Genomic DNA, 72089 nt, shown 5'->3' on the forward strand with positions numbered 1-72089 from the left:
CCCAGAAGAAAAAATGATGACTGACAGTTGTGTTTGTGCGACATAATTGTCTATTAAGTCTCTGAGTCAAATAAATAAAAAGGCGGGTGAGTGGGGTCTCTATGCAATAATTGTTTCGATTTAAACAGTTTTTCATTTAGCAATTCCCTTTTCAAACCAATAAACGGACAAATAAACAAACTCCACGACCCCTCTTTCAACAGGCTCATTACCAGGAGGAAGGAAACCTCACACAAATGGAAATATCATCATCAGGAAGACTGAGTTTTGCCACCGGGAAAAGCTGGTGGTTAAGCTCAAGTTAAACAACCGGAATATTATTCAAACAGCGATGATGATGTCTGTCGTGAAAAATGAGGTGCCAGGAGGCAAACTTATGAGTGTTAAATCATGAAAGAGGTTTTACAGTGTTCGGTTTATGAAAGTAAAGCTATAAAACAGCACAGCGGGGATCTGCCTGTCAAATACACAAAGAGACTGTAAAAGACTGTCATTTCTGTTGATCTCACTTATTCATTTCATTAAAACCCTTTTAATAGTTTTCATTACAAAAGTAGGTTTCAATATTTTCTTAGCTTTAAATCCTAGTTTATCCTCTTCCTGTTATTTAAAGCCCATCATAGATTAAATATTTTCGCATTGCCATGTAAGTCATGCTGTGGGGTTAGTCAAAACAAAACATGCCAACATTTCATTTTTTCTTGTTTGCAGATGAGACGGGATTGTCATATGAACATGAATCATGACACAAATCATTTGAGGTATTGAGTGGATTGATGTCCAGGGGATGGTTCACATAAAAATGTTCACGATATGAACACAAAAGAAGATATTTTAAGAAATGTCTCTGCGGTTTTGTGTTCATACAATAGAAGTCAGTGTGTGTGTTGTTTCTGGTAAAAACGTTCTTCAAAATATCTTCTTTTGTGTTCTGCAGAAGCAAGAAAGGTTTGACATTGTGGTGAGTAAATGATGAAAGAATTTTCATTTTTGTGGGAACTAATAGCAAAATAATAAAAACACATACAATAGAAACCTCAGAGAAGCACCCTGAGGACAATCCACAACACCCAAGCATCACGTCAGCGAGTTTAACACAAGAAAACACCACACAAAATAAGAAAATGTACTTGCTTGAAAATATATATTTTTTACCTCTCTACACCAACATTCACTCTATTCCCTGACCTTCCTTCTCTCGATAACACCTGTGTTTGTCTTTTACTCCTAATCTGATATTTCACATTTGGGATGAAAATAAAAGCATCTTTACAGAAAATCCACTTCCTGCGGTTCATTTCAACTTTTGCATTTCTCTGATTGGACGGCGCGTCAGAGGGGATCTGCCGTGATGGGTTTTGCTGTCATGCATTGAATGTGAAAATGCCCCCCACACACCCTGTGAGAGACTCCGGCTACAGGGAGAAACACTAAGCTTGTTCACGTCGGCTAACAAACGCATCTATTCATTACATCAGCACACAGAAGCCCAGAAAACTCAGATACTGCCCGGATTCTGCTATCTCTCTCTCACACACACACTTACACAGTGTGTGTACACAAACATGGCTTAGCCCTGCACATCTTCACCGCCTGTGCTGTCCATGTTTGGAACTGTAAAAGCATGATGATTGCAATATTCCATAATGATTTGATACAAAACATTTTTTCCTCATTTTATGTAAACATAATAACATTCAGAATTCAAACCTTCTCAACAGTCCAAGAAAAGAATTGATTAAAACTAGATCTGAAAGCCATTTCTGACATTTAAAAGAGGATGGGCATTTGTTCCAACATGAGTAAATAATGGCAGAATATTTTTTCATACACCATCAGGGCATCTACACAAACTTAAAGAGATATTTTACTCAAAAGTGGGAAATATTTCATAGTTTACTCATCCTGGTGTCATTTCAAACCTGTGTGACTTTCTTTTTTCTGCATAACACAAAAGAAGATATTTGGAAGAACGTTGGTAACCAAACAAAATTGACCATCGTTGACTTCCATTGTATGAACATTTCTCAAACTATTTTATTTTGTGTTCTAAAGAAGAATGAGTCACATACAGGTGTTGAATGACGTGAGGGTGAATAGATTATTAGATCATTTTTATTTTGGGGTGAACTGTCCCTTTAAAGACATTTTAAGCAGCATTTTCAATTTTGAGGATAAAGAAAAACAGTCAAAAACTAAGAGAAAAGCATTTGAATTGTAGTGAAGCTCAAGGAGAAAAATCAAATACAGATAAAATGTATGATCCGACCCCTTTGAAAGATAACGGCAGCTCATTCATCTCTTTGGCTGTGGCGTGATGAGGGATTTCTCTGTGCCATCCATTCAAGACTTAAATGACATCACCAGGCACTGCTTCTGTTGAGACACAAAAAGAGGTTTTCCTCTTAAAAATATAAATAAATATAGTGTGATGGCCACAGTCTTTGACTTGAAAGTGATAATATTGATTATGGTAAGACCCAAAGTTCTGAAATACGAAATACTCCTTAAATGTATTGCACATTACAAACATTAGCAGTGATAGAGAAGAAACTAAGTACTTCTGATCCTCAAAGCTAATCTTAATGTTTATAAAACAGATCATTCAGAGATTTGTTTAGTTTAAAAGACACAATAAACGCACATTCTGTATCAGTGGAAGTTGTTGCTTGACATTGTTTCTCTTCAAAACAATTGCAACTCCAAAAACAAAAAAAAACTCCTTTAAACCTCTAAGATAAATTAACATTAAGCACAAATAAGTTTTTTTTCTTTAAAAAAAAACTTAAAATAACTCTAAATTTCGACATTTACTGCCTAAATGCAGTCTTGCGCAAAGCATGCTGGGAACTGAAAATCCCCCTCAACCAGTCACGTTGAATTAACCTTGTTAACTGTTGAATTAAAAGTGTTGCCACTGTAGGGACTTAAACTGCATCTGAGATGGCAAACTGTGACAGTACGTACTGAATTTGAATAAGTAACTATTGACATTTACATTTTTATTTGATTGACTTTTGAAATTTGACCGTTGCTCAGCTCCCGTGGCATCATGGGATAGAGTAGTGTCCATCCAAGGCACAAATCTTGGCGGAAGCAATAGACCATCCGGGTATTTCTCGTCCAGTACTTTTACGTACTGATGTTTCGGAAATACTATTCGTGAATCATAAGGATTTTAGCCTACTATATAGTATGGACGTAGGTGATTTCGAACACAGGACATGATGCCAAATAACCAACTTAGTTTTGAATTAAGGGATCTTGACAACCCTTTAGCGACTTTCAAAGAACCAAGTAGCGAAAATCGAGCACAATGTTTTTTTTAATTGTGTTGACTTACTATTTCATACTTGATGTGTTGTCCTACAGCTAAAAAAGACATAAAGTGCCGACATTAGACAGAATGTAAAAACCACAAGATGATGTCACAAATATGGCATCAATTGACAACATTTAACGACTTTTAAGTTACTTTCCATTTAAAATCGTTGACAACACTGACCATAAGTTAACCAAACTGTTTAATTAAAAAAGGAATATTCATAAATGCAATTACATGTCTTTTTATTTGCGTTATTGATGTACTTCTTACCCCTCATTTGATTTCAAAATCAATTGAATTCTACATTCATGTGGCCAAATTTGCTAAAAAAATGCATCTCAAAATGTATAGGCTGGTTATTAGTTTGTAAACACTTGGGATGCGCACGCATCTTGGTTGCAGAAAAACCCGGAAGAGATGGCCTTTTTAACGACGACAGAATTCCACGGATACGGTATACAAAATAGTTAGACTTAAGAAGATTATAGAAAACCTTAACTGAAATAAAATAAACACAGTTCCGGATGATTTCGTCAGTCCGACCTATTAGTTTAATGACTTGTTTACCTTAAAATGGCATATTAAACGACGGTATTCAATAGGAAATAATACCATATTTTTTGCCATTCCTATTCTGCCATTCAACAACACAAAAACACGTGTTATCGAATTGTATCCTCCATTTCACTCATTGCTGCTTTGTTTCCACTGTTTTCTTCAACCAGTATGTGCGCTCAGCTGGCAGTGATGAAACCTTGATGTCGACTCCAAATTGGTCTATTTAGGCCATAAGTGTAATAAATTTCATCGTAAGTGATTTGCTGTTAAAATCACTCTACAATACATTATCATTTACAGTGTTCAACAACGGTTTGACACACAACACACATTATAATCTGTGGAGTAACGTCACGGTTCAGCACGCCATCTGTTTAGCCCCATGTAAACCCTGTCCCATTCATTCACAAGACACATGAAGTATATACCATACGAGATTACACCGTGGATGTGATTTTACACATTTATTACATACTCATACATGTAAGTGTTCTCTTAAATGAAAGGTCAAACATCAGAGGAAAGCCACACGAATGCCCACTATAGACAAAGACATTATGGGCTCAATTTCTTGTAGTTTGATTACAGAAAACCTCCCATTTCCGAGTGTCTCAGGCTGTTACTGATGGCGGTGGAGATTTTCGAGTGATTTCGCAGTGGAGAGAGTGAACGGCGTGTCATATGCGGGTGGGCGGCAGCAAGCTGCATATACAACAGACGAGTGAGAAGAGCTGAACTCTAAACACACAAATTCTACACAAGATTTACATCATGTAGTGAATAATAACCCAAGAAAGAAATGAAATGATCGCACGGTATTCCATCCATTCTATCCAGCCGTCTCGTTTCCGTCCTGACATTGGCTTCCCTGTTGAAATAATAATAGAACTCTGCCCAACCCACAATGTCAAATTGAATGGATTTAATGGTTTTAATGGAAACTAATGGTGTCTACTGGTATATTCTGGATTCGGTTGGTGGGGTGTTATCTGGTAGATTAACCCTAAAAGGAATTTTGAAATATTTTTAATGGATAAAGCTAATGGCCCACAATGGTATTTTAATGGAAGCATTAAGAATTTCTGTGATGGTTTCAATTGTTTTTTAGTGGTGTTTAGTAAATGCGCAAATAACGATTGTTTCTAGACAGAATAATGCTTGCTGTTTCCAGGAATTATTCAGTAGTTTCACAAAATGGGTGAAAACATGATCTTACCATCTTGACCCAAATACACGCCATTATTCCAGCCATAGAGGTTAATAGAACTAAAACCTTTCCATTGCTTGAACTGAATTGATTTCAGCATCACAAAATGACACACTTCTGCATTAAATGTGTTGTGAATAAGGCAGAGTATACTGTATGTAGACTAAGCTTTCTCACCGGCTGTTGAACGCCCTTGAACATCTTCCCATCAATGTCCAGAGAACTCTGTTTTAAAGTAATGCATTCATGTAACAACCCATCACAGAACGGATGAAGCCATTTTATAGTCACTCAAAATTCAAAGAGATATCTCAGTTATAGACATAGAATGTATTTTAATGGAAAGCAAATTAAAGTATTTGATAAAAGGGATAGTTTGCCCAAAAATGTAAATTCTTTCATGAATTACTTAACCTCAAGTTGTTCCAAACCTGTATGAAGTTCAGAAGTTTTCAGAATAAATGCACATTTCAGACCAGACGAGCTATTGCACCTTGCACACGTTTACTGTACTTCACATTCTGAATAAAATGATGAGAGCTTTAGCCACGCTCGAGCTTCCCATCCTGACCACACAAACAAACAGGGAATGATATACACACAGCAGAATGTTACCTTTACATAAACACTATTTTACATATTATATTTTTAAAAGGTTTAGCTCACCTCTGTGTCAACAAGTAGTCCAATACAAGAGCATGCTTTAGGAATATAAGATACACAAAACATTTACTGTCAAAGTTTAAAAGATTTCATAAGACATTTAGTATCTGCTTTTGAATTTACATAACCCGATTCTTTCACTTTTTAAACACTCCCACTGGGTGAAATCACAGAACAGGATCATCTGAGCATCCAAAACACGTTGTTAAAGCCGGAGCGTCTCGCAGACTCTGTCTGTTTAATAAGAGAGTTACATCAGCTAGACAGAAAGATGTTGAATTGTCAGTGAGTCAGATCTGTGTCGAGGTAAGAGACAGACTTTATGCCGAGTGATTGAAGGTTGAAATGAGACGGGCAGACTTGCATTGCAGATTAGAGAGAAAGCAAAAAGGAGGAAAGAACAACGTCACTCTGCTGGCCTCCACTTGACGGTGTTTGATGTTTTCTGTCTCAAAAGTTACTTGAAATGTTAAACTTTTGCGAAATAAGAGGCTTAATTTTATAGTTGCGAATTAAGTTTGAATGAAAGAAAAATCATAGCTGCTTCCTACAGGACATCAAAGTCTGCAATAAAAGATCTTAATATGAGCTCTCATATTCTTCCTAGACCAAATTATAAACATTTTGGTCACTTTAATTGCATAACTCCATATTGCACTTTCAACAACATCTCATTTGGGTCAATGTTTACTGATTTTTAAGGGATTTGTCGAGGGGGGAGGAAAAACGAAGTTAGTACATAACAGGTGAACTAAAATGGCGGTAACTCATGAATTCTTTGGTATACAGACTTACGGTTGGTCTTGTTTGAAAAAGAAAAGAAGCTGATTGCTAAATAAAAAAGTTTTGTATGTTCTTCTTTGATTAAAAAATACAAAAAATCTGAGTACACACAAAAAAGAATCAAATACTCTCGATACATAAATTATTTAAAAAAACACCAAAGAAATTTGTATTCTAGAGTCTTGGACCATTCCCATGATATATAGTCTGTCATGATTGGATTAGAAATTATATGCACAATATTGACGCAAATGTAGGTGTCCCGTATACGGAACGGGTGACAGTTCACTAAAAATACAGTGCACTGAAATTGACTTCATTATCATATCATTACACACTTCCATAAGTGTGCACAGTGGAGAACTTTATCACACTTTATCACAAAAGTACTTTTTTGTACATTTAGTAAAAAATTAGTGCTTGATAATAGAATACATTATAGTGCATTTCAAAGGGGTGTGTTGTCTTCTATAGCTCAGTGTTTCAGAGTTTATAAATGCATTGATCATCAGTTCTGATATGACAGTGACATGGCCTGAATATGATTCGATTCTTTTAATTTCATTGATATTGACTAAAATCTCATGTAGATTGACTGAATCAATCACCTGCTGAGGTTTCAGTACTTCAAACACAATCTATAATCCATTAAAAAACTTCTTGCAACTCTGAAAACATGAAATGACGGCATAACCATAATGGCCTTTGAAGTATAACCACTACCATTATATTCTTTCTTTATTTTAGGACAAAAACAGACTCATTTTAGAATTGCTTGGTCCATTACCCACTGTCTTGCTGATATATTTCAGCTTGTAATTTTCTGACCAATATTTCCTATTCAACAGCGTATTCAACAGCGTAAGAGATTATTGATTAGGAACATGTTTTAGAGACCTCATGATGTGCTGCCAATGAGAACTAACGGTCAAGTCAGAGCGGGGCGTGTCTTTTTTTTCTTTCTTCTCAATGAACCAATGGACCGTAACTCATATGCAATAAATAGCAATTCTGTGCTCTGCTATTTTATAGGAGTGGGAATAAGTCTTGCATCCGGGAAGCTCTCTTTCATCCCGGCTTGACAAGACCGCAACCCCGATGAGTTTACCGAGCCTCTTAAGCCAAGAGTTTAACTTTTAAAGGGATCATATGACACGGCTAAAACAAATATTATCGTTTGTTTTCTATGTAAAGTACACAATGTGTATACACAATTTAAGATTAAAAACGCTGTTTTTTCCCCATGTTTGTATCTCTTGTTTGTATTCCGGCTGAAAAGCATTACTCTAAAACATACTACTCTAAACATATATGGTTGGTTCAACCCATGTTTGTGTGAAATATGAACAAACCAAATTGTTCAATGAATGTAGAAAATGTCCATTTGACCCTGGGTTAAAATGACCCAGCATGCTCATTGAAATTTGTCTATATTTAACCAAACAAGGGTTGAAACAACAACAAAAAATTTGCAACTCCCAAACTAATTTAGCGTGATAACTAAAACAAGGGTGTGTAATAGAAAGTAAAAAAATATAATTTTCTCCACACAAAACAAATTTGTTATGACAACATAAATTAAAATGTATGGATTTGTCCAAACTTAAAACAGAAAATCTAAAATCTGAAAGTTTTTATGAATATCTCAAATAAAAAACTTAATAAAAATGGAAATTAAGTATGATGATTAATAGTAATTTTGACTTGAAATGAAAGAAAATGGCCAACACACCAAACATGCCAAAATGTAATGAAAAAATTATAAAATAAATGTATTAAGTCATAAAATGGCAAAAAAAAAAAATTCACTCTGATGAAGCATAGCAGAAGAACCTGCTAAACGCTCTCTCTATTTTGTCTCGCGCCTTACGCCTTGCCAGGAACTAAAAGCTTTCTCATCTCGCACTCGTTCCAGACTCATGGTTCCTTCATCCACTTCATCCAGGAGCAGACTCAGCGGCCGGACGGCTCGCCTGCCTTCTGAAGCATTTCTTAATTACTTTCAGATGAGAGCTGACAGCGAGCGCTCAGTGTGATTAACTGGACTCAACTGGAGCTCATTCCACTCGCAGCTTTAAGAAAGTAAAGACTTCTGGACCATTGTCATGATATCATTCTCCATCGCTTCCTGACGTCTTGAATGAAGTGAAGAAGAAGTTTAAATCGTCCTCCCAGCGAGTCATTTGCGGTTAAGCAAAAGTTCAAGCAGTAACAGTGGGTGAAATTAAAAACACGAGTGATCTGAAGAGACAAACACTTGGAGATGCTCATGCGAGATATTAAAACTGCACAACGGGTGAATTTTTTTTTAAGAAACTTTTTTCACGTATCTCAGCAATAAAGAGATTTCCATCAAATATGTGAGTTTGAGGGCAACAGAGCAATGAGCAGAGAATGTTTTCTTTCAAATAGATGAAAACCTTAATACAATGGTTTTCAAACTGGGGGTCGTGGCGGCCCCCTGGGGGACCCCAAGATGAAAAAAGGGGGACCACAAATTTTGTATCATTTTATGAAATAAAGACATTTTTCATAGATTATATACAATGAACCATTGAAAAATAAGTCCACCAACCCAAAAATATATGTTCCAGCATTGTTTCAGTGAATATGATTTAAGTTTAATTAAAGCAAAGAGATGCACTCTAAACAAAGGGGGCCTCACAACAATGAAGTTTGAGAACCACTGCCTTAATAACATTTTGTCCATTATTGATTTTTATACGTAAATATAATAAGTCAAGAAATTAAAAAAACATATTTTCAATTCTAGAGTCACAGTTGCACTCAGTCTAACAGCAAAATAAAAATCTTGTACAGAATGGCAGCCATGTTTATTTTACACCAACAATCTAGAGATAAAACATATAGACAAAACAGTAAAAAACATCTAGATTGGAAGGCATCAGAACTCATGTTATGTCATGCATTTGAAATGTAATTCAATGTGTCAGTTTCACAAATATACAATGTGGACCACAATGTTGTTTTTGACATTGAAAGGTCAATACACACACAAACACACACACACACACAGACCAAAACCTACAGTAATGTAACAAAATAAAGTATGTATAAATGTCATGTTTTCCTATGAGGGACACCTTATTCTTCCGCTGAAGATGTTGGTGGGAGGCAAGATTATTAATTCATGTTGACTGTACAATGACACACTGAACAATGTTAAAGAGGTTATTGAACGGAAGAGAAACAGCAGGATGTTTAACAGCAGTAAATGCCAAAAAGTCATCAATAGAGTCTGTGTCCACATGTTATAAAGAGTTTCAAAGTATCAGTCATTGTCATAGAAGAAAAGATACAGATACAAAACACTAAGACATTGTATGGCCATTTTTACAGCCTACTGTAAGTAATTACCCAGAGGTCAAAGCAAAGAGTGATGCATAAGACAGGGTAAGAAGTTCTTGTTTCTAGCCCTAATGTGATCAGATCCGCTGGTACTGAAGTTCTGGTCTCAAAAGCTGGGTGAACTTCAGATTACAACAGCGTGTCCTGTCGAGAGAGTTTGTCTAAGACACAACAGCGCCCACAAAGATTAAAAAGTACAAAAACTAAATCGATACTGGAGTTATACTTGTTTCCAATGCGGTGTATTATTTTTTGCAATCAAACTGTCAACGAAGTCATTTCAACTTACTGTTTTAAATTTGGAACAGCCGTGAGTTCCCCCACACAAAAAATGAGATGAGATTGCATCAAATTGAAATTGCATCAAACTTACGGTGAGTCATGAAGTAATGTAAAAACATTTAAAAATGTAAAATATAGTTAGCTGAAAAAATGACTTGTAAAGCCAATTTAATTGTATCTAAAGAGGCGATTTCCCCAGAAAGGTCTTAAGCCTACCCAGAATAACTCACAGGTGTCTTGATAGTAAAACACTTCACTTGCATATTTAAAAATGTATCAGTGCGATTCTTTTGTCTCAAGATGACCACAGTAATCTTACTTTTTTGAGAAGTATTTTTTTTAAAACTATACTTATTTACAATGGTCTGGTCTTGGCTTCAGCTAATCGTTTTCTGGGAAACCGCCCAAACAAGTGCAAGGCAACCAATTTTTCAGTGTATACATTTAAGCTGAACTCAACTAAACTGAGCTGAAGAAAAGCGACTGCTTAGAAGTGATCAAATAAACTGACTTGCTCCATATGGTCACAGTTGAAACCATTAGAAATAACCTCAAGCCATCTCAGAGACTGGAACCTCACAGAAGCATCAGATCATTTTCAGATACTTTAATAACCTTGACCTGGAATATATTTGGACTATTGAAGCTGTTTTTATTTTGAAACTCAGTCTCAGTGCACTAGAATCCTCAACAGAATCCTCTGGGAGTTTGTCGAACGACACACAGACAACTCTTTATGTGTGCTGATATATTTCTCTCTCCCAATGACATTTAAAAAAGCAATTCAGTGCCAAGACAGTCGGTCCTGTATATTAAAAGTCAGAGATGTTTTTAGATGTTAGCTTAGAGAAACCAACAAAAACTTTTACTTTACATTTGTAGTACGCCATTTATGCATTCTACTTTTTTATTAATAATAATAATAATAATAACGATTATCATTATTGTTGCTATCATTAATATTGTTAACATTATCATTATTATCAATATGAATCGCATTATTATTATTAGCATTATTAGTATTTATATGATTATTATTATTATTATTATTAATAATAAAAGTAATTTTAATATTGATATCATAAAAAATTACACTAGTAATAATGATAATATCATTGTTGCTATTATTAAAAAACATTTCTTTCATCTGGTCAGTAAAAACAGCTGTGAAGTTATTCTTATACAAGAATGTGATTTCTCATAAGAACATATTCAGACATATTTTTGCATTCAGAATCTTTTAAAAACATCACTACTTTAAATTAATTAAGCACATTCATCTCCAAAATTGCTCCTCATTATATTTATCCATGCCCACAAAATGCACATGTTAAAAAGATGAAGTCTGACCTTAAACTACTCCGACTTTTATGGGTTTATCATAATTTGATGGAAATGATTGGCTAGTGATTGCATTTTCTTGAGACTATACGGTCATTTTGTAATGATAGCTGCTATCGCATTATTGCTGTGGGCGAAGATGAATAGCAGATGGTCATGTGATGAACTGTATAGATTTAATGCACTTTATGAGGGTCTGAAAGATGGTCTCAGAGAAGAAATCACATCTTTGAGTTTCAGCATATGCATACACTATGAACAAATTGCCAGTAGATAAAACACTTATCACGTTATGGCCCAAGATTCACTAAGGAAAAATTCATTCTATTGCACCTCCTTATTTTTCCCAGAATGTCATACCTCAGCAATATAACATAAGCCCAGCTGTCCTGACATTCTTTCTTAATGTCAGGACTGCACGATTGAAGAAAGCAAGATTGTAAAAGTGATGATGTTTACAGACCTGCTGCATTAAAGGAACAATCTGACATCAAGCAAGTTGCATTTTACACACATCATGATTATTTTCCATCTGCTAATAAAAACTAAATTTGCTAATTTGAAGAATCAACCATCAAACTGGAATGCCATAAACACAGATGAGCACAAAGATAATGTCCTAAACAGTGATGCTTACCAATGATGTTCTGCCAAATATAGGGATGTTGATCGTCCAATCAGACCAGAGGAACAAACTAATTGTATAATAAATGTTACTGCACTTCTTTCCTGAACAGCTACACGGTAAGTCTGTCAGTCAAACAATTGAAAATACACAATTTTAAAGTTAAAGTTTAGTTAAAATAAAGTGCAATCAACATTTGTCAAATATACGTAAGGGATTATTCTGAACATCTAGCCGATCATTATTGCAAAAAAAAAATCCTGGAAGCTGCTTACCACATGGCTACATGAGAAAACAATTAGACCAAAAAAAAGATGATTCAAAATATTTATTTATTAGCTCATTTGTATCAAATGCAAACTTCCGTGAAGAAAAAAACTTGCAATTTGGTTGCATATAATTGCAGCACAACGACATGATAAAAACAGTCCAACTGTGTGATTGATGTTATAAAAGTCATTTAAAAACACATAGCACCGGATTAGACCTGATACGGATCCAAACCAATAAGAGCTGTTTATCTGTGATAGCTTGTGAGTCAACAGCATCTGTAGAGTTTGGCTGATGATGAGAAAATTACAACATAATTACATTTGACATTCATTAAAGATCACAAGAGCAACCCGACCGCCTGCCAACAGGTTTAATGTATTCAAAAATTGATTTCAATGAAGCAATAAATAGTCAATATGTTTTCCAAGGCACGCCAAATCTTTGCAAATTGTCACTTTCAGATTGCTGAATATTAGTTTATTTTCTAAACACACTTTGATTTCACTGTTGATGGAGGACATCCACAGACCGCAGACCAAATTAGATTCCCTTAAAAATGAAAAATCGGCTACTTACCCTTATGCCACCAAACCTTATCGACTGACTAATACTGTCGAACACACACACAAAAAAAGAAAAAATGTGAAAAGGGTAAATGACACGAAAACAGAATCAGTTGTGGCTTTCAGTTTCATCAGTTTGAGAGCTAAAGGTGAAAGTAGCAATTACTGTGAAAAAATGTTTCCATCTATTCTTAGTAACATTTCCATAAAAAATCTTCTAAAGACTTGATAAACAAAAGAATTCTTACAGGTTTGAGCACACGGTGACATACGATTAATTACGTGTAACAATGTGACCAAAGGTTTGAGATTCTGATAAGTGACACGTACTGAAGAACGACAAGAGTTCTTCTAATACTACCCAGCAACATTTTCTAAGGAACTAAACTTTGTGAAGAGAAAAGAGCACATGAGATTAGAAAGAATTAAAATTCCTTGGATTAAAACACATATGTTGAACAATCAACACACTTTTGAGTACACTGCGAATACATTTTCTCTAAGAGTCTGTGAAATTTTTAGCAAACTTTTCATGGCCTTTCAAAGCCGAAGGATTGTCTACTATCTGGTTCTTCCATACCAGGATAGTATTATTGCTTCAATAAAATATAATAAAAGCAAAAAAGACAGACACAGGCTATAGTTCAGACTCTATTTCCCTGAAAACCTCTTAAATAAAGCCTGAATGTATGTGCTTTTGTCTGGATCACAGACAGCACTGAAAGAGATATTATCTGAGGTCATATCAAGCCATTCATACATCAGAATAACCGTTCAATGACATGCCCATCATTGAATCATAAAAAAAACATGAAATAGATCGGCTCACACTTCCTTTATGAATGATACTGTTATATTTGTACATCAAATTAAGTGTTTAGAAACAACCAAATGAATATCTAACAACAATAGGGCTTTTTGATATATCTCGAGTCATAAATATGCTACAATTGTATGTTAATCATGTAATCATTTATTAAATTGATCACTTATTATAAATATATTCTATAACAATGGAGAGACATAGAGAGAGAGAGATGAAAACGAAAATATAAAGGAACACCTGAAATATTTCTTAATAAATTGAAAGTTTTTACTTTAGAAATAACATATAGCACTAATACCAGCAGGGAGCACATCACATAATGACATTTAATGATATACCATTATGTTTCAGCTTCAATTCAAGTGCGCAACGGTGATTAATAACACTTTCTTAGGTTCGACCCCAAAGACTGCGTGTTAGATAGAAGCCCCGATTCTAAACTACTACTCCACAGACCACCCACCCACCCCTAATCTCGTGACGCGTGATAGCTGCTCTCTGTCCGCGACGCGCCTCGCTCGCAGCGCAACATTGTCACCGGCGCATGCAACACGTCCCTTCGGAAACACTGGGCTGGTGCTGATGCTGCGAGCATCCCACGGATTATGACGATCTGCATCCGGCACCATTTCACATTTACACTATGGATAATGACTGCTTTTCTCATCCAAGCCTGATAAAACTTCTGTGCGTTTTGTTTTTTGCATTAAACCATCGCGTTTCAGGTCGGGCTCGCATCTTAACGTGATCATCTCTGTTTCAAGACTTGATATTCGTGGAAATCGGAAGCGGGGATTTTAACTCGTTTTTGGGTAGTTATGCTTTCACGGTCAACTCCGAAGCCATTGCGCGCAACAAACTGACGCTTTTTATTTACTTGCGTTCTTTTTTGGCATCGCCAAAAAGCGCAGAGGAGATTTCTGAAGTCGGGGACTGAATTGGCTCTTCAACACCCAACTGGAAAAGAACCTGTGCAATGGGTAAGAACATGAAGCAGTGCATATTTTCTCTCTCGGTTTGTATAATGAACACGTTGTCGCATTAAAGTGCGTATGCCGTGCCAAATTCACATTTGCCAGAGGCACATAACGGGACGTATGCAAATGAAACTTAAATCTTCTGTGGCAAATGCATTAATTGCGTAATGTGTTTTTGAAAGCGCTTAATGAATACGCAATGTGTGCATATGCAATTGTTTTCTAATTCATTTCACTGGGCAATGCATTTCTCAACCTGATTTCTGGCTGTTGTGTTTCACCTCCCTGATCGTAAATCAATACACACATTCATCTCTTTAGATTCCAGGAATGTTGTCTAAAGAGAATTATGAAGCCAAAATATTAAACCATTAACGAGTGAGCTTTATCAAATGTTTTATTTTTGTTTTAATATTAACAAAAAATACATTTAAGGACATACAGCCTATGGTTTATCCTGTGCCTACAATCGTTGAAACCTTTTTTAACTGTTTATTTTCTTTTTTTTTTTTTCAGTCTTCACTAGTCTTGAAATGGAGATACAATGCACATTTAGCTTTATAAGAATCAAAAATACATATTTGGATAGAAAAGGGCAGTCAGTTATGTCATTGTTTTTTTAACAGACGCACGCATGTCATATTACATGCAAACGCCTTGCACTTGGCCTGACTGATATTAAAGTGAGGCTTTTTTCTGTGGTGTAATTGGTCTCCCGATGGCAGTGCACTGGAATATGATTGAGATCGTCTGGATCTCTTTCTACTTTGCATTCTGGACTTTTCTCAGAGGTTGCCTGGGATTCATAATTCTACATTTCTGCGATGGCTTCCACTGAAATCCACAAGTAGTTCTATCCTCATTTGAGTCAGTAGCCATGTTACCATCAATTACGGACGTGTTTTAGAGAGAGAGCGCCTGCATCCGTGGACACTGCTGATTCTTTATGCAGCTTGTGTACGTGGTATAAATAGACGTCCGCCCCGGCAGTCACTGTACTCAATCTCTGGCAGTCACTCCAGATCACCTGGTATAAAACAGAACTTGTCCTCGAATGCACCGATGAGTCACGATTAACTTTTAACATTTGAGATTCATTTGACATGACAGATAATCAATTCCATTCCATATTCCTGGAATAAAAAGTGAGAACCTGATAGAAGTTCTTAACCTTCCTATTAAGAAGTTTTAATATGATATCCCTGATTTAGTGAGATATTCTGTCTGTTTGAAATATACACGTTTGGATTAAAACCAAGCAGTCTTGGCTATGGTCTAATCCATTTAAGCAAAACCAACAGTTGTGTTGAAATAAACCTGGAAGGACCCACCTTCCCCCAGTCCATAAATCCTGGTTGGCAATTGACGTCCTCCTACAGATATGTGGTTTGAGCTGAACTATGTCTGAATAGCAGAAGGGTTCTCCTCATGGGAAGATAAATAGATGAATCCTTCAACAACAAAAAATATTCAAAGGATGAATCCATTCCCGAGGCATATCGGTGTGTCATATTATATAGACATGAATAACACAACAGATATGTTAATCTGCTGTACGCTCAACATATGCAAAAGCAAGCAAGAGAACACCCCAGCTGATAAATGCAAGGTCCATCAAGATTCATTTAATTCAATATTAAGAATAAAATGCATTATTTTAAAGACTCCTGGGCAAGGGGGCACCGCACATATGGCACAAGTCTAAGCGCATAAGGAATATTCAGAACTCACAGTCGTGCACACCAAATTAGCAGTAATGTAGTTCACCATCTTTAGTGTATTTAACAATGGAGTCTATTTGAATATTCCAGCAATATTGGAAACACTGGATTTGAATAAGCAGCGTTACCACTGTGATATGAGGTGACGCTGTGGAAGATGAACTTGACCTCTATGTCCATTAAAAAAATCTGAAAAGTGAAAATAATAAAGTTAGATTTTTTAGATTCATTTTTTTTCAGATTAGCACCTTTTTACAACCCAATCGAGATCATAAAAGATAAAATGAAGATCCGCGTTTCATTCACATTGACATTCATTTGAATAGCGCTTTTAAAAATGGATGTCATCCACAAAATGCATGTTTAGGCAACATAGTTTTAATTAAAGTCGTAAACAAACAGTATTGTAAGATATAGTACATGCAAACATTTTTTTTTGTATTTTACAAAATCAACACAATGGCAGTTTATTAACAGAGATTTGACTTTTGTAAAATTTGGCACGTATTGTTTTGTAGTTTCGGTCTTGTTAAATATCTGAAATTTGGGGATATGAATGTTCTTTAATGTCGACTTCAAAAGCAAAGAAGCTACGGAGAAAGACGTGGTTGAATAATTCTTGATTCCAGCCGCACCATTCACAGAATAATTGAAATACTCATCACCATAAATGTTTTCATCTTCTCCTAAGAGGGTTTATGTTTCAGTCATCTGATGGCGCATAACAGACTCAAATTAGGATTAACTATGTTTTAAAGATGTGGGCAGAAAGAAAAAAATGAAAGTCGTGCAACAACAGTCCACCGGGGGCACCGTGCCTCTCCTCGTGGATCAACAACTTGAAATAGCTTGAAAACTTTGATGAATCTCATCTCAAAGTGTTTTGTGGTTACTAACTCATTCTGTGAACTGGGGATTGACTAGACATCAGACGTCTGAAGGATGGCTGGAAATTAATCCACTACAGAGCGAAACATCAACCGACATCCTTCAAGTGTTCAAACGCAAAGGCCGACCCAAGAGTCACGCTCAAGCTTCTCCCATCTGCTGCATTTCTAGCTGCTGTTGGTTGGCTCTTTTGATGAAACGATGACTCTCTGCCGCCATCAAAGATGTAATTACTCTTGTGTACCCAAGAATTGGCTAAACGTGGCTCGCCTGCCACATTTGCTTTGTTACCCCGGTACTTTATTCCTCCCACCTCACAGCATTACATCTAGTTTCTTAATCATCTCCTGCTGGGTCCGGTCCGGGTATTACACTTCATGTCAGGGTAATAGACCACTGCAGCATTCCTCTGAAATATCAACTTGTCTTTTTGCCAAAGGAGACGGCCACACTGTTTCTCCCACTCGCTCGCTTTTGCTCCTGATGTCCACATCAGGCTTAATGGCCTTCGCGAGAAGAAACATGAAAATGACTGTCATGAATTGTCAAATCGAAACCTAAAACAGAGAACAGATGTATTAGGAATATCCTAGCCTCCTTTCGGTTTTATTTGACAGAATGAGGCATTAAGAAGATTTTTAATTCTTTAAGATTTTAGAGTATTAACTATGTTCAGCGTAGACAACAATTGTCACAAATGAAAATGTAAGCTCGCGATGGATAGACATATAGTTCCATTTAATGGGTTGTCATATGTAATGTCTAAGTGACACAACCCATCTTTTCTAGTGTTTTGTCACCTGCAAATGTTTCAGAAAGACGTTTTGTTGGCTGAATGATTGATGCTTTTTCTCCCACAGCTTCATTTAGATGGAGCTAAATGCGGTCTACCCTGAATGTGTTCATTTGTTTAAAGAATGTCAAAGGGATTTCACCCACAAACAAAAATAATCTCTCATCAGCTTTTTACCCTCGCGTTGTTCAAACTCTGACTTTCTTTCTTCAGTGGAACACAGAGAAGATATTTTGAGAAATGTCTCTGTGGTTTTGTGTTCATAAAATGGAAGTTGATTGCTAATTAAAAGGTTGTTTGGTTACAAACAAAAATCTTTTGTGTTCTACAGGAGAAAAAAGTCAAAGAGGTTTAAAATGAAATGAGGTGAGCAAATGATGAAAGCATTTTTATTTTGGGGTCAACTTGATCCCCAAAGACCTCTCAATGGAATCTGTGGCATAATGTTTCCACAGAACATTATTTTGACTTTCTCAAATAAGAAAAATAAACAGAAAAGCTAAAAAATACAAAAGGGGACTCTACCCTTTGCCTGATTTGCACGTTGAATCCAGAATAGGATGTGATGCAACTACCTGTAAAATACTGTTTACATGGAGAAAAACGCTCTCATACTTACTTTGTTGATGCAGAACCAAAAGCCTCACCTCAGATGACTTAAAAATAATATAAACTTTATTTTTTTATTTTATATTTTATTCCATCATTAATGTACAATATCGACCTTAAAGTGATGTCTGGAGGATGAATCCATCAAAAGCTGAGGTGTATGGTAAAAACACGAAATTTGATTAATAAGGCCTATTTCTTTTATTCTAATATACATTATAAATTAATTGAAATTAACAAAAAGCACAGATGAAATAAATGTATCATACAACATAGAACATTTTGAATACCCACTTGAATAAAAAGCGAAAATGACAATTTAAAAATTTTGGACATCACTCATGGCTCCTACTGTAAGAATCAGAATCAGAAAGAGCTTTATTGCCAAGTATGTTTGCACATACAAGGAATTTGTTTTGGTGACAGGAGCATCCAGTACACAGAATCAGCAACAACACACAGAGACCATCAAACAATACAAAACAGTTTCACAGATTATTTAAATAAGGGCCTATGGGTATAAAAAATTAAGAAATACAATTCCTGGACTAAATATATGAGCTCATACATTACAGCTTTAAACCCTCCACCCTCCTGACCTCTTTAAATCAAAGTAGTTTCGATCAGGTCACAAATTCTAAACTTTGTACACATAAAAGATTTCTCTGAAAGGTTGTGAGCTGCAACACTGTGTATCTCAATGTTAAATTCCTTTACAACACAAAGATGAAACCTCAGTCCCGCTAACCTCCTCCATCCATAAAGACCATACGAGGTGGCTTTGCTTTCGAAAGCAGCCATATCTTCTCTTGATTTTAAACAGTTAAGTAAGAAGAAAACATTAAGATAATCTCCCCTGCAAATCTTTAGCTTCTTATGACTCTCAAAGGCTTAATTTCCTCATTGATTTCTTTAGCAGCCAGACCTGAAGATTGATCGGCCAGCTTTACATCCAGGCTTCTTTGGACAAAGTTTTTCTATTGTGCAAATTTAATAACCGACGAGAAAAAATGATTACAAACCATCGAGTAACCCATTGCTCATGAAATACCCTGGAGATCAACCTCAATATACCTCCATATCTCCACCATTCTCTATCGGTGCTTTGCCGCCAATTAAAAGAATATGCAGCATTAATGCCTCATATAATTACTTACATGATATTGTCTAGCAAGGCATGTAAGCCACTGGGGAAAACAATCCCACCTTCTCGGTTGCAGTACTCTCGTCCGAAGAATTACCGCATTCTTGTGGGTCTTTATCCATTAAGGCCATGGCACTAATGATCTCCGCTGCTAAGAGCAGCCATGCTCTCTCGGTGCCATCTCTGCTTTTCGATAACTAATCAGCAGGCGACGGGTGACTGGCCTTTAGACACAGAACAAAACATATTTACTGCACCAATAGGATGCTATTATATAAAATTGATGACTGTGTAAAGCCCCACTGGTGTTGCACGGCTCCTCTTGTTACAGGAGCGGAGTAAAGCAGAAGAACAGCAGGGTACGCATCGTTCATATGTTCCCGGCTAATGATACAAGTAAACTTTGAGACGAATGACACTGATGTCGCTTTCCCTCGCACGCAATTTAAGATGCTTAACTATTGGCTGCCTTGAGCTGCATGGATTTGTGAATATATGCTATTTTTACCCAGTGCCATTAGTTGAATCTTCGATGGGGGTGGAAACGGTAAATTGTTTGGCGCGAATGCCGAGTGCAATCGCTGGATGTATGCTAATGAGTTCTGCTCCATTCATTAAAAACCTCTTCCCACTAACCTTCCCATTTTGGCCTAGGGTACATTAAATAGTGTTGTGTTAAATCACTGATAATTTTGCTCGAACTCAGTAAGCTTCCCAATGCATTTTCAGATTTTGTGCATTACGGCCCACACACTTCATAGGATGTTCCCTACCCATCGTTGTCATGACTCATCTTGCTCTGTTTGATAAAGTAATGGGTTGTTTTACACACACACACGTACCTGCAAACCTCGAGTGAGCACTTTAACTGACCCAAAATGTCCGTCTGTGTTTCTGTCTGTCTCTCCGCAGGGCTCTCACTATGGGACGGACGTCTGTCATGTTTCCTTCTTCACATTTCTGTTCTCCTGCTGCTCAGCAAGGGGGAGAAGATGTGCCCAGCGAGCTGCCGCTGCGAAGGCAAGATTGTTTACTGCGAGTCTGGCGGCTTTCAAGACGTCCCGGAGAACATCTCTCTGGGGTGCCAAGGGCTATCCCTGCGGTACAACGGCCTCCTGGTGTTGTTGCCATACCAATTTGCTCACCTCAACCAGCTGGTATGGCTCTATCTGGACCACAATTTCATCAGCGTCATGGACAGATTGGCCTTCCAGGGCCTTCGCCGGCTAAAGGAATTAATCCTGAGCTCTAATAAGATCATGCAGCTACAAAACGGCACGTTCGAGGCGATTCCGAACCTGCGCAACCTCGACCTGTCCTACAATCAGCTAGAGGATCTGGCAGCGGGGCATTTTCAAGGGCTTCGCAAGCTTCAGACCCTTCACCTCCGGTCGAACAGTATCAAAAACATTCCTGTTCGTACGTTCATGGAATGTAGAAGCCTGGAGTTTTTAGATTTGGGTTACAATCGCCTGCGGACTATAACTCGGACGACCTTTCTGGGCCTACTGCGGCTGACAGAACTGCATCTTGAACACAATCAGTTTTCCCGGATTAATTTTTTCCTTTTTCCACGCCTCTTGAATCTGCAGGCTCTGTATCTGCAATGGAATCGCATACGGACGGTTATCCAAGGATTACCTTGGACGTGGCACACCCTGCAGAAATTGGATCTATCGGGCAATGAGATTCAGGTTTTAGACCCTGCCGTTTTTAGGTGTTTGCCCAATTTGCACACGCTCAATCTGGAGTCTAACAAGATCAGCAACGTTTCACAGGATGTGGTGTCATCGTGGATCTCCATCAGCACCATCAACCTGGCAGGTAACGTATGGGACTGTAGCGCTAGCATCTGCCCTCTAGTGTCCTGGCTGAGAAATTTCAGAGGAACGAGAGATGCCACCATCATCTGCAGTACTCCCAAATCCCTACAGGGAGAAAAGGTCATGGACGCCGTGAGGAACAACTCTGTATGTGAGGAGATATTCACGGTGGAACCCACCATGGAATTAACTCTTCTTTTGACCACAACAACTTTTTATGTGACAAAGCCACCCACAAGCACCATGACAACACCTTTCACCACCACTACACAGCTTTCTCAAGTTACCCAAAGACTTTCTCCAAAGCTTTCGTTCCCTGTTCAGTCCGACAAAGGATTCCCACCACGTCTGACAGTCACTGCCAGCACCTTACCTTTCACCCCAGAGCCGGAGTTCGAGCACATGACTTTCCACAAGATCATCGCCGGCAGCGTGGCGCTGTTCCTCTCCGTGTCGCTCATCCTGTTGGTGATCTACGTGTCGTGGCGTCGATACCCCAACAGCATGAGGCAACTCCAGCAGCACTCCATCCGACGCAAGCGCAGGAAAAAGACTCAAGAGCCAGAGCCCGACATCAACTCCCAGCTGCAAGAATATTACCTGAGCTACAATCATGCCAATGTGGAGACCATTGACTCTATGGTTAACGGGGGGGCGTGCACCTGCACCATCTCGGGCTCCAGAGAGTGCGAGGTATGACCGACCGCTAACAAACGCATTCTCTGCACCGGGAGTCAGAGGTAAACTTTTTCAAGAGCATGACTGCCCCTCTTTTTCTTTGCTTTATTCCCAATGAAGCTTAAGCCTACAGATGTTAACACATTTGAAAAGCACACATTTAACTGCATAAAGAACAGCTGAAAATAACATTTTGTCATTATTTGCGCCTTTATATCATGCCGTTGTTTATCGTGCAGAAAGAAGGGGAATGTTTTTGATTAAGCTTCGCACATTTCTTTCATGCAGTTCACAGTCGCTGTGTCTGTTAAGCTGCGAAAAGGACTATTTATATAGATAAAGATCATATAGTCCACGTTGCTCATGCACTGTGTTTTTCAGAAGCCACGGGGCAGCTTTGTGTGAGAAAGTCATGTGGTGTTGAAATGATGTGAGGGCGAGTAAATAATGGCAAATTTTATCTGCAATGAAACTTTAACTTTAAGTTCTGTTTACTTGGAGCTGTGGCACAGTGAGTAGAAGATGTGCTCACATCATATAAGAGCAGTGTACACTTGGGAACACATTTGAATATTGCCTGTGGCGTTCCCCTACTCACTCCCCTCACTCCCTGACTTCAGACTGCGGACCCCTGTTTCCATATACCCCCTGTACTGTACTGTTATCTTTGCCTTTACATACAGTACATATAGAGACCGACAGGCAGGTAGACAGACAGAGATAAAACAGCTAAAAAAAGAAAGTATTGACAGACAGATATAGAGACAGACACACCGAAACAGTGAGGAGAGAGAGGTGGAGAGAGACAGATGAAACAATTGACATAATAGAGTGTATAGATAGATAGACAGGCAGACAGTATAAAGAGGGAGGTGGAGAGAGAGAAAAAAAGGATAAAAGAGAGAGAGGAGAGATAGAAAGACAGACGTACTGACACAAGAGGAAGAAAGGGAGGTGGAGAGCGACAGATAAAACAGATAAAAGAGAGAGAAAGAACAGATAGGTAGATGGATGGAAGGCCAGACGGATGGATGGACGGATGCATAGATGCATGGACGGACGGATAGACAGATGGAACGAAGGAAGGAAGGACAGAAGGAGGGAAGGAAGGAAGGAAGGATGGACAGATGCATGGATACATGGATGCATGGATGGATGGATGGATGGATGGATGGACAGAAGGAAGGAAGGAAAGAAGGAAAGAAGGAAGGAAGGAAGGAAGGAAGAAAGGAAGGATGGATGTCATACTTTTCACTTCATAGTGTAATAGTCTTTATCCAGAGCAAACAAGGTTGGGGTGTGGTGTCAGTTAACTTACATTAAACCAATCACAGCAGCATTATTGCGAGTCCCTGTTATTAGCCTCGTGTTTATCATGAAATAAATAGGAACCGACACAGCGTTCAGTAATTATACACTTAAATTATGACGTTTATGTTGCGAGGCATTGTTTCTCTCAAGATGCATTATACTGCATGGATGCATTCTTTAGCCATCACCAGCGCCAGCTGTTAGAAATCACTGAACATTCATGTATTTCATCACCTTCAATTATTGCCTTGTGTTTAACTCCATCATCATTCATATGATCTCATCTTCAGCACTCTCTCATAAATGTATGACACATTCAGTTTTGACATTTGTTAAGTGCGAATGCTTATTTGTTTGTGTATGCGTGCATGCTTGTGTTTGTGGCAATGGCGTGGTTCTAATAAGTTAGTCTAGTTTGTCTTTTTGGAAGTGCAAAACAATTACAGGTGCTTTATAAATGCGGTTACACATCTAACAAGAAAATAGGCAACCTGTTTAAAGGAGAATACACTTTAATTACAGCTAATTTGATTTCAAATCCTAGGAGAAAAACGAGAAGTCACAATAGGTCATCCTCCTTTCGTTCTTAAAGTTTAAACATAATTTTCTGCCAAGCATCACAAAGTGGCCTTTAAAGGGGTCAAGTCATAGGAACCTGTTCATTTCATTGTACCATGAAAGTATGCTGCGCTTCAAATGACTCAGAACTGCAGACTTTCCAGCAAAAAAAGCAAACTTTTGCAACTATCTAACATTGGACGGATAACAATTTATTTTCAAAGGGTAAGGATAGAGGGTGGTTATTAAAAAATAAAAAATTGCGGGTCACACTAGGTCCATGTGATTTTCCTTGTGCATACTTTTTTGCAAAACATCGCAAAGTGCCATTTAAAGGTTGATATGACACGGCTAAAATTAATATTTTAGTTTGTTTTAGATGTAATGCATTGTTTCTACACGATTTAAGGTTCAAAAACGCTGTATTTTTTCACATACCGTGCACGTTTGTATCTCCTCTTTGACCTGCCTCTCTGTCACAAGCAGAATTTTTACAAAGCTCATGGCTCTGAAAAGCGAGGTGCGCTATGATTGGCCAGTTAACCAGTGTGTCTGCAAGCGTGTGACTGAAATGTAACACCTCTTACCATATTTGGAACATCAGGTTCCTCTTCAAATGTACTGACAGGTACACCACCTTACTTGTGTATACATTATGGCGGACTTAGTCAAATCAGACCACCAACTGACGTAGATTTGTGGGGGTGTGGTTACACGAGGCGTTTCAGGCAGGTCTGGGAGAGCATTCGCCTTTTAGATAGAATGCATTGCTTTTTCCAAAACTAAAATTTGTGCAATTTTACGTGTTTCTAATACATGCACGGGCAACTTATAACACACCAAAGATACGTATTCGTGCCATATGACCCCCTTTAAGACGGATGGTGGTCATAAAAATATTAAAGTTTTATATATTAAAATATTAAAGTTTCTATTAAAGTTTCTGAAATGACGTCTTTAAACTTTAACAATAGTGATAAAAGACTGATGGCTGATATTCAACGCCATTTTACTCTGCTCTGTAGTTTCATACTGACATTCGGTCAGCGCCCCACTGCATCACCTTTTAACATGTAGGATACCCCTTTTGCGTCGTTTTTCGACAAGTTGAGTATTCTGTAGATTTAGGTTTTTCGCTGTACACTCCAGGCTGAGACACGTTCAATTCATTACATTTGAAAAAATATAATTGGTTTCATAAATATTTATAGTTTCAAAAAAAATTTGGAGCACCTAAACCCACACTGTAAAACTTTGCTGTAGTGTTTGCAGCAGGTTTGCCAGTGACTAACTGTAGATTTGATTACTACTTGATATACTTTCCAGAACTACTAAAAATCTTTGACTTTTGAGATTTAAAATGAGCAAGAAGAGACCGGCTATGCACAGCAACACTGCAACGAATACACACAGTCAGCAGCTCCCATTCAAACATAGAGATGACGTGAGCCGATAACATTCACGTTCAAAGCAGACGTAATGACGCAATTGGTCACGAGACACAAGAGAGCCAAAGTTATATTGCACAAACGAAACTGACGTAATGCTTTTTTCTTGGCAGCAGATTTTGAACGATTATGTACACCGAGATGTACGGCGGATGTTGATCGCTTTCCCATCTGTTCCTCATACTAGTCGATTGTTGGGCTTTATTTGTAACAGTATTTGTATATTTTGAACGACACTGTGACTTTTATTTTTATATAATAAATAAACTGTTATGTTACTTGCTTAGACTGCCTGAATAACGTCACGTAAACACAATTATCCTGGCTGTTAAACTGAAAATAAAACCCCAACACATGTCATCATTCCAATACTACACCACAATACATCATTTCAAAATGACAGTAACATTTGGGTGGCAATCGCGTCTGCGGGCCGACGCCAATAGTTTTTCTGTGGAAAGCAGCATATTTCAAAGCCTACCTTTGAAAACCACTTAAACAAAAATAATTTCATACCCTTAAAAACTCTCTGATCTGAGAGCATGTCTAAAGGAGTAAAATGAGTTGAGATGAGAGTAACAAAGTCACTCCAACTAATTAATTTCATTACAAAGATAAAAATGCTTTTTATTGGCAGACAATAATAACCCAGAGTAGTTGTGAATTTCTTTAATGCATCTCAGAGACCTCAAGAATCTGTTTGATGACCCTGTTGAAAAAACAGCATATGCTGGGTTAGGTATGTTTTGATGCTGGTTTGACCATCTTAATCCAGCACATGATCATCTAAAACCAGCATCAAAACAAACCAAACCAGCATATGTTGTTTTTTGCAACATGGAAAATAGTTTCAGATGAATAGTGAGTGATTTGGAGTCACAACATATTCCTATTATAACATTTATGTTCTATATGAAGTAATTTGAATTGGTTTACTAATGTTCTTAAATATGGGGGAAAAATGAAATAAAAAATATGTCTGTGACCATAAACGTTTGAATGGTGGTGAACAGAACATATCTATCAGGCCTTATATTAAGAAGCTTTAAAAATGTCAGGATCGGTAACCTTCAAATGTAACTATTGGTTATTATTGGTATTATTGAACCAGCAAATATAACCAAATCTGCTTTTAAAGGGATAGTTCAACCAAAATTATGTCATCATTTATTCGCCATCTTGTCTTATCAAACCTGTATGACTCCTGCAGAAGACAAAAAAAGATATTTCGAAGAATGCCGTGAACCAAAGAATGGCAGCATCCATTCACTTCTGTTGTATAAACACAAAACCAATACTCAATGGTTTACGCTGTTGTTCAGATGACATAATGATGACAGAATTTTCATTTTTGGGTGAACTATGCCTTTAAATACAAATGTTTTGCTGTTCAGTCACAAATGTGTGTCAAGTTGCCTTTAACTATAATTCTATATTCTGCATCTCCAATGTGCTCATGGTAATCATCAAGAATGTTTCCTCGTCTTGTCAATAGCCCTTCCACCTCAGACATCCGACTCTCAACATGAAACAGTTCCATTTTTCTGCTGAAGGTTTTTAAGAGGATGGTTGCTTGGTTATTTATGTTTCTGGTGAAGATGTTGTGCCCTAGGCACCATAGGGAAATCGACTGTACCTGAAGCTGTAATTCTGAGGCCTAGCATGGGTTTCTTCATGACAAACAGCAGGATCAAACTCTGGAAATGTATTTCAATGTATATGCGCAGCAGGTCTGCGTAACGCGGCTCTTCAATGATGAGATTTGTGATTATTACAGCATGTGCCTGAGTGAATACAGATTCACAAGAGATTAGAGTCCCTGTGTGATTCTCTGAAACTTTGACAGCTTTTATTTCATTCCCAACTCAAATGAGGAAATAATACAATTACATCCCAAGCAAATGAAGCCTATTTTAGGACAATTCATATTTTTCCAATGTGATCCTATTATGATGATAACCACATTTCCTCCCAAATTCTAGTCATCATACGTTTTGGGTTAGTTTCCATCACTGATACTCAGTAGATTTACATTGAAGCTTTCTGCAGATGTGTTTATCCAAAGCAAGAATTTAAACAAAACAATGCAGGGTTTTATCTTAAATGTATGTCATACTAAATTTACTACAATGACATACAAAATATATATATAATAATATTAGTATTATGTAAAGTGATAGTTCACCCAAAATTAAACATCTGTCATTCTTTACTCACCCACTTGACATTTCAACAAATGCATGCACTTTCATTGGTTTTGTGTCCGTCAATAGACGTCAATGGGTACCAACGTTCTAAAAAATATCTTCTTTTATGTTCTGCAGACGAAAGAAAGTCTCACAGATTTGATATGACAAGGGGGTGAATAAATGACGAAAGAATTTTTGGGTGAACCGTCCCTTTAGCCTATATAACAAAAACTGTCGCACTGTACATTACAGCAGGGGTTTTCAAATTTTATGAAGCCAAGGACCCCCAAATATGATTAACCTTTTGTGAATGCCCCCCTTTATTAAAATATATTTTTTCTGTTTAAAGAAATGTTCAAAAATGTGTTGTATAAATAATAAATAGAACATTATAAAGACAACACATTGTTTCTAAACCTTAATAGTCAGCAACAATTTCACTGAGTCCGAAAAAAGAAACTATTGTGAGAAAACTATAAACAATTCTGGAAACTATCCAGTGTTAGAAGATAAACACTGGACTTTTATCATTTTTTCTTAATCTTGTTTTCCTAGAATTTTTTTGGAAAGGCCGTTGCATCCTTCTGGACGCTTCCCCGGACCCCAGTTTGAAAAGCACAACTATATACAAGAGCCAGACTTCATTTCTGTTGTTTGAAACGTGATTTCTGCAAATCTACTGTCATCATTTTAATGGCTTTAAATTTGCGCTCGGATCAAAAACGCACATTTCTTCCCAGGAGTGAGGCAAAGCCATCATCTTTAACGCAACAGGCTAAGTAGATGAGTCAGAAAGTAAATGTGTATTAATAGACAGCACTCGGCACGTTAGCGCAGGGGAATCAAGCGTTTGTTTGGTTTCCGGAGTTTTCTGATATTAGACTGCAGACTGACAGATCCGAATAAAGATGCTAATATTCTGTGTATCTGCATGACACGGTTAACAGATGAAGAAAGATTTGTTACATGAGACGCCGAAGAAAAGAACCAAAATGAAAAAGATCTGTTATGGATTTAAGAATTAATATGCACTTCTGTATCGGTGCTTTATTTTAAGATTTTAAGATGAAATATAACTCCTGTAAAACATGTACTTGGGTTATGGAGAGTCCTGGCGGTCATATAAAATTTATTCTGAGGAATATTACATCTTCACAAAGAGATGTGCTCATATATTCCACATGTTGAAAATGTCAAGCCTGTCCTCATCCTGAGGGAGTCATTCACATCACCTCAGAATATTTGTGAGAGGAATAAAAATCCGGCAGATGATCTTAGGCTTCGCTTTCATCTTCCCATATGAACCCCCAGTTTGCATTTATTCCTTTCTACAAAGAGAAAAAAATTAAGCACTCATTTAGTCACAAATGACTTCAGCAATCCATCTTATTTTTTAAGCCCCCGTCTCCTAACAACCTGTCATACGATTACTATAAAAAAAAAATCCACACCATATATGCACACCAAAAATGCTTGATTTCAATGTTGTGGCAACAGTTAGTCCTGCCCCATGCCAATGTTGTTGCGTCAAGCTGGTCACGATCCACAAACAAGCAAAGCCATGTTTTGAAAGCACCACAGAGGTTGACATCTGCTTGACACTCAACACAGCAGGTTGGTGGTTTTGTGCCCGCTTAACATTTGACTTAAAAGTCACAACGGTTACAAATTCTCTGTGCCACCCCACACTTGTATTTTGAATATGACTCATTGGCCAAACAAGAGGATTCACAAAACAAACAAAATCATTTGCATATCAACCGATAGCATCATTTATTTCATTTCAAAAGATACCACAATTATATTGTTATTGTGAATTCTTTAAGCCGTGATAATCGCGTAATGAAAATCTGATACTGTGACAGCAGTAGGCCTATTCCACCAGCAAGCACAATTACATCAATGTGACATTTTATGTTGACTTGAAATGTTTTAGTCTTTTAAAAAGCACTATCGTTGTCTGTACCTCGCTGATATAAAGTACATTGGCAGCAATGATTTCACCTTTATTTCACTCCATAAGTTATAGAGCTATTTAGTTTCACTGTTTGTTGAAAGCTACTGCCCTCTCAAGCTCTTACAACACACACACACAAACGCATGCAGAAAGACCCCCACACACACACACACACACACGCACACACACACACGCGCACACACACACACACACGCACACACACACGCACACACACACAGACAGAAGCACACACACACATGGAGATCTCTGGCTGGCCCACACTATGTACAGTAGGTGATCTCAGGTCCACAGGCAAAGAAGAACACACACACCAAAACACACACTCACACACTGACAGACAGACAGACAGACAGAAGCGCACACACACAGAGAGACACGCACACACGCGGAGATCTCTGGCTGGCCCACACTATGTACAGTAGGTTATCTCAGGTCCACAGGCAAGAACACACACACACACTTTCAGTCTGACAGACACACACTGAAAGACCGAAACACACACACACACTGACCGAAAACACCCGCACACCAACAGACAGACCGACAGACAGACAGACAGACACACACGTCCCACACTGTACAGTTTGCAATCTCAGGTCCACAGGCATACAAATGAATACACACACTGACAGTCACACAAACAAACACACACGCATGCACACTGACTGACAGACATACCCACACACACACATAGACACACACTGACAGACAGACAGACAGACAGACACTGACCCACACACACACAGACAGACACACACGAACGCACTCACACACACTGACAGTCACACAAACAAACACACACGCATGCACACTGACTGACAGACATACCCACACACACACATAGACACACACTGACAGACAGACAGACAGACACTGACCCACACACAGACAGACACACACAAACGCATTTACACACACTGACAGTCACACAAACAAACACACACGCATGCACACTGACTGACAGACATACCCACACACACACATAGACACACACTGACAGACAGACAGACAGACACTGACCCACACACACACAGACAGACACACATGACGCACTCACACACACTGACAGTCACACAAACAAACACACACATTGCCAGACAGACACACACACACAGCGTGAAGGGAAAGGATGCAGAGTTGGAGGGACAGTTCACCAGAGGGGGGTCAGAGGAGGACCTGCTTATTACAGAAATCCATTGGCTCAATCTCTTCATTACTGCTCTCTCTCTCTTTCTCTCTCTCTCTCAGCACTCCATCTTTCTTTAAGGAGTCAGATAGGAAATTAAAGTGAGCAGGAAGCAAAGAGCAGAATCCATCTTGGATTAAGGGTGCAGATTAAAAACAAACGGTGCAGCGGGATGTTAAGGCTATTTTTATCACACTGCCGTTGCACTTCATCACAGAGACGTCGAATTTGCAGGAACCTTTAACCCAGCGGCTAATTAAACGCTCGATCGCTAATTCATGTGTAGGCAGTCCATCTTCAAACTTTTCTCACTTGTTTTCTTTCTACTGTAGGAATTTTTAAAAAACCCTCAACTGCTATTTTTTAGCAATGAAGTCATGCAGTCAAACTTCAGAATTAAAAGCATCATCAACTACAGCCGATGAAGAAAAATAGATGAAGAGACCATTCCAAATGTTCATTTAATCAGCGTTTCTAGATGTCTTGTGGTCACTGCAGTGCAGTGTTTGTTGAATTCCAACAAAGCCAAACCTCATTAGTGACAAAGTCATCCAGCAGCAATGTGAAGTATTGACTGCATGACAAGTTACATGAAAACCGTGAGAAAAATCCATGATTTCAAATCAAACATTTTGTTTGAACTTTTCCTAAATACATTTAGAAATATAACTAAAAGTGAATTTGAACCGGTTTTGTTTTTGGGGTCTGAAAAATGCAGAGTATCTTCTCTCTTATGTCCACCTGTTTCTCCAGTTTTCATTTTCTGAAATGAATGCACAGAAACTATATTTTAATTTGAAAATTGGCAAACATATAGTTCACAGTATGAAAAAAACATTAAAATTTGTGTCTGTTCCACACATCAAGCTATTGAATGTCTTAAGAGGTCATATAGAGGAATATTGTGCATTTATGGTATGATTTATGTTATGGTGGTATGGTATGAATGGTTTTCTTGTGAGTTTTGAAACTTGACATGGCTAAAGTACTCCTGCCATATTCTTGAAGGTCTGAGACAAAAGCATTGTGTTTAGCATAGTACTTTGTAATAATGTATGCATAGATATGTATCCCTAAATGGGACATTCAGACATGTTGACATGTCCACCATCTTGTAAAACATTTAAGTTGCTGTCTCTCACAGTTAACGGTTTTCCAAGATGCCACAACATTGCACAGTTGTACAAAAATGCTATAATTCCTGATGAAATATAAGATAAGATAATTGACAAATGCAAAATAATGATGTAGAGAAAGCCGCAAGCTGTGCCGTATGCTTTTCTTCCATTCTGAACAAAACCACAAACTACTTAAACATTCACACCCAAACACGACTCTATCCTGCAGAGCACTTTGAATATAAAAATATAACATTTAAAATCCCAGATTTAATAAAATTATGTTATTGGGCTTCATTTTAAAAGTTAACGTCATAGTTCTTCGCAACTAAAAGCTGTTCCACATTTTCCCTCACACAGTTTTTCAACTTTGCTTAAAATGTTCCCCTCCGAGAGCAATGCAGACGCCTGAACAAAGCGCGGCCCTGCCTACAGATGCCCGACTATTTTTTCCACCAACATTTGACTTTCGGAGTCGCTCTCCTGCGAGTAATAGAGACAATTATAAAGATCCAAACTCCTCAGTGCCTCTGGGAGACGCATTTGCATACCGCAGTGACAGCCGTCAAAAAGAGAAAATTGTTGCATGACCTACATGCTCGCTCTCACAATGCACTTTTTTCATGTTTCCATGTTACCTGATGGGACTGTGTGTGTGTGTGTGTCATCTCTGGGATCCGATTCAAATTGGAATAATGTAAAAATAAACCAGGTACAAATGAGGTCTGATTGCCAAAGCATATTTCTTCCCACACACCGTTATTCAACACATCTGTCCTTGTTTTTCTTGTTCTATTAGCAGCCAAACACCCTGTAGCCAAAGACTGGTTGCCCACTGGAGCTTAGCATGGCTGAGTCTGGTCAGTACCTGGATGAGAGACCTGCTGGGAAAACTAGGTTGCTTCTGGAAGAGGTGTTAGTGAGGCCAGCAGGGGATGCTCACCCTGTGGTCTGTGTGGACATTGTACTGGCAAAAAGCATCGTCTTTCGGATGAGACATTAAATCGAGGTCCTGACTCTGTGGTCATTAAGAATCCCTGGATGTCCTCTGAATAAGAGTAGAGGTGTAACCCTGGCCAAATTTGCCCATTCGCCTCTATACATCATGGCCACTCTGTTTCCTCTCCACCAAGCTGGTGTGTTGTAGGCGTTCTGGCGCAATATGGCTGCCGTCGCATCAATCAGGTGGATGCTGCACATTGGTGGTGCTTAAGGAGATTTCAGGCTTCCATGCAAAGTGCTTTGAGTATCCAGAAAAGCGGCATATAAATCGAATGAATTTTTTTTTTTTTTTTATTGGATAAGCAAAGAAACTATAGCATGCTGTCTGGCGCAGTTCTTGTCATACAACACTTAGTTCACAGTGAGCATATTTGACAAGCTTAAAAAAAGAAAACTAATAAATATAAACTAATATAAAATACACAAATAAATATTATTTAAATATAGAATATAATGTACACACAAATACGTGACTTTTAAGATACAGCCGTGGAAGAAATTAAGAGAACAATCTCAAATTATTCTCAGTTTTTCTGAATTTACTATTTATAGGTATGTGTTTAGGTAAAATTATCACAAAATTTCACATAATATGTTTAATATTTGCATTTATTTGCAGAAAATGAAAACTGAAGAAACATGTCAAAATTACAGAATAGACGCTTTGTATTTTTTCAGACCTCAAATCCAGCAAAGAAAACAGGTTCATATTCACTTTACGTGTTTAGAAGTTCAAAAATATTATACATTTTTACAGTTTTGTCAATCACTCCTGAGGTTTAGTTTTGTTAAATTTCAACAGACACTGGAATGGAATGGCCATAATACATCTAGAAATGTTGATTAAATGAAAATTTGGAATGGTCTCTTCATTTTTTCACAGCTGTATATAAGTTGATAGTAAATGCCCAAATATCAGTATAAGTTAGAAATTTGTGGATGAACTCAAGTTTTTCTCTTTGAAAACTCTGATGCAATGTGCAAAGCGCATTTCTTTAACAGTTGATCATTTTAGAAAGTACTTTTACTCTGTGTACTCCTCTCATTTCTGAGTTGAAAGAGAGAAACCCCCAGGCAAGAATATCTCTTTAGGACATGCCCACCATTTTACTCCCATCCCTTGTCTGCAGGCTTCTGCAACAAGACGAAATGTTTTCAAACCTGCCCAGGTGTCGATGTGTTTATCTGTCATCATAAGTATTGATGTGGCCCATCAGTTCATTTGCATGTGTGTATGATTCACGATTGCATTGTGCGTCATAGAGGTGGAACACGTCGAGGTTTGTACATGTGATTCAGTGCTACAGATTAATATGCATGAGTGGTTTTTGAGCGTGCATGTGTTGATTAAACATGTACAGAGGTACATTAATACTGACCTGGAGCTATGCAGTAGTGCAGAAACTAGGATCTCTGTTAAAAACTGATGGATGAGTCAATAAGAACTAGTCGCTCTTTTCTGGAAATCTCTACTGCAGGGATGATGAGGTGGAAATTAAAAAGCTATTAGTGATGCATCTCCCCCGGCAATGAAGAAGGTCCTCGGGTCAGAGGCTGGAGTGATTTATGGCAATAAAGAATAGATCATAGAATCAAGATCAAAGGAAAACACATGAAGATGTGCTCTGACAGACTGTAGTGTTGGGGGTTATACGAATCTGGCTTGCATCCTTTCTCACAGGGATAGTTCACTCCAAAATTTAAATTAATTTACTCACCCTCAGATTATTCCAAACCTGCATGCATTTCTTTGTTCCGCTTAATACAAAGGAAGATATTTGGAAGAATGTCAGTAAACAAAAAGATCTCCCCCATAGTAGGGATGGGAGTTAAAAGGGGATGAGATCTGTTTCTATATGAAAATATGCATAATAATAAAGATGCCTTGAAAGGAATCTGCAAGAGAAAAATGTTCTTGCTCAGAAGTTGCTCTTTCATTGCTCATAAGATTTGATGTAGTTCTCATTTGTGATTCATGGATCAAATAAGTCTCTAAAAATGTCTAGGAGAAATGTGTTTAAAACATGGGTATCTGGATTTGGTTATATTTTAATGAGAATTTCTTCGATTTTTGAGTCGCAGGAGGCTTGAGCCAAAATTTCATTTTGCTCTCCATTTATTCTCATTATTGTCAGGAGAAATAACTAAGATGTTAAAGTGATATCCTCCCAACCAGTGCTTTCTTATTTTTTAAACTGTTTCATTGACTCAACATGACTTGTTTTATTGTGAGCTTCGCTTTTGCATTGACGAAATGCATTCAAAGATCTTCACGATTTCTATCAACAGTTACAATATTTGTGCAGGCGTGTTGCGTTTTGCTCATCTCACTATAGCATTGTATGACGCTCTTAAGACTACATGTCATTTCTACTAAAGGCAGATCCTGTAATACACGCTCATCTGTCTGTTCAAAAACACAAGCGTTAGTAATTGTCCCATATCTGCATCCCGGTGTGCACCTGATTGTCAGATAATCATGATATTTTGTTCCATTTTCTCAGCGGGTGACGAGCTAAAAAGGATTAAATATTCAAAAACTGCCTTAAAAAAACCAAACGCCATCATTTTCACCAACTCACACGACTAAGCTGTCAGTCGCAGGAGCGGAATTCTGGGATCGCTCCATCCGTTTTTATAAAAAAAATAGTTTATTCACGATAACTCGTGTTGCCTGCACTTTTTGTAGTCAATAATCTCCCTCTCAACTCTTTCAATAGTTGCGCGCTTTTTCCCGAGTGTTCCATCGCAATAAATGTTTTATCACCCTCGCTTTACCCGCGTGGTCATGTGATGGTGTGATGTTCAGTCAAGGACAAACACAGATGTTGAAACCCAGTCCGTCCACGTTGCGAGGCATAAAAGATGATTTATTCACAAGAAGATAATTACAAGTCTCAGTGGAGTTGTGCCATTGAGAGATTAGACCCCTACTGCGTTTGTGTCTCTGGAATAGAGAGATCACAAATTCAACACAACATAAAACAGCATGTAAACGTCTCTGTTTGGCACATAATTATCCAAAGATTCTTGTTGGTGGGAAGAAAAGACATATTTAACCGGGGAGTTTCTGAAAACCAGACCCGGAGTCCTAGACGGTTTGCATTAATTCCGATTAACTGCGTGCATGCAACACAACGTTAGAGAGCGTTTTAATTTCACCTCTCTCTCAGTTTAATTACTATTTTGAAATGTAAACACACGCAGCAGTTCACCACACGGTTTATTCTCTTTACGTGTAAAGGTGAGCAAAAGCGATGCCGCGTGAGGTGAAGCGCTCCACTCAGAAGTTAATCAGAAAAAGACATGCTTTCACAGTTCTTTGGGTGGCAGGAAAGGAGATGCCAAATATATGGCCGTGGCGGTTAATTGATTCCTCAACGTAGTCAAAGACAGCTTCCATTCAAAATGGGAGGGCTGTTTACGCCAGAAATATCGTCTCGGGGACCCTTTCAAATTAAACACATTTGAAAGCTAATTTGTTTGAGTGCATTCCGTCTGGGTGCGAACAACACGCTTAGCGCATTTCAATTGTGTTGGAGAAGTGCTAAACAAAACGCTATATTTAAATCTAATTTGTTTTCGCTTGTTTTCACAGAATGCATATACGTATCCCAGACCGCTCCCGGGGCCCTGGCTGAGAGACATCACCATAAATCACTGAGGGAGGAGGCCATGAGAACACAGAGCGGTGCAGATAAAGCCTTTCTTGGATTTGCAAACGCGAATGAAGCCTTACTGAAAAGAATTAAGCCGGGCGGAACGCATCTCCTGTTGTACGGAAACCATTCATTTCGGTCTCTTTCGAAAGTAGAGCGAAGGACTACGCCATGAATCTGACACCCTGTCCTTAATGTAAACTGGTCCACTAGTCAATTCAACAAACGCTAACCGTCCCCCACAACATGGGGCTGGCAAACATGAATGGCCAATCCAAATGTAATGAACTGGCAAAACGGTTTTGGAGGCTGCCATTGTTCCTGTATGATAGCTACCTGCTCTCTCCATGGAATCTACGCCCACCGTTCGGATCTTTCCCACCTCCCGTGCCGCTCATCTCTTTGTGTCGTGTAGTGATGTGATGACTATTCATGCCGAACCATTGAAAGCGTCTCTCCTGATCACTGGACAGTAATTGCTCAATTGAGCACAACCCACGGGGATGTTTCTGGAGGACTACACGACAACAGGACTTATTTTTGACTGCTCCGGAAAAATAATTGAAAAGAAAGCGGCGAGAGCTATTTTGTAGGATCGCGGCTTCACCGCGAGTTCCCACTGTGATTTGATTTCGGCAGAGGCTGAGCTCGGACAAACCACAGGAGAATTGAATTGTGGGTAGAACGTGCTTGTTGTGGATTTGTCCCTTTTGTTTCCTGTTTTTCAGAGATTTTCCTGGATTTTTTAAAAGAGGCTTTTCTCTTTGTCCAGCCGAGTTAGCAAAGTTGACTATTTTTGTATGAGGACCTGTCGTCATAACTCGATGAAGCGTAGAGAGATGGACTGTAAAACATTTACATGTGTGTTTTGGGACATTTGTATCCGAATGCCTTTGTTCACCACACAATTCCAGCCACCGATCCAACACAGCAACTGGATGTTTTCTAGAACAAAAAACAGCACTACAACAAAACCTGGTAGAACATCAAGCAGCTCTCAACTGGTCTCAAAAACTGTCCACGTGTATACTAGGGTCAGTGAATAAATGATGTGAAAATGCAACAAACTATCATTCATAATCGGAGCAAAAACAAATGTTTTTCATCTTTTGTGATCGACATCAAAGGCTGTGCCATGCAAACACTTTAGCTTGGTAGAAACAGGCCAGATTATACAGATGCCACATGGACCGGTTGAATGAAATGCCATTATCACTGAAAACCATGAATACAACCACACACAATAAAATGCTGTTGTTTTAATCCCTGCTTGAGTAAAATATGGATAAACTCAACCGTAGGTTTAAATTAACCTAAAAAATATGAATATTCAACCCAACGATGGGTTGAAAAACACCACCATATGTTGATCTGAACGAATGGGTTTAAATGAAACATAACTTGTGCACGCATGAATAACATAATAATATAATCAAGAATACACAAGCTCATTTACGATGGGGAACAAATCTGGTTTGTCACATTATGAGATCTTTGGCAAAATTAATACATTTTAATGCAAAAATAAACCTGGGTTGCTTCAACACACGTTTGAATAACATGTGGACAAACCCATCTGTTGACTTAAAAGGAACCTATGTTGGGTTTAAACCAATGGTGGTGTCTAAAAATTACATTTCTTAGTTTATTTAAACCAGTGGTTGATTTGTCCATTTTTTACCCAACCATGGGATAAAACAGCCCAGTATTTTAAGAGTGTGGTGCCGAGTTAGCCCTGAAGTAAAAACCAAATTGAGAACTGCTGACATAATCATCTGTGCCAAGTTTTTCACACTTAACCAACCACATTAGCTTTCACATTAGTATTTTGTGTTCTGCACCATAAGCAGATGTACAGTATTTCTGGCACAACGGTAACAAGCCACAGGTAACACGTGCAAGAGACAAAGTGCATTTATGTAGCTGTACATGAATGAATGAGAGTGATCTGAAAGCCATGGCAAGGATTATGTAGAAATGCACACCCACCGCCATCTGTCCGGAAACCCCCCACGACTGATCCGCAATTCTTTTAATTGCATTCAAAAGAAAAAGTTAACATACTGTTCCTGTAACCATCCGAATTACAGTGAAACATGCCAAGGCTAATTCATTTCTTTCAAATAAAGTTACAGGCTGAAGAGAGATGAATTGGAGTTGAAGATAATTGGCTTTAACGATGTTGGAGTGTTCTGTGCGGTTGCTAGGGCATTGTTAAATGGTTTCTAGGGTATTTTTGTCTACCTGCATTCTCAAACAAGCCCACACTCTAAATAAATGGCTTGGGCTCATCTTTCAATGTTCATAAAGCCAAACTTGATCAAAATCATGATTCCTACCTTTAGAAATACTGCAATAGCACACTTCAACATCAACAAACCATGTGAGTGGCTGCAGGCAGAATACAAACATAACTAAAGACAGCTTAAACATTTTCTATTATGTGTTCTTTAGTGAGAACTGGCCACCCTTAAAGATTCTTGTATAAAAAAGGTTCAATCTGCCAGAAATCTATCAATGCGCTGAATCAGTGGTCAGACTGCAGGGGTTCTGCCTGGTGACTTGTGCAATTTAAAGCTTTACTCTGTGATTTATGTCAGAAATTTCTAACTCAAAGGTACAAAAAACACAACCAAAAATGGTCATCTCTGATACATTTTCATTCCATCTAGTCATAAGTAAGAAAAGTTTTCCTATCATCAATTTATCTTGAAAAATCCAGACATCTTTATGGATGCATTAAAAAACATTTCCCATAGTTTACTGCAGTCAAGAAGAACACATGTATTTAAGCTCCTTGTCCCTTTCCTAGAAAAAACAACGAGCTTCAGTTTTTAAAGCAAGACGAGAATGCTGCTGATGAAATGATGTTGTTTTTTTAAACGGTCCCAATTAGCCGAATATTTTAGTGAAGGTGTAGATACTAAACCATGAATTAAAGACACATGCCCAGATTGGTGTGATGTTATTTTCAACATCCTATTCAAAAATACATTTCTAAATCGAATTTCTATTGAATTAGATAACTCAATTTGTTAATGTTTTGAATGTGTTTGTGAAGGTTTGTTTTCATGCCCAGCCTATAAAAAAATGTATAAACTAAAATAGTACATATTTGAACCCAAGTCTTTTAACTTGTTAAAAACATAATGAGATCCAAATGTCTAATTCTATATCTATTAATTTTAACGCCACGTCAGCACTAAAAGCTATCATTGGCAAACTAACACAATTTTACAGCAACAAAATACCAATGCCAACAAAAAATTATACACAATGCCTAAGACTACTTTTAAAATTTGTGATGTCGACTGTTTTTTGGACCATCTATATCTTAATACACTCGCCCACGCGACATTACAAATTGCAGTAGTGTATACTTTTTCTCATCTGGGAAATTTAAACCAAAAGTTAATGACTTATCCTGCACATACTGGTTAATGTCCAATAAAAAGCAATGTTCCGCCCACAACTAGCATAAAAAAACAGAGAAAACATGAATGGATTAGGAGGTTTAACACACATTTGTGTTGTCCATGCCATCTGATTAAAGCAAAAGAGATATTACTATTATGTTATGAAATATGTTCTTTTTCAATTTAACAATTACAAGCTAATAATACAATCTGTATAAAAAAGAAAATAATCTTTCTTGAAATCTCAGGCATTTGGACCTCTACATATATATTTTACATGTATTAAAAAAATTGCAGCCTAATCTAAAAGTTCAGTTTAACTACGATGACAATTGTCTGAAAGAGGTTAGACCGCTTCTTACATGTCAGACACATTGCGCATTAGTTGAAAGAGAACAAAATAACCACCTGTCATTCATCACGTCAGGTACAGGTGTGCTAGACTCTCAGACAGACTGTGTGACATAATGTGGATTAGCACAAAATTTAGTTAGACACTAGGAAGGTTATTATATTTTAATGACTTCCATTCATTCTAATAAATTGAATTGGGTATTTTTGAGTCTAACTGGTTTCAGCATCACCAGTATAATTACGGTTTGTCACCATGTAAACTTACTGGTATCCTTGCATGTGTCATATAAAGATTACCGCATTTACATGGTCACTAAATTAGTGGAAATACCCCAGAGACTTGCAATAGCTGCATTACTGGAAACACAATTATTTTAACAAACGGACAGGTGAACATGTAGAAATAAAAATCTACTTCTATTTATATATTTCTATAGATACAATTTAAGTAGCTGAACTTCTATATCACATATATCACACTTTGACAAACTCTGCATCTATTTTTTATGTATGATCATTTCCCTCTGTGGTAACTGTTAACATCAGAACACATTTCATGCAAACCACAGCAGAAGACATGTTCACATGTACAGACTTCTCTCCTTTCAACTCTGCTCAAACAGTTGATATGTTGCTATTTGTATTTTTAACTGTATCCTCGGTATGTCTGTGGCTCTTCTTTAGAAAAATAAATGAAATACTTTCGTAAAACTTGTCGGAGTGACTGTGACTTGTCATTGTTGTTTGAAGGCCTAGAGAATGATGTAAAAATGTATAAAAAAGACTTTGTTTTGTTGAAAATTTACACCTCATATGGAAACTCTTGACTTTGGGTTCACACATTGTACATCAATGCAATGTAAAAAGAGATTGACTTTCTTTCTTCTGCAGAACACAATAGAAGATATTAAGAAGAATTATAATAACCAAAAAATACTGAACCTCATTTACTTGCTTTGCATTGACACAAAACCACTGAGACATTTCTCAAAATATCTTATTTTAAATTAAAGAGTCAAATAAATGTTTTGACTGATATGAAGGTATAAATAAATAAATAATTGTAACTATGTCATTATAAATCAAATACTACTGTGCTCCATTATTCATTTCAAGTTAAAGTTTGAACATTTTTGTTCATTTGTCAGTGTAATCATTTACATTGATAACAGCGTCAAAAATCAATCTATATGTAATGTAGTAACATCACGCCTGTAAAAGTTACTTATGCCTACTTTCGTGCAGAAATCCATATCCGCAGACGCAGAGACGCAAGGGAGACGACATGTGACTGAGGTAGGCTATGAAAACATGCCGAAACTAAAGTAAGTTTCTAAATAATATCGTTCATCTAATTTGGCCTTGATCATTAACAGCCCCTGTAGATGGACATCAGAATTTGTTTCTGCAAAGGAGGGAAATGGAAGCAGAAAGGGGAGATGATGAGTTTGAGGGAAGTTAGACTTGATAAACAAACTTCTGTAAATCCCCAGCCAGTTGGGTCTCAGATATTAGAGGAAAATGTGTCAAGAAAACCTTTGTCAAGTCTGTAAAATTGTATTGTTGCTTTGAAAAACATTTGTGTTCTCTACTTTCAGAAATTAAATTAATTCATTCTAGTTCAGGACATTATATAAAAAGTTGGCAGTTTTTATATGAACAAAATAAGTGTTTATAAGTGTTTATAAGTGTTTATATTTTTATAAGTGGGATTTATTATATATTATTTAACTATTATATATTGTATTTATTACATAACCCTTTATTGGATAATTCTAATGAAAAATAGTAGCAACCGTAATCTCAGTTAAAATCATGTTCAGTGGAGCAGCTGCATTAAAGGAACAGTTCACTCAAATGTGAAAATTCTGTCATCATTTACTAACCTTCAAATTGTTCCAACCCTGTTTACATATGTTTGTTCCGATGAACACAAAGGAAGATATTTGAAAGAATGTCAGTAACCAAACCGATCTCATCCCCAATTCACTGCCATAGTAGGGAAAATAAGTCAATCCAATCACAACCCTAGGTTTTTATTTAACACAGTGGCTAAATTAACATAAAAAAAGTCGTCAGAGACATCAGATTCTGATTATCAGCATAACAGTGATGAGTATATAAACTACTTCACTAGTAAAATCCAAGATATTAGAGAAAAAATGATAACAATGCAACCAGAAGTGAAACCCGCTCAACAAACTAACTACAGCACCCCTTAGGAGAAATTGTAATTATTTTCTTCCGTAGATCACGATGAACTGTCTAAAATCATTAGATCATCTAAATCTCCTAGAGGTAGAGCTAGATCCTATACCTACAAAACTACTGAAAGAAATGCTCCGAGAACTTATAGATCGTCTTATTATTATTATTAACTCATCTCTGACATCAGGACATGTGCCTAAAGCATTTAAGGTAGCTGTTATAAGGCCCCTTGTCAAAAAACCCAAACTCGACCCTAGAGAACTAGGGAATTAAAGGCCTATATCCAATTTACCTTTTATATCTAAAGTTCTGGAAAAAGTAGTTTCAACTCAATTATGCTCCTTCCTCCAAAGGACTGACATTAATGAAGAGTTCCAGTCTGGATTTCTAGCATGTCACAGTACAGAGACTGCTTTTATCAGAGTTACAAATTATCTGCTTTTTGCGTCTGACCGTGGCTGTATTTCGTTATTGGTGCTGCTAGACCTTAGTGCTGCATTTGACACCATTGACCACAGCATACTCCTACACAGACTCGAAAATTACGTCGGCATTAACGGAATAGCATTGAAATGGTTTAAGTCTTATTTATCCGACCGTTTTCAATTTGTAGCAATAAACAATGTTTTATTGTTTATTAAGGTATTTAGGTGTCCCGCAAATCGCAAGTCCAGTACGGTGTACCACAGGGCTCAGTCTTAGGGCCTCTGCTCTTCTCATTATACATGCTACCTCTAGGAGATATAATAAAGCGACACGGAATTAGCTTTCACTGTTATGCTGATGATACTCAACTTTATATTTCCTCGAAGCCTCATGAAACCCAGCAGTTCGATCGACTAAAGGAATGCTTAGTCGATTTAAAAAAATGGATGAGTAACAATTTTTTACTACTGAACTCTGACAAAACAGTGGTGTTATTTACTGGACCGAAAACCGCCATACGTAACAACCAAGAATACTGCTTAACTATTGATGGATGCTCCATAAAATCCTCGTCGTCAGCTAATAATCTTGTATTCGACAGTACTCTCTCATTTGAGAGCCATGTCGCCAACACCTTTAAATTGCATTTTTCCATCTTAAGAATATATCTAAACTACGTCATATGCTGTCACTGTCAGATGCAGAAAAAATAATTCATGCATTCATTACATCAATACTAAATTACTGTAATGCACTTTTAGGTGGTTGACCTGCAGCCCTATTACAAAAACTCCAACTGGTTCAAAACGCGGCAGCTCGAGTTCTAACACGTATAAAAAAGTATGAGCATATAACCCCGGTTTTGTCAACCTTGCAATTTTACTTTAAGATCATGCTTATTACCTATAAACCCTACATGGTCTAGCGCCGCAGTATTTGAATGAACTTCTATTGTATTACAGTCCTCCATGTGCATTATGCTCTCAGGCGTCCTGTCAGTTGGTAATACCTAGAATTTCAAAATCAAGTGCAGGTGGTAGATCCTTTTCTTATCTAGCGCCTAAACTTTGGAATATTCTTCCCTGCACTGTCCGGGAGGCAGACACACTCAGTCAGTTTAAATCTAGACTAAAGACGCATCTTTTTAATCTTGAATGCACTACACTTCCATAACATTAATCCTCAGAGGATTTAGGCTACATCATTTAGATCAACCGGAACCAGGAACACATCCAACAAAAAATGATGTACTTGTTGCATCAAAGAGTGCAGAACAGTACTCTACACTCAGATAGTCTTGTCTCTTTGTTCCAAGTTTACCGCAGGAAGCAGTTCATGCCCAGACCTGATGGCAGAGCTGAGAATGGGAAGCGGTGACCTGACAAGAGATGAGATGATAGAGCTGGATAAAGGACGCGACTTGACACGATTTCACTACAAAATTTCAAATGCTATTAGATTGTTAATATTAATCTTAAAATCTATTATTGACCTTATTAGTAAGTTTATTTATTTTGTATTTAGCCTTGTTGTGCAAGCACTGTTGAGCTTGTGCTGAGGCAGCAGCTTTTGCCAGAGGGGAACTGTAATCCCCTGGTTGGGCCTGGGTTCTCCTGAGGTTTTTTTTCTCGATTGGAGTTTTGGGTTCCTCGCCACCGTTTGCATACTGTTTTGCACTATTCTTCTGGCCGGGGGGCTGCTTTAGAATTCAGAAATTTTACATAATTAATATTGCTTATAGGAATTTAAAGTCCGTTTAATATTTGACCTGTGGTTCTCTCTCCTTTATCTCAAATGTGTGCTTTTACTGTGCGAGTATGTTTGCGTGTGTGCGTCTATGTCAATGTGTGTAAGTATGTATGCATATTGTGTGTGTGGAGCATTTGTATGTCTGTCTTTTGTGTTTTCACCTTTTTCTTGTTTTTACAGGTATATGACCTTTGTTTTTTTTATGTGTGTCATGTACAGCTGCTTTGTAACAATGAAAATTTTAAAAAAGTGCTATTTAAATAAAGTTGGGTTGAGTTGAGTCAATCTGGAATTCTTCGTCTTTCATTTGTGTCTTTCGGCTTTCATTACTTTCATTTGTGTTTAGCAGAACAAAGAAATGAACATTTATATGTGAACTATCCCTTTAAATAAAAACATAAAAAAGAAGCCGATAGCAAGACACTCTCATCAAGAAAGTTTAGTTATTAAAGTGCTTTTATTACAGCTGGTCTGAAATATTTCCTCATTTCTACAGCCACGTGTTTACCTCCTCCATCATTTACTTTTATTTCTTCCTTCCCTCCTCCATGAGGTGTTTCTCCTCCTCCTCCATCTCTTTGACAGAACTTCATTCAATACTGTCTTAAAACACCCAACAGAATACAAATACCATACTTGAACTACGATTACTATCCTCCACTGAAAAGACACACAAAAACTCACATCACATGTTTTTGGAAGCTTTTGGTGTGAACACCATGTGAATTCCCATGAGAAACCCAGGGATTACATGTAAAAACATGGGATGGATAATGGATGGAAAATCTACACATGTTCTTCACATGTTGCACATGTCATTCCATTGGTTTTTACATGTTATTCTATGTGTTTCACATGGGATTCACACAAAAATGTGAATTTTACTTTTTCATTTTACTTCCTTTAACTGTAGGCCACATTTAAAAAAACATCTGCTGAATGTCTGCTTACAGTGTGAAACACTTCTTGTCCCAAAACCGCCGTGTTAATGTGGTACAAAAGTTAAATCAGAAAGTCTTGCACCCAATCAGCCCCATTCTGTATTTGATGATAGCGCAGTAAAGAATGAATCGCTGCTCCATTCTTCCTCTGCGGGGGTGAGATCTTTCTGCGTTTTCTTTTAGTTTCTCTTCCCCTCGCTTTTCCGCTCACACGGCGAGACTAGAGAGTTACGAGTGCGGTGATGTGAAAGTAATGGATTGCCAAGCTGTCGCTGGCTGGCGTCATTAAGAGGAGGACACTAATGCGCTTTTAATTACAAGTGTCATTACAGAGAAACATGAGTGACACTGTTGCATTCGTAGCAACATCCCCGTCTCAATCTGCAGGGCTTGCTGTTTTTTTGATGTTATTTTAGTGGTATTAGCAGTAATGGAGTTTCGAGACGCACTAACAGATTTCTGCTGCGTGCCAATGTTCTAATGCGCTGTAAGTTATTAAGCGGACGCTTTTATTTAAAGTGACATGCGGCACACTTACAACCGGGATTTTATCAAGGACACAACATCCTCATTTATACCTGGTGTAAACATCTGTCTCTGGTCATCCCGTCTCGAGTGGTCGGGAGGTGAACGGTTATTGACTGGCTGTAATGCACAGTTTTCTGTCACATGAGGTGAAATTTAGGCCGGGTCTCTAAGACATACAAACATCACTTACTACAGTACATATGTAAGTGTATGTTGATAAAACACAGCTCCAATACACCAACAAACTCCTCTTTTAAAATCTGGCTTTAAGAGTATGTTTTATTCCAAATTACAGTTATTTGCAAGCCGACAGCAGATTGACAGTATATACATTTATACGTAGTATGTACAGTGCTGGGCAAGTTACTCTGGAAATGTAATTAAATTACTGATTACTCCTTTTAAAAGTAATCAAGTAAGTGATCTGATTTCTTTGATTTAAAAGTAATTTGTTACATTACTAGTTACATTACTACGTTACCCCCCACCCCTCAAAAAGGCCTTCTCATGACTAAACTTTATTGGGAAGTTCACAGCCTCTCGCAACAAAATAAATTAAGCATGTCTTTAATTATATTAATAAATGATTTCTGCTTATTCCATAATAAAGCCTGTCATTAATAATAATAATAACGAAACTCTGTGACATTTTAGTTTAAAACGTTTTCATATGTTAACTGTAGTATTTCTATTCCTGCATGCTCCATGATGTAAAGTCTCTCCTTAGTATCTTGTATATAACTTGTATATCTTAACTAGTGCTTCTGCATGTTTCTATGATGATTTCTTCATCATATAAGAGATATAACAGCGTTAGAGAAGCAAAAACTAGTCTGACAGAACATAAGTTGCTAATAGTGTTAGCAGCCTGGCACTCGACAGTACAAATTGACTCATTGCTCTGTGTGCCCAGTAACTTTACTGTCTCGAGAAGTTTAACCGTGCTTTGCTGCCCTTTCGGGTTGTTTTTCGCGGGAGAGAGGGTTTTGCTTACCACCACATGACAACAACGATGTAATGCAGCTGTAACGTATAGTTACATGGACTTGGAACTATAATCCAATTACTATTTTAAAATTTATAACGCTTTAATTTACTCCGTCAACAAAAAAGTAATCAAACTACGTTTTACTAAGTAACGCGTTGCTGCCCAACACTGAGTGTGTATGGATCTTTCCAAATGCCAGTGCTGCACAATATATCAGATTATATATATATATCAAGAATGTGGATAGTTGACAAATGAAGAGTTTGGTTCCAAAATGAGATCAGTTTTTAATTATTTAAAAAAATCATGTTTTTTATTACATTATCATGTTTGTATTGTGCTTTATTGTGTAAGTTAGCTGCATTTATTTTGATAGTATAGCTTAAATCAAAACACACCAACTGTAGTTTGATATTAATTGGATTTTTTTTTAAAACATGATTTTTGTAGATTTTTTAAAAACTGAAATCTCTTTGGAACCAAACTCTTCAAATATACCATACACAAACTATATTATTTTATATGATTAATATAAAACCATATGACTAATTTATTTGTCAACTAGCCATGTGCATATCGCATTAATCACAATATGCACATCACAATAGTTTGTAATAGTAGATTTTAGATAACCTAATTGTCTTTTTTTAAGCATTTAAATATAGTGTAAGCACATTAGTTTAAGGATTAATGTTTTGCATATTGTATATATCATTTAAATTTGCATATTGTATATTTTATATATCATTAAGCAAGTTATCGCATCTTCAAGCCTTAAGTTGGATTTAGTTTTACTTAGTGCTGTCAAATCCAAAATTAATGAATGTGGTCATATAATATATGTGTGTGTGTCATGTATATTTATATATAATACATAAACATACAGGTATATGTTTAAGAAATATGACATATAATGTTATAACATTTAAATATTATTTTATATTCAGCCGCAGAAAAATGTAAGAGACCATTCCAAACCTCTGGAGTGAGAAAAGAAACTATAAATTTATTTAAAATTTGGTTAAAAAAAATAGTATTCGAAAATTCACTGAACAAAATGATAATTTTACCCAAACAAATACATATGAACAGTATATTTTAAAATCAGAAAAGCAGTCTCTGAAATGGTCTTTTTTGCGGTTTTATGTATATATTCTGTAAATGCAGGTGATTCTTTTATCATGAACATTTATCTAGAATTCACTCTACTTTCCGATAACTGCCAAGTAACAACAGATTTATCGCTCCCTGTGGGATACAAACCTTCAAGTTTTCAGCATCATTTTTTTTACAAGCACATATATTCAACACAGAAAAATCGCCAGTGTTAAAAAATGTCACATTAACTCTCAGAGTGTATATGTCTAATCCACACTTCAATAGTGTATTACATATACACTGCAAGAGTTAATTTGACCTTTTTTAACTGGCAATTTTTGCTGTGAACCACTATACCACAATTCCATATTTAATGAAAATTCAAGCATAATGTTTGTTTTGCAACAGCGAGTTCCTTGAGGAAAAAGACTAAAAACTCAAGTTACATATTAAGTGATATATTTTCAGGATTACTTCAGCACAAATCTAATTATTCTCCTCACACCATTAATTTGCCGGTGTAGGGTTTTGCTGTGCAGACAGACACATCAGAAATGAAGGGTGGAATTAAAATCACTGTGTATCAGTTAAAAACCTGCAACGCCTCATCTGACATGATGGGCTCTGCTCTGCTGAATCAGTTTATTCTGTGGCAGAAGGCTTTAATTTGTCCCAGAACCTCGAATGAAGCACGCCCCAACGTTATTGCCATTTAAAGAGAGTAAATGAAGAGTTAACATGACAAGAAACACTTGAGGACTATTAAACCTCATGACACATTGGAAAATAAAGAAATGCCAAACTAACACATAATGTTGACAAAATAAATGAATTAACATTAAATGTTGCTCTTATTTTAACTTTTCGCAATGGAAGGCAATACCTATAAAAGTGGCCTGTGTTCGCAAGGGAAATTTGCCTGTAGATCTTATTTTAATAGTTGTTATGTAAATGTATTCATTTGCAGTTCACATGCAGTTCAAAAGGTAAGAGCTCTCCTCAGATGTGTATAAATATCCCTCATGATATAACACAGAGACTCTGGGCATAACTGAATACTAGTTTATTGTATCACAAATTCACCAAGCAGTATGCAGTATGCAATTATAAACATCTAAAAAAGTAGCACGCTTCATAGTTGTCACATGGCATTATGTTGATGTTCAATAGGCCCTTTTCACATGACGTCACGCATCTTACGTTCTGCCGCAAAGCAGTGTATCATTACTTCCGCTAGCGCCTCAGAATGGATTTTACCAAGTCCCTTGCACAGCTGCCAAGATAAATATGGCAAGATGATATACAACATCTTGCAGACAAATTTTCGCTTATGACAAGATCAAAGCTAGATAAAGGATACAAATACTTCGTTGAACAGTACCTGTTTGATTATGAAGGTAAGTGTTTTGTTTTCTTTTTGTGTTGGCGAAGGTGCGAGGATAAGTACTTGAATAAGTGTTCTGTCAGTTCTTCTGTCACTGTTGTTAAATTCCAGTGCGACGGCAAAATGGAAGTTCTTTTTCTTCTTGTTTGCTGCAAGACGGATGTCATGATACACTGCTTTGCGAGAAGCGGAGGTTGAGTGACGTCATTGTGAAAAGGGCCTATTATTTAAATCTCATACAAACAATTAATTGGGAGTCAGGAATAATACATAAATGTACGTAAATGTTATTATTTTACAATATTATTTCCTTGAAAATTTGTCACAATAGAAAATTGAAAGTCTGATTGTATTGTGGGATGCAGTATTTCACACAATGGGATGTTTGGCAGGTATTATCAGACATCTTACTACTCCAAGCATAAAAAAACATGCACATTCCCTAACCTGATAGAACAAAAGTATTACAGACAAGGCCAAAGTCTTCTTTTATCAATTATGATGGAACGCGTGGCTGTTTTAGATGAATAGCGGCTTTGAAAATGAATTAAACATATCAGCATGCAAATGCATTTTTCTCAGCTCACCCGAGCTTGCAATTTCCAATTATCAGCAGCGCTGTGTTTATGAACTCAAATCTTATGACTAAAAGGCATTAAAATGGCCGTGCAAAATCAAATTTGACATTTTTGCCGGAACATATTGTGGGTAAATCAAATCAGCACTCATTTATCACTCTATTATCTCATATCATGAGGTTTCAAAAAGCCCAAAACTTGCTCAATCCATATCTCGCCGCAATTATTTGTCCTGATTCTGTTACACTTTACAATAAGGTGCTATTTGTTAACAATTAGTTAATGGACTAGCTAACACAAACTAACAGTGAACAATATTGAACAAACAACAAAATTATGCCAGAAAGCCTGTTTTTCTAACATTTTCGTGAGAATGGAGTTCAATGTCTTAAAATAAAATCCTAAATGAATACAAAGAGTTGTGAAAATGGGAAAGGGCATCAGATCTGCGTACAGCAGTAGCTCTTAAAGGGGCCGCGTTCTTAAAGCTGCTGCTGTGACTCCTGTCACCAATGTTGATCAACTGACAAATGAAAAGAGGAATTCAATGTTTTTTTTGCTTTAATTCTGTATTTAATTTCTTTAGAATTTAGCATTAAAGACTGTGTTTGAGAACTTAATTAAATTACTGTATTTTTCCTACATGTTAGACATAAAAGCTCTCAGTTATACAGTACTTCAATGTTAATTGACTATAATTAATATATATAATTCAGAATGTTTCCATTCATTCATAAAATGAATAAAAAGAAATCTGTTGTTTCTACATTAATGTAAACATTACATGTGAAATGATTAGAATGTAAAAGTACATTTTAAAACCTTAACGTTATGTGTGATTAATCAGAATAACTTTTTTAATCGTTTGACAGCACTAATATAAACTAATAGCACCTGATTGTAAAGTGTTACCCCTGATTCATTAATGCCTTGTTCTTCCAGACGACTTAAGGGAAGTCTTTGTTTTTGTTTTGACATCCTGAAGAAAAATCACAATTGCTAGACTGCAGAAATTATTTTAGAAATATGATTAATTCAGTCCATGTCAACAAGTATTATAAAATATAAGCGCATTCATTCATTCATTCAAAAGGGTTAAACGTAATTCCATGCCACTCATTGAGGCAGAAGCTTAAGGGGTCTAATGGTTAATTTATAATGTCCCCAATTCACAATGCATGGCCAATAATAATCATCCAGCACTGCTTAGTGGATTAAAATTTAACCTGCTTCACCCAAGCACTTTTCCACACCATGTAGAGCTCATCTTTCCTCCGGCACACGCTGGTTTACATGTCTATAACATCCATTGGGCTGTTTTTAAGTCCTCCTGCCATGTGGGGCTTCACCCATAGCGTCCTTTTCCAAAAACCTTTTAGCATGTAAGAGATTTGTGCTTAAGCCGGCACTACATCTGACATCCTCAGCATTGATATTTAAGCCACTTTGCTAGCTTACACTTCAGGATTGTATCTCTGTGTCATAAGCTTTATAAATGATTTTATAGTTTATTTTCAGAAACAGACCAACAGTAGGCCGTTCCTCATCTTTGGTGTTAAACAGGGCAATAACTTAAATGATCCCTAACAAAAAAGTAGTACTACCATGTTTTTTCTTGACATGGCACCGCAGGACACATAACATCCTGAAGCCTGGCAAAATATGATTCAAATCGGCGTACCACAGTATACCGGCACAGTTTTTCTAAACATTGTTGTGATCAATTCCATTCATACACCCAGACCGCCAAAGCGTTTCTCGTGGCATCTGTACGATTTTCTCAAAGTGACTTTACAGAAATCTCTGCAGGAACCCGTTCTGTTGCCAATCTGCTCGCAGAACGCTCGCTGCCTAACAAGAGAAAAACAGTCAAATGAGTCTGACTCCAGAACTAGCTGAATTTGACCTTTTTTTTCTGGCTAAGCAGACAGGTTGTACAGATGCCCAACCAATGAGGTCCTCGGTGACAGCAGAAAGCACTTTATGTCAGTAACGGGCCGATATTGTTCCAGCGATTTTCCGCCAAACCTGTCAATTTGTGCAGGTGTGGACTTGGAGAATCTGCTTTGGAGAGAGAGAGGACACGGCAACACAGAACTCTGTTACAGGCTCTGATATACATATTAATCATCACAGTTTGTTAAAGCGTCACTGGTTTAGTCTTGATACGGAGATAATAACACAACGGACCCCAGCGAAATCCACTGTACAAATAAACACGTTCATTTATCAAGGTAGACTTCTCGTATGATCAACAACATACTGCTGGAGTGAGACAGCGTGAGTAATGGAGACTGTGAAGGAACACACGTTACTTTGTTTAACAACATGAGACAGATGATTTACATCCGAACGTGATGGATTTCTGAGCAAAAGAGGCTATTTAATAGGGATGGAAGGGTCGACCTCAAAACAGATGCTTCAGATGAATAATGATGGCATATCAAGAATGACCCTTACAGAAAAATGTATAATGCAAGCGCATCTATTTTGTATTAATGTGATAAATGATAAGCAAAGCCGAATAAAAATGTATAATGAGAAGCTCTCATCAGCATAGAAGTCTGTACACACAACTGAAGGTCAACTTCACCCCCCTGAGCACATTTTTGGGAGACAGTTGGTAACCAAACAACATTGGCACCCAATGATTTTCATTACAAACACACAAAACCAACTAGACATTTCTTAAAATATCTTCATATATATTTTTTTTAATAATTTATGGTGACAGAAATTGTATCTCAATAAGTTACGACTTGAGACATTAAAGTCAATTGAAACGGACCTATTTTTCTTTCTTAGAAAGGACGTGTACTGAGAAAATGTGCACAGTGAAACTACAGTAGGAACATTCACAAGCCAGTAAATGGGGTCAATTTTGTAAATGTGCTAAAATAAATGAATATCACTCTTTGTCTCTTTCCAAGAAGAAGTGTGTGCATAACGTTCCTTAATTACAGGGAGAAGAAAAACATGATGTTTTCCAGGCTTTTGATTAAGATGTTTCATTAAAGACATTGTGCAAATGTGCTGTTTGCATCCGTACAGATTAGACAGCGTCTAAAGAATATTTGTGTATTAACTTTCTACTTCTCACCGACGTCTTCTTAGCCGGCTTTTTTCACTCTTATGAAAGATGATTGTAATTGCCGTGTTGTGAATTACAGGTTTCCTGGGCCGGATGCAAATGTTTCATTCCATTCATATTTTGACAGGAGCCTTTCAGCTCTCTCACAATCTCAGAAGCACAAACTTGTCTTTCCCTCTCTGTGCGCATTTGATTTTACACATTCCTCTTTCAGAGTGTGTAATTTGAGCATCCCCAGCAACACCAAACGGAGTCGAAAAAAAATAATAAGGATCGCACATTTGCTAAAGATAAACAGCGTGACGCTTGACCAGGAAAAATCACAGCTCAAAACCATTAGTGCAAAGGCGTTTACAAGCTTCAAAAAATATCTAAACAAGGAAAGGATTTAAAAGAATGTATTTTAACACTGAAAACACTTTAACTTATAAACAAGCGCTGACCAAAATCTAGAAGTCTGCGTGCTGATCTTCACCAGTGACCTACGGCTACATATCAATACTCATTAACAGAATCACATGTTTGAGTCATTAGCCGGCTCTTATGCTCGCTGAAGTGTTTCCCTTTCTAAGAAAAGACTGCACGGTTCGTCTCATTTAAAAACAATAGACGTTATAATAATATAAGGGTTTACTGAACCGTAAGATTTTAATTCTACAGAGAATAGTTTACTTGCACATAAATAAAAGCAACTTTGAGGCTGCTGCCTGTCATTTTCCATCCCTGAGTAATGTCTGAATGGCCGAAGTTTGCTCGCGTATGTCTGATATCTAGGGCCATATGATTTCTGAATTAGTAATCTGCTTGTTTTGCTTGTTAATGAGTGAAAGAGTGACATGGTTGCGCTTGTGGAGCTTTCTGCGTTTCACAATGAGGAAGCTTCCGTCAAACACCCCTTTTCGGCAAACCGTCAAAATCAAAGTCCATTATTTGAGAAGTTATAACATTGTTTTTAATAATTCGGCCACAGGATATATTTACTTACTTTAGTAAATGAAGTAAAGGGTGCTAGTAAAATAATAAAAATAGTAAATATAATTTAAAAAATATTACTTGCTTTGAAAATAGTACTTCAATTTGTGTAGACCTAAAACCAAGGATAAAAGTAATACGGTTTGCCAGCCAAATAACCATAGTGATGTAAAGTACATACGTTGAATTACATAATGATGTGCTCCAATGCACATGCTAAGTGCCGTAAGTGGTATGCTAAGGAACGCACACACGTTTTGTTATGTGGCATGTTCTGTTTGCTCAGAAGCATTTGTAAACTGGAGTTCTAAAGCTCAGCTGTAATAAAGAAACTTAAAATGTTGAACATCTTTTCACATAATGTGTTTTTGCATCAAATTATAGAGCCTAGTATCGATAACAGTATTGATAAGTACCGGTATCGATATCGATAAAATCTTAATGATAGCCATCCCTACTGCTCAATCCTCTACAGACTGAGGAACACAAAACATATACTGCAAGTTCAAGGGCAGAAAGACTTGTGACAGAGTTGTAAGAAAGCGGAGAGCTGGTGGGTGTTAAAGAAGACGTGGACGCAACAGGAGTGCGACAGTCTGATAGACGGGAAGTGACTAATGTCAGATACACTGAAAATGTTGCATGAGTTCTTACTGTGATATTTTTGTCATTACCGGTAATCGAAGTGTCTTGAAGCACTTGCACACAATGACGACTATGAAGTCTGATCTGATTAAGAGAGACACAAATCCACCAAGGGAAAGAAAGATTCGTGCGGCACTAATAATTTATTCACTTTCTGTTAGAGAGAAACTTTCTATTGTATTTTTATAAGATCCTGTATCAGGAAAATTCTAAATGTCATTTTGGCAACCTTGAAGAATGGCACTGCAGAAAGGGGGAACGTACCTGTAGGGTCTTTTCGACTGAAAGCGAGTAATTGAATACCTCCTCCACAAAGCTGTTAGCAAAGGGAACATAACAAGGTCACATCGTGTAATTTTTCAGTGTATGATCAAAAGTCATACTCCGGTCTGCATCACGAAAAGAATAATAAATCTGGGATTCCTTTCACGATCGGTGTAAAATATACGGTTTACACTTTAACGCCACAGGGAAAGGTAGCACGTAATGAAAAATTTATCTGAAAATAGAGAAACTAAGGATTTGTTTACACTGCACGCAAATCTAATTTGTTTCCCAAATCGATCTTAAGAACTTACTGTCAGTTAGCAAGGAATAATATCTGCTCCATTTTATTTGATATCTGGTGCATCTACATCTGTTGCCATAGTAATGATTTTAGCATCAGCATGCCAGCAGACTTTCTCATGCAACTGAGGTGGAGAGCGAGAGAGAGAGAGAGAGAGATAGAGAGAGAGAGGGGGGGGTGTGGAAATTGTACACGTCTATCCCGACATTTAAACACTTCACTCATTTACTATTCACTACACAGTCAATGTCACACTTCAGTGTGAAGCATGTGAGAGAAACTGAGTCAGACCCAGAGAGAACACTCCACACTTTGTAGGATTTTAAACACATTTTTGAGTTTCCTGAGTACTCGATTCACAGTGCTCCCCTATACTCACTTCACAATGTTCCCTTCAGAATACTCACTTTACAATTCTCCCTTCAGAGTATTCACTTCACAGTCATCCCATCAGAATACTCACTTCACAGGGCTCCCTTCAGAGAACTCACGTGACAGCGTTCCCTTTAGAGTAGTCACTCCACAGTGTTCTAGACTCCAACAAAAGTACAAGTTTGCCCAAAAACTCCTAATGTTTTTTATGGTCTTCTTAATAAAACTTTGATTCATCATGATAACGCTGATCTAACGTATTATATGGCATAAAATAAATGTGTGTGAGGCATCAATACTTATAATAGTAGGGATGCATGATGATGGGTAAAATTATCACGGTTATTTTGCTCAAAATCACACCACCACTCCACCACAAAAAATACATTTTGTGACCTTTGGGTTAAATAAATGGGTAAAATAGTAGAAATGGAGTGATAAGATTTTGTGCTTTATTATTTCCTGTAAAGTGCACGTTTAAAAGATACAAGCTTTGTGATGATTTTCTGACCATATCAGGAGTTTTGTGCTTGATTTTAAAACATTAATATCACAACGACAAATGTGGGAAGCAAAATTGTTATCACGATTAAAATACGATTAATTGTGCAGCCCTATATAACAGTTCTTCTCACATGTACTTTCTGTAATCTGACTTGAGTTCACCATCTCGCCATCTGTGTCCAATTCCAATTGTCTCCAGAATGTGCTCACCATACGTAGGGGTCAGAATTTGCTTAAAGGTGAGCACATTCTCCCACCAGGGTTGTTTTTAACAGATCACAACCTTTACGTGGAAAGTGGCGTACACATGTTTACAGCCCGTTATGTGCGTACGCAATGTTTATAAAGGACACTCCTGTTCCATTCAGATACATCACAATCTCATGACTAAACCAAAAGTGACATTGAGGGTTAAGAGCTGAGACGAAATTGAATTATTTTGATTTCGTTTCAAGCGGTGAGTAAAAAGAACAGATAATGATATGAAAATAAGTTGAATTGTGTTTACTGCACTCAGAAGCAAGTCAAAAGTGAAGGATAAATCAGTTTAAAAATGTAATAAATTGTTTACTGTTCACTTAAATGTCTCTGCATACGTGGATTTATTTTATAGCAAATATATACAAATCACATATAACCGACATCTCACATCAACAAATCATGCTTCGTACCATTCCATAGATGTTTGCTTCAAATCATAACAAATAAAGCTGAAATCACAAGTACAGCCATTAGAACATAATACGCTTTCATTAATAGAAAAACACTAACCAGACGCTAACAGTGACACACAAATGAAAAGAGTTTTCATGTCTATAGTATCATGATGTATGATGACTTCCAACACTCGGCAGTCGCCACCCTTCTGCAACACATACAACAGTATCGACATTCCCATCACGGCAGGTGAAGGGAGAAGCGGTCAATGTTTCAGCGCTCTAGTTCCCCAAACTGTTTACTGACAGACCCATTTCACAGGTAAGTTGTGTTCTTCGTAGGTCACATCTGAAAGTAATTGCTCACCTTTAAACTTGTTTGTCAGATAAAATTCATGTTCTGGACTAAAGCCGGCCCACAAAAAGGTCGAGCTAACACACTGGATTTCTTGGCTTTGCTCTAGTGGCGACTGTTGACACATAAGAAACTGGTTTCTGCAGACTGCTCGCTGAAGTTATAACAAGGTCCACACACAAAGTATCATAACATAAGCAATGTCGGGTTGCCAGCAGCTTATTCATGAAGGAGATAAATAAAGCTTTCCAATGGCCAGCTTATTTCAAATATGTTGTACAATGTAGCTGTAGTAGATGATGCTACTGCATGAAGGCCATCTGCAAATATTTAAATAAAAAGATGTGTAAAATGCTGTGACTTTAGCCATCAGATGTGTTCACACTTTACTTAATTTTTGGATATTTTACATACTTAAAGGGGTCATATGGCACGAACACAGGGTTTTCTATGTCTTTGGTGTGTTATAAGTTGCCCATGCATTTAGAACAAATTTACATTTAGTAAGTTAGCAGACATTTTTATCAAAGCGACTTAGAACTTGGGTATACAATGGAAGCAATTGGGTCAAGCATAAGGACAACAAAAAGCATAAGTGCAATAAAAACATGTCTCACAAATGCACTTTTTTTAAGTGTCGGAACAAGAGATGCATTCTATCAGTCAGTTGGTGGTCTATCAGTAAGTAATGTGGGCGTTCCGTTCAGTGCAATTGCACAACCTGACAGTACAATCTGATGTTCCAAATATGGTAAGAGGCGTTACATTTCCGTCACACGCTTGCAGAATTCGACCAATCACTACACACTGGTTAACTGGCCAATTATAGCACACGTAACAGCTTTGTTAAAAATCTGCGGGTTTCAGAGAGGCGGGGCAAAGAGGAGATACAAACATGCATGTTATGTGGAAAATACAGCGTTTTTAACCTTTAATCATGTATACACATTGCATTTCATATAAAACAAATGATAATTTGGGTTTAAGCCATGTCATATGACCCCTTTAATGTTATTAAAGTTGAGAGCAGGCACTACAATCTTTATCATTTTGTTTTGAATAATTCACAAGACTTCAAAATACATACGCCATTGTTTTTTTTGACAAAAAAACTTTCCTGTAGCTCAGTGGTAGGAGCATTACGTTAACAACGCAAGGTTGTGGCTTCGATCCCAGGGGATTGTAAATACCTGCGTATAAATGTATAGGATAAAGCGATCTAAGTCGCTTTGGATAAAACTGTCAGTCAAATGCCTAAATGTAAATGTAAAACACCATCTCAATGTGAACAAAGGCCAAGACGTAAAGATGCATTTTTAATACAGTGTTAAGGTAGAAAATATAAGCAGAGCAACAACATTCCTAACTATCCACAAAAACAATGATCATCAATCCTCAACGCTAAAGCTTGGCCGGTTTTAATGTTACTTGTCTTTTGGCCTGAAACTAAACCAGGCCTTTGAAGTGAAAAGTAATCCATTTGGGGGAAAATGGTGTGTGTCTCTTAAAATTGCATTACCAACAAAATCGTCCTTACGGACGTGTCCGAGAGCTTTGCCCTCCCTGACCTTATAAATTCTCATTTCACTTGGCTCGCTTAAAAACAAGATTAGGATTGACACACATTCATCCGGGTTAAATTTGCAGTAATCTCTACTGATTAGATAAAAAACACTGTCATGTCCAAACTTCTTGAAGATCTTCTTGCAAACATCATGTCAAAGTCGATACACATTGCTTTGAGTGAACTAAAATATATATTTAATTATTTAAAATGTAAGGTTTATATATTATATACAATATCATTTTCTAAACATCTTGAATTGTTTGTATTGAATTCATTAGGATTGTGCAGTCTTTGTGAAAATAATATATACTGATATACCAACAAAATGGGTATAAGAATTGATCCTAAATACAAAGTCGCAGAGGATGAACATGAATACCACAAAGTGGCCTATTTAGGCAGAAGCTACTCGTCGGTGGGATAACAGTGATATTGAATGGGTCAAACCAGTGAGATTTTTCATACGCTCAAGTCAGATCAGTGGGGTTAACACTCAGTATAAGTGACGGTGCATCAGTCTCATCCAAACCTGAGTCATTCTACCACTATAGACACAACCTGTGTTTGTTAATGCATCTGTACTGATGCTGTATAGCGACTCAAGGACTAAACATAATGGGCTTTTCATCGGTGGCCTTCAAACAACAAAATAGTTCAATATTTGCAGCGTACCACGTGATTTCTGTTATTCAAGCCTCTAATCGCATCACCAGTTTCAATGGAAGAACACTTAAAGAGTGCTCACTCGAACTGAAAAGCAATCTGCTCTATCTTATGAAACAATAACTGGAAAAGTCGCATTGGAATTATATATCGGCCAAAAGTAATCAAGAAGCCGTGAGTGTTCTTACAAATCTGTTCTCAAAAGCAAAGATCGCTCAAAGCAACAGATGTGCTGGTGTGAAAGAGGGTTTGAGAATCTAACTAATCTTGCATAGATAAGCAGATGAACTCAATATATTTGATTTAGAAACAGTCCCTTGAGATGAACAGTAGTAGGTGGAGAGCTTATCTCCCGGTTTTACCTGAAGTCCCATTTTCAATCCGTTTGGTTTGGGGCCGGATTCCGCCCCATCAATCGTTGATCGATAGCGAGCTCAAACACGAGATCTCAAATAGAATCACTGAGTCATAATTAAAGCTCATAAACCGGCTTGTTTTTCCTTGACGGATTCCCAAAGGTACCCAGAGAACATTTAGCATCCAGCCATTACATGGTCAACTGGGTGTCCTGGTGCGTAAATGACACAAACGGCTCGTCTAGGAATTACAGCTAACAATAAGACAACAACAGCGGTCAAAACAGTTACCGTGATTATGCAAATGCGAACACAGGAATCGTCTCGATATTCGAAAGCTCAGCAGGTCACCTGCTCGCTGTCACGGCTTCCATATTGGGCCGTCGGTGGACCATTCCCTTGAAATGTTTTCTAACAGACTGTCAAACAGTAAAGCTATTCTCATCAATCTCGACAGGCGAGCACAACAGACGAAAGAGCTTGTCACTGCTGAAGAGCGGAGGGGCTGTCGCTCGTATTGTTGGAAGGGAAATGGGATATTTGTTGAAGGAAGGGTGGGGGTGCTCATGAATTTTGATTTGTGGGGAAATTTAACATGTGCCTTTTTATTAGATTGCACTGTCGCTTTTTCAACTCATCAAATGTTTGGCCCAGACGACACTGAAGAATAAAGACTGCGGCATAGAATACATTGTGATTAGTGACAGATTGATAAATAAGACCATTGATCAGTACATTCTAATAATGCACATTTACTACTGCACATGCGCCTGCCTATTTAGAGGAATTTTTAAAACAAATATGAAAACAGCCTTATAGTTTACTCATCCCCATGCTTTTTTCTTCAATTGAATAACTGTACATTAAAATGTCACATAGGCCAACATTTTGCATCATTAATGCATCTCGTCTAATCGTACATTGAGAATCCACATCATTGTTGTTTTGCCATATTTGACCATACCACACTGATCTGTATGTTGCCATGGACTGATCACACTGATCCAACAAAAAGCAACAAACGGCAACACTAACAAACAGTAACACCAACAAACTGCAACAAATGTCAACAAATGAAAACATCAACAAAAGCCAACAACAGCCAACACCAACAAAAGCCAACAATTAGGAAATAATGGCAACAACGGCAAATATCAACAAACACCAACACCAACAAACTGCAACAAACGCTAACACACACCAACAAATGGCGACAAACACCACTTTTCTAAATTATCAAAGACAGTGATCCAACAAACAGGAGTTTGATGTTATTTGTTGGACCAGTGTGAATTAGCGATAAGAGACAAATCTGTCACTGAATAAGCTTGACATATTAATATTTTTCATTCACAAATAAAGTTTTGCTTCAGAGATATTTATTAACCTACTGGAGTAATTTGGATAGATGCATGTGCTCTTTTGAAGCTTTGACCTCCATAAGAAAATAACATGAAGGCATTTTTCAATAAAATGATTGAAATTTGTGTTCAAATGAGTAAAGAAAGTCATAAACATCTTTTGAGCAAAGAAAGAGTGAAATAAGAGTTCATTTCAGTATGTGTACATATATATATATATATATATATACACACTGTATGCTTTATATTGGCCGTGAGCCACGAGTGGTCAACAACTGAACAACTCAAGTACAATGTAGAAAGCACTTGAACTGATTGTTTCTCATATATTATGTGCACAATCTATTCTGTTCAAAGAGCTTCATACTAACAGTAACAGACAAAAATATATGTGGAACTATAAAGGACAACAAACTCAACATCAAAGAACAAAAACCACTGAAGAACCCCTACAATAAGATCTTATTCACCTTCATTTCAGTGTAAACGTTAACATGGCTACATTCTACAAAACACATAAAAGCACAATGTTAGACAATTTAAATGTTAAAAGTTAACCCCAAATTATGTAGACAGTCTAATCAATCCACAAACCCTTTCCATGCAACTCTACATTTCCAGAGTTCAGAGACCAAACCCATATCTCTTCCCTATCCTGCAATCACTCACCCCTCACTACAATGAGTAACTCTCAAAGATAACTCTTGAAAAATTGATGTCCCAAACTGTAATGGGCAATATTAAAAGGCTAAACCGAGGCCGGAGCATCTCACGGGGGTAATGTGAAACAGCTGCAGGCAGTTAGAGCCGCTCACCGTCAGCTCGACTCCTGCGAGTCCGTCCACAGGCCGTAAATCTGCTTTATGAAACAGGCACCTGTGCTGAACAAACTAAATAAGTGACCGCACACGCCGGCTGAACCGCACTGTGGGAATTTAATCATGAATTTCAGAGGAGAACATTTAGGGGGGGCAAACACAAGTGCTTGGGTTTTGATGATAAATCCTGTTCAAAGTAGGATAAGACTAATGATTCTTCCCTGGAGTGTCTTTTAAGAAGGTGCCTGGTTGTGTTCTTGCCATTACTGCTGGCTGTAATTTACGGAAGAATACGGATGAAGAGTTAGCAACTGCAAATTACGACGTCAACACCATCCAGAAAGAGCAGAGTGATGCCTACGCAATTATATTAGTTCTTGAAGGCTTGGATAGAAACAGGCCAAGAAATTCAAGATTTGGAGCGAGTTCCTTTTGTTACACCTTCAGAATTTTGCAAGCTAAAGCAACATGCAGGATTTCTCACCCATATTTGTTGGCGTCCTGTGCACATGTCTGTAGATATTCAGGTGTGCATACATGGGATATTCGCTGATATGAAGTATTCTTACGGTGTATGTACTGTATGCGACCTACTTAAAAACTAATCTCAACTCCCTTTTACAAATAAGTGAACTATTATTCACGCAAAGATTCCAAAACTTCTTTGTTAGCTAAACCCTATGATCCAAGCACTCCTGAGATTTTAAATGATGTTGAAATGTTTCAATATGTCAGGATTTGTTAAATTTAAACTCCATCTCACAAACCCCCAAACTCTCATACAAGTCAGACTCAGTTGTCAATTGTGTCTCAGGCCTGTATTTATCATAAAACAATGGGGATAAACAAAAGATAGGTAAAACAATATATATATATATAGGTGCCAAATTGCCAAAAATCACCCGTCACTTTGCAGAATGTGTATTATTTAAATAAAATTTGGTCTTGGAAGTCAAACCAAAACCAGTTGACCAACTCGCCCTCAAAATAATTAATACTACAGATTTGTTTTACATTCAAAATATATATTTAAGTTGATCAAATTATATCCAGTGGGCATATTATATTTTATTTTACTTCCATTCAGGTTAGGTCAAACTATCAAAATATGATGGCAATGGCAAACAATTGAAAAAATGAAACTTATTCAAGCTATTCAACATTTATATTTGTGTCAAATGAAGGATTTTTGAGCTGACAATTAAAAATTAAAAAGAAATATCTTTAGCATTTATTCAAACATTAAGAATTAGGTATAAACATAAATGTAGATTAAACTTTTTAACTAAGTGATTTTATGGTTTTTCATCTATGAATAGGCTATAGCCTAAAAATCATGTCATTGATTGAAAAATGTCATTTGGTGTGACAGTAATCTTAAAATTAATTTATTTCCTTGACATGTTTTTGAAGTGTTTAGGTTAGAAATCATCCATAGTTTTGTTATAATTTTGTCTTCAAGAAAACCTGCAAATCTCATGCAATGTATAGAAGCATCTTAAAAATACCATTCATAGTTCAGTCACAAAAAGTTTTTTACATTTACATCTAATTAAATTTATTAAAGTTAATTAAAGTTATTGATATAATTGGTTGCACCATGTTGAAAATTATAATAGGTTAATTACATCAAAACACAAAAGTTGTCTTATCTTTTCTATGTTAAAAACATTTGTTTGTTTAAAAAATTCTAGCCAAGAAATGCTTTTTTCTAAAAAACAAAGTTGTGATTCTGCATCATGTCTGGTGTGAACACTACGACACACGAGGCGCAAAACTGTGACACTTTGAGAAAAAAGCCTAAAATTATTGTTATAAAACAGTTCATAAACTCTTACTACAGTACAGCAGGAGTGTATGGCAGGTGCGCTGTAACATCAAGAGCATTTAAAAAGCCCCTCAGATGTCAAGCTTAATCTTATTCGCCCACCGAGGCGACAAAAAAAAGAAATATGCACCTGCAATCCCTGTTTCTGCCTCAGACCTCGACTTCCTTTCTGAAAGTGTCTGCATACATCGTCCACCTCCCTGCCGGCGCGATCCGGCCATTTATTTGTTCACCTGCGTCCCATTGTATACAAGTAATTTGGACATCTGTCAAGGTGGTGGGTATGCCGCCCCCTCTGGTGTCATTAGTGAGACCCATTTTGCTCAATCAACTAAGATTGATGGGGTTATCAGTGCAGGCCTGGCTGCGGATCAAATTCAATCCTATTTGGCTGCCGTGCCTGCCTTCAAAAGCGAGGACAATTACCATATGATGAAGGTTGCCAGCGCTGACTAACAGAGTCCAAGCGCCTTCAAACAGCTGTAGCGGCATACTATACTCAAGTAAACAGTGGGAGTCGAGCTGAAGTGATAGTCTTGCATGAATGTGTGAAGAGATGAAAAAAGTTTAAAGCACGACGTTTCTCTGAATTCTCTGATGTGTCATGGAGATTTCAGTCTGAAACTGAAGGCAAACACAGTCTGAAAAACTGTTTAAAGAAAGTCGAAGACATTTTGATCCGAGCATCAACACTGTTTTTGTTGTGTTTACCGGGGTCTGGAGATACCATCAGAATGCATTACGACTCTAATCAGTTTTCTAGCACTTTAATCACAACTAGGCTCAAAAGCCCCGTCCAGAACCTTTACGCTCCCTGAACGTCTGTTGTGGAACCCTTACAAGATTAGCTAAAACAACAAACCTTGAAAAAAATAACTGAAGTCCCAGGAGATAATTCTAGAGACCTGGCATTGCTATACTTATTGTTGGCTCTTTTAGATAAATTATTGTGGTGTTACTCATTTGTTATGTGGAGCTTTCCTGTAGCTCATTGGTAAGAGCATTGTGTTAAGAACGCAAGGTTGTGGGTTCGATCCCAGGGGATTGCACATACCTATGTATAAATGTATAGAATAATGCAATGTAAGTCGCTTTGGATAAAAGCGTCTGCGTAAATGTAAATGTTATATTCAAATATGGACAATTGATCTAAAACTGATCGGAGTAATTTATTTTAAGACTGCAGACAATCAACTGTAAGAGTCAGGAGTCCATGCAATGTCAAATAACTCATCATACTAATGACTTCTGTATGGATCATGCAAGGATCATTAAACATTTATAATAAAAATAAAGCTTTTTTGCTAAGAAAAGATTGCATTTGCTGTCTCACGCAAACTGTCCAGCTGAGCTTAAGATGGCCATTCTTTTGTGTTCCAAGGAGAGAAACACAAACAACACCAACAGAATAGAGATTTAATAATACAAATCTGACTGAAATATTTTTTTATAATATCAATAACAGCCCTACATGAACTCTCAAAAGCTCTGTCTGCATTTATGCAAATTAAATGATGAACAAAGATGTCAGTGAGAGTTTGAAACCCTGGTGGGCTCAGACCTTTAAATGAGACTCAAACAGAACAATGCCTAGAGTTTCGGTCTTTAAATAAATCCAGATGTTCTGCAAGGCGTTACGTCTTCATCAAGCTCCCTCGCTTTAATGAACGTGTGAGGTTTTATGATTATTCTGACACAGACATTCTGATTAGCACGGGCCTATTTAATGACGTACAATCACGACATGATGGAGAACATTGCCCGCTGATCGATGCCGCATAATTCTGCCTCACCTCCCATTCTGCAAAATTAGCTCTAGGCTCTCTCTCCTCACCCACTGTTCTGTAAAAGAACATCATCAAGGTTCTAGCAGGTCAAAAATACCGCAGCATCACCATAGAAAATCTACTAATAGGCATCCTGCCGTGCTGTCATAGCATGATCTACGGACAAAGACAAATGACTCTTCTTATTTGGAAAAAATAGACCAAAAAGTAACTGTGTGTCTCCTTTTAAACTGTGCAAGAGGAGAATTATGCATAACAAATCGGGAGAAAACGGCAAAATAAGTAATACAATGACAGGCCTTCTGAAAAAATACAAGTGATAGGTTTTCAATTACACTAAAAAACATAACAACATTTTCACTAGTGTGGTGTAGTGTATATATGTATAATGGTGTTCCGTTCATCAGATAACATCCCACCAACAGAACCCAACACATTAGTTACCCATTATACCCTTAGAAAGTTCACATGTTTAATTTTTTATTTGCATTAAAGCCGTAGTAACAACCCATGATATCACAATAGAAACAGAAATAGTTATAACTTTGCTGTTGGTTACTCAACTTTTACTTTAATAAAACCTGCCCGCTAGTGCAATTCAGTGTTTTGTTTTTCTTGTTTGATTAGGAAATATAACTATGGTAGGTCGGTCTTGCTGTGTTAAAAACTGCAATGCAATTACACAGAGTCGTTCAGGAAAAGCCCTTGTTCTTTCAATTTCATGTACAAAACAAGTAAAAGTACATATCAAAACAATAATAGCCGTGGAGTATTTTTGGAGTAAGATGGCAGTGCCACTGCAACATGCAACGGGCATGGCGTCAGCCTTACATTCTCTATAGCCTATCTCATAATTTTTGACACGCTGACAACTGTTAATTATTATTTTTAATTGTAAGGTTAGGTTTAGGGTTCGGGCAGGTGTAGGCGTTAGCTAATGTAATTTATTGTCATTTTATGGCGAGATTTTGCATCCGTTCTAGCCACAACCACTTTGGAGCGATGGAATCGGAAGTCCAAAAATGCTAGCTCAGATACGAGGTTTTGTATAGAAAAATACGTCATCACTGCGGCTCCCTGTAATAATTTGTTACATTGTACAGGTTCTGTGTACAGCAAGAGAATTTCAAAGGGAAACTACCGAACCTATTTGCAAATAAATAAAAGCAATACTCAGTGAGATCAAAGAGAGGAGGCAGCAGGTGGCACCAGTCCAATCCAACGTAAAGTTACATGCAATAACACAGAAGTTACATTAGACCAGAGCTACTCTAATTATAGGGAGATGGAAGGGTCTGTAACACTTCCAATCTGATAAAGCATAACGGCTAACAAAATCTAATGACATCAATTAAAAAGACTAGCCTCTGGATATGTCCTACGTTCCGCTAAAGCCTTGGCGTTAGCATAAGCGTTGTTATGCTTTTTTGGCTAAAGGTTGCAGGCTTGATTTCTAGCGGATAAATAAAACATAGTATTTTTGACAGACGTTTAAAATGGTGTAATCTTACGTGAAGTGAAGTCAGACACAATGAAAAAAACTTGTGTAATTTGCGGTCGTGCAACGCCACGAGCAGTTCATTTCCACTCGCGTTGCATGAAACCGTGAACTCTGACCTGTGTCTGAAATAAAGTCAATAGTTATTGTTATATAAGTATATGACATTTCTTGCTTCTGTGTGATATAAGTTAATTGTAATACTTGTTAAATAAAAAATCAGGCAAGTAAACTAAAATCTAATACAACATGTATGTAAATTGTTTTCACTGTATTGAACATACTGAAAAATGTTCAAATGAATGATATTTGTAATAATGTTTTTTGTCACACTAATGAAATTTAACAGTTGTGTGGATGTGTTGAACTTTTCTTCTGAAATTCTGAATTCCACTTCCTGTCATTACAATTCAAATTCCAATTTAACATCATGTGATGCGTGGCCAATTCGATTTAAATGGCAACAAATAAGGTCTATAATACCTCGTGAAAACTATCCTGGAGCATTCCCATTCATCTCAATGACAGCTGCTGTGGGATTTCGCTCAGGGTACCGCAGAACTTATTTAAGCCAATCATCTGAGCTGCAAAGGTCATGTGACTGATCACTCAGGAAAATTATATCATGACACTTTTGATCGGCCAGTGGCATCACATAAACACACACATTCATGTCTGTCTTGTCAAAGGCAGTGCATTTTTAAAAGCCTCTCGTAAAAGCATGCATGGTAAAACATCTGCTAAAATAAAATATATTCATTCCCACTGGAATTGACACCGATTCTTTAATTCTGAGATGTGAAAGCACTTCAAACATACACGCCTGCTTTTTTGCTCAGCGATGTTGCCTGGGTGAACTCATCTTCATTTCTGTGGTTTGTTGTGCTGTGGGAGTTCGAGGAGGCGTTGATGATCAAAAGCCTTGTTGACTGACAGAAGACTTCATGTGAGTCTGGTTACGCACATTTATAACCTACAGTGACAGCGGCACAAAGAATCAGGTACTACAGATGTTTTGTACTGATAATTGCTATCTGAACAGCACCAGGCAAACAATCCAGTTCTTCTCGGAGATAACGGCGTAGCATTTGCATCTTCCCATCGACCTTCTAAGATAAACACTTGAACCAGCCTGTGTTGCGCTGCATAAAACAACTGAGAAAAGCATTGGTCATTTTTTATCATTAGAAAAATAAAACGTCTAAAAATCACATTTGAGCACTTTTATCATAAGACACAAAGAGCATCTATGAGGCATATAGCAAGAGACGCACTTAAGTGCTTCTCAATTGTTTAACAAACAAAAATGAAATGTATTAATAATTCAATTGCACTACATAGGCACAACAATATGCATAATGACTAATTCACAAAAAACAACAACAGAGGTGTGATTTACCAGCCTAACAGGTGAAAAAAACTGAGGCATTGTAGAATTAACAAAGTGACAGATGAATTTGTGCCACAATACTGTAGCGCATGCACAGCGTTTAACATCTATCTCATAAAATATTTTCTTCCTTTTAATAAGTCTATTTATTTTGCTATCCTAACTATGCACAATTAAGTCATACGTTGCTATTTATTATGTCCATGTAGTCCACAAAACTGAGAAGTGAGAACCACTGCTAATAAACCTGTTTGAGTAATGATTTTCACAATGACCTAAAAACGGCTTGATGAATCACCTCACTTGTTGTTTGTTTTCTCCTAAACACACATCACATTAAACACTAAAACTAAATTAGTCATTTAGACAAAACCTTAACTGACTCCACAAAGGAAATAAATAACAAAGAAAAAGCATTTCAGGTGGAAATGGGCTGATCAGGAGGTTGTTTCACAGAGCACACGGCTCTCAGGCCGTGATTGGTCGACTGTGGAGAGGGGGCGGGGCTTGAGAGGACTCACCTTTTTACCTGCTTCAAATGAGGGTGAGAGTGGCTGGAGTGATACTGTGATCAAACTGCTGGATTTTTGGGGATTATTCTGATTACGGTCGCTTTATTTAAAGGTAATCTTTGAATTATTTTTATGAACTCTCTCAGAGAAGTTTTGCTGCTTGATTTTTAACAAAGAGAGCAGGAAGTAAATTAGTTTTGAAAGGGTGGACTATTGAACTTTGATCTTTACAAGAACTGAGAAATGAATTCCTTGTCTGTATCACACCCTTTCGAATGGCTTTCTCCTGCTTATTTTATTTCTTATGAATTCCTTACTGTATCGAGTTTAGTGTGGCACACAGAAGACTTTTTTATTTGTCTGACTTCAGTGTTAGATGTGTATGTGTGTTTGTATATATATGTTTCTTTTTTTATTTACCTTAAGGCCCCACAGTCATCACTGTGTTTGTTTAATAGGCAGCTTGATACAGATGTTGATAAGAATCAGTTTTAGTGTTTCAAACAGCAAACCCATCAGATTGGCATTGCTTCCTTGCTTTGTGATGAATTAAAGCAGTGTTTCAAATTTCACATCATCAGAGCTACACTGTACTATATACCTCATTGAAAATCCTATCACTCTTATAAAGTGAATTTAAAAACTTTAAAAATGAGTAATACAATAATAAAGTTGATTTCATCCATCATTTCGAACTATTGATTTATTAACTATTGAACTATTTAAAGTTGATGAAATATTCTCGAACACATACTGTATCTGTATTACAGACGCAGATAAAGTCAATGTGGAAAATGCAATTTTGATTTCATCATTAACTATTTAAGAATGATTTGCTTTAACACCTAAGAATTGAAACTGGAGTCCTTCTCCCAAATCTACTTCAGCTACAATGACATTTGAAATTGTCGTACGCGAGTCCCTGACCATCAGATTCACATGATTCGCAAATGAGCTGTCGAGTCAGTTTGGGGAAAATGACATTTTTTTTCTCTTTTCACATAGGTTTTCTGTGAGAAGTTGACATTCGGATATGATCAAGCTCTGGATTAACTTCACCTTACCGTTGGCTGCGTTATATGTTGTTGCAGTATGTCTGAATCTCGCAGGTGTGTACGTTTTATTTCCTCTTTCGGATTTCAGGTGTTGGTGGTAAAGGTCATTTCTCTTCCTTTCATCAAGTTTCTACGAGAGTGTGACCGTTCTATGCATAAATTTACCCTGCATATCAAAACGTTGCACTGGCCTCCCACTCCATGGTATACAAAATCAAATTCATCTGAGATTCAGTTCAGTGCATTACAGACCTAAAGCAGCAGATACTGTAGGGTGCAGAAAGCAATAGGATTGAGAAGGAATTAAAAATGCACTTTCGACCATTCACTGGGTTTAAAGCCAACAGTATTGCTCAACATGTTTATTGTTTTTCAACCCACCTAAATCACAGTCACTCCCAATGTTTTGTGTGAATGTGTATTGCTTACAGGGGTGACATAGTCACCTAACAAGTTCTGAAGTTATGGCGGTGCTGAGAACAATGTGCACAATCCTCTGAAAAAAACAGCAGACACCCCCTAGCAAACCCGGTTTGTTCCCCAAACTGAGGCAGACAGGTCATCCTCCTGGAATAGAAAGCAAACAGTTGTTCTTAAAAAGACTGCGGTCTTGAGATACAAAGATTTTGACAGGAGCGTATGAGGACTTGCATACTACTTGGTATCTCATTCATCCGTTTGTTTATTGGACCAGTTTCTGTTGAAAGTAAATACTTGTTGTTTGGTCACATTTGTGAGTCATTAACAGAAGTGGACATGTGAAAACAATTCATTTTTTAAATTCTTGGTGGTAAGTTCCTGTTTGATAGCTCGACTGTGTTTGTGATGTCTTTGTATGATAAACAATGAGTGATGACACAAAAAACACAGTAAAGAGGACAAAATTCAGCTCACTGATTTTGAAGACAACTAGATGGATCATTGTAAAACAAATGATTATAAATTGTATCTCTTTGAACTTTCAGGCCTCTCTGCGGCCATACAGGTGACGTCCACGGGGGAGCAGACCGTCAAGAAAGCCCAGGGTGAGAGCGTTACAATAGGCTGCATGTACACCATAGACTCTGTGGATGTGGGAGAGCTGGACATTGAGTGGTCACGCGTCAGTCAAGACATGACCCAGAAAGATCAGCTGGTGAGAGGAGAGATGAAAGGAGTAAAAAATAGGCATAGACACGAAATTTGGAATCTATTCATTGGTGTTCATGGACACATTTTTTCGTGTCAGTGAGCGCAACCTTTTTTTACTGTCACTCAGCACGAAGTTCAATACACAGACTGGGTGTGTATGTACAATTATATATTTATAACCTGACATCAAAAGAAGTTGTACATATTTTAGGATGTGGCGAAACACAACACCTTACCTCACCCCAAACCTTAAGATCACAGTCAGAAAGGCTAATTTAGCTAATAACGGGTGTTTCACGAGGTGGCAAAACAGCGATAAATGGTTCCCCTAACACGCCCCTTAACCTCACGTAACAGGTCAAGTCATAAGAATGCACACCAATGAGATCGTAG

At 37.4% G+C, this 72089-nt stretch overlaps 2 protein-coding genes across 3 annotated transcripts in view; both read left to right on the forward strand.

The window, feature by feature from the left end:
* Positions 1-14417: 14417 nt before the first annotated feature.
* Positions 14418-41381, forward strand: lrrtm4l2 (leucine rich repeat transmembrane neuronal 4 like 2). Of its 2 annotated transcripts, none has more exons than XM_056730128.1 (3): positions 14418-14795; positions 20860-22510; positions 36837-41381. In XM_056730128.1, exons 1-2 carry the CDS (start codon positions 14792-14794, stop codon positions 22467-22469), a joined length of 1614 nt encoding a protein of 537 aa, XP_056586106.1. In that variant the 5' UTR covers positions 14418-14791; the 3' UTR covers positions 22470-22510; positions 36837-41381. The 2 variants fall into 2 exon arrangements, with proteins under 2 accessions (XP_056586106.1, XP_056586105.1); XM_056730127.1 differs by having other exon boundaries at positions 20860-22463.
* A 28158-nt stretch (positions 41382-69539) lies between these two features.
* vsig8b (V-set and immunoglobulin domain containing 8b) overlaps positions 69540-72089 on the forward strand; it is an 8625-nt gene continuing 6075 nt past the window's right edge. Inside the window, exons 1-3 of the mRNA XM_056772237.1 lie at positions 69540-69622; positions 70516-70619; positions 71531-71700. Coding sequence (XP_056628215.1) covers positions 70544-70619; positions 71531-71700 — 246 coding nt within the window. The 5' untranslated portion in view covers positions 69540-69622; positions 70516-70543. The remainder of the gene's footprint in view (positions 69623-70515; positions 70620-71530; positions 71701-72089) is intronic.

This window comes from Triplophysa dalaica, chromosome 18 (genome assembly GCF_015846415.1).
Source record: "Triplophysa dalaica isolate WHDGS20190420 chromosome 18, ASM1584641v1, whole genome shotgun sequence".
NCBI lineage: Eukaryota > Metazoa > Chordata > Actinopteri > Cypriniformes > Nemacheilidae > Triplophysa > Triplophysa dalaica.

Bases quoted from the DNA above. Each gene is read 5' to 3' on its own strand.
- lrrtm4l2 (XM_056730127.1), top strand. The intron at 22,464-36,836 runs GTATGACCGACC...TTGTTTTCACAG, and splicing joins CGGGCTCCAGAGAGTGCGAG to AATGCATATACGTATCCCAG.